The sequence below is a fragment of the Vidua chalybeata genome, chromosome 23 (genome assembly GCF_026979565.1).
Source record: "Vidua chalybeata isolate OUT-0048 chromosome 23, bVidCha1 merged haplotype, whole genome shotgun sequence".
NCBI classification, from domain to species: domain Eukaryota; kingdom Metazoa; phylum Chordata; class Aves; order Passeriformes; family Viduidae; genus Vidua; species Vidua chalybeata.
Window position 1 is genome coordinate 7,385,932 of NC_071552.1, and position 60,948 is coordinate 7,446,879.

The 60,948-nt window shown below is 52.6% G+C and overlaps 2 protein-coding genes across 2 annotated transcripts; one reads left to right on the forward strand and one right to left on the reverse strand.

Annotated features, from left to right (window-relative positions):
* The first annotated feature begins 42,752 nt into the window (after window positions 1–42,752).
* LOC128799230 (uncharacterized) lies at window positions 42,753–45,180 on the forward strand. Its single transcript, XM_053963461.1, has 2 exons — window positions 42,753–42,906; window positions 43,183–45,180. The coding sequence occupies exons 1-2, from the start codon at window positions 42,832–42,834 to the stop codon at window positions 44,803–44,805; spliced, it is 1,698 nt and encodes a 565-aa protein (XP_053819436.1). The 5' UTR covers window positions 42,753–42,831; the 3' UTR covers window positions 44,806–45,180.
* A 6,849-nt stretch (window positions 45,181–52,029) lies between these two features.
* On the reverse strand, window positions 52,030–56,106 carry LOC128799254 (serine/threonine-protein kinase pim-1-like). Its single transcript, XM_053963504.1, has 7 exons — window positions 55,614–56,106; window positions 55,414–55,464; window positions 54,852–55,209; window positions 54,036–54,215; window positions 53,631–53,780; window positions 52,526–53,440; window positions 52,030–52,242 (listed from the first exon to the last, which is right to left on the reverse strand). Exons 1-5 carry the CDS (start codon window positions 55,917–55,919, stop codon window positions 53,674–53,676), a joined length of 1,002 nt encoding a protein of 333 aa, XP_053819479.1. The 5' UTR covers window positions 55,920–56,106; the 3' UTR covers window positions 52,030–52,242; window positions 52,526–53,440; window positions 53,631–53,673.
* Between the last annotated feature and the right edge of the window lie 4,842 nt (window positions 56,107–60,948).

Genomic DNA, 60,948 nt, shown 5'->3' on the forward strand with positions numbered 1-60,948 from the left:
CGATCGTCGACCCACTGCACGTAAGTGCAGGGGTAGTCGCGCCGGGGAGGAGCACCCTGCCCCCCTCTCCGGCCTCTCGGTGGGGTCGGCGAGATGCTCAGGGACTCAGATGACCTCAAGTGACCCCACTCAGGGCCTCAGATGACCTCAAGTTACACCAAATGACCTCAAGTGACCATAGTCAGGGTCTCAGGTGACCTCAAGTGTCCCCAAATGACCTCAAGTGACCCTGGTCCGGGCCGCAGATGACCTCAAGTGATGACAGTAAGGGGCTCAGATGACCTCAAGTAGCCCCAAATGACCTAAATCGACCCTGGTCAGAGACTCAGATGACCTCAAGTGACCCCGGTCTGGGTCTCAGATGACCTCAAGTGACGTCATTCATGGCCTCAGATGACATCAAGGGACCCCAAAGGAACTCAAGTGATCCTGGTCAGGGCCACACATTAGCTTAAGTGACCTGAAATGACCTCATGTTACTCTTGTCTAGGCCTCAAGTTACCTCAAGTGATCCCAAATGTCCTCAAGTGACCCCGGTCAGGGCCTCAGGAGACTTAAAGTGACCCCAAATGACTTCAAGTTACCCCAGTCAAAACCTCACATAACCTCGAGTGATGCCAAATGACCTCAAGTGACTCCAATCAAAATCTCAGATGACCTTGAGTGACCCCAAATTTCCTCAAGTGACCCCGGTCAGGGCTTCAGGCGACCTCAAATGATGCCAAATGACCTCAAGTGATCCTAATCAGGGCCTCAGGTAACCTCAAATGACCCCAATTGACTTGAAGTGACCCCGGCCAAACCCTCAGATGACCTCGAGTGATACTAAATGACATCAAGTGACCCCTGTCAGGAACTCTTGTGCCCTCAAGTGACCCCAAATGACCTCAAGTGACCCCAGTCAGGGCCTCAGGTGATCTCAAGTAACATCAAATGACCTCCATTGACCCCACTCAGGGCCTCAGTTGACATCAAGTGACCCCACTCAGGACCTCAATTGATCCCAGACAGTGCCACAGATGACCTTCACTTACCCCAGTTAGGGCCTCAGCTGACCTCAGGTGACCCCAAATGACCTCAAGTGACCCCTGTCAGGGTCTCAGCTGACCTCAAGGAACACCAAATAACCTCAAGTGACCCCTGTCAGGGCCTCTGGTGACATCAGGTGACTCCAAATGGCCTCAAGTGACCCCGGTAAGGCCTCAGGTGATGTCAAGTGACCTCAAATGACCTCAAGTGACCCCGGTCAGGGCCTCAGATGACCTCAAGAGACTCCAAATAACATCAAGTGACCCTGATCAGGGCCTCAGGTTACCTCAAGTGACCGAATATGACCTGAAGTGACCACAGTCAGGGCCTCAGGTATCCTAAATTGACTGCAGTCTGGTCCTCAGGTGACCTCAAATGACCCCAAATGACCTCAAGGGACCCTGGTCAGGTCATCAGATGACATCAAGTGTCTCTGGTCAGGACCTCAGGTGACCTCAAGTGACCCCAAAGACTTCACGTGACCCAGGTCAAAACCTCAGGTGACCTCGAGTGACCCCAAATGACCTCAAGTGACCCCGGTCTGGGCTTCAGGCGACCTCAAATGATGCCAAATGACCTCAAGTGACCCTGGTCAAACCCTCAGATGACCTCGAGTGATGCTAAATGACATCAAGTGACCCCTGTCAGGGCCTCTTGTGTGGTAGATAGGGACAGGCGAACGGAAGATTTCGGGATGTAACGGAAAGCAAAACCCTTCCCCCCTCATCCTGCGATAAATAATCACCACTGAAGCATGCAACCCCTCCTAACTCCAGTAGTTTTCCACTCCTTACTAACCCTAGCCGGACCCACCATCCCCCTTTGATGTAGTAAAGCCCCCTTGCCTATTTAACCTCATGAGATAAGGTAATAAACACCATTTGACCATCCACCATATTAGTGTCTGTGCATGTCGGTGGCCCGAGTGACCCGAGCGAGGCCGGGTTGCCGTGCTGTGTCTTGAAACCAGGTCGCGTGCCTTCTCAGCAGAAGGCAACACTCTTGTGCCCTCAAGTGACCCCAGTCAGGGCCTCAGATGACCCCAGTGAGGGCCTCAGATGACATCAAGTGACCCCGGTCAAAGCCTCAGATGACCTCAAATAACTCCAGATGTGCTCAAATTACCCCACTCAGGGCCTCAGGTGACCTTGACTGACCCCAGTAAGGGCCTCAGGAGACCTCAGGTGACCCCAAATGATCCCAAGTGACCCCAGCCAGGGCCTCAGTTGACTTCAAGAGACCCCAAAGGGCATCAAGTGACCCTAGTCAGGGCCTCAGCTAACCTCAACTGACCCCAAATGACCTCAAGTGACCCCAGTCAGGCACTCAGATGACCTGAGGTGACCCCAAATGACCTGAAGTGTCCACGGTCAGGGCCTCAGATGACCTCAAGTCACCCCAGATGACCTCAGGCGACCATGGTCAGGGTCTCAGATGACCTCAAGTGACCCCAAATGACCTCAAGTGACCCCAGACAGGGCCTCAAGGTACCTCAAGTGACCCCCAAATGACCTCAAGTGACCTTGGTCATTACCTCAGATGACCTCTAGTGATCCAAAATCACCAAAAGCGACCCCAATCAGGCCCTCAGATGACCTGAAGTGACCCCAAATGACCTCAAGTGATAACAGTCAGGGCCTCAAGGTACCTCAAGTGACCCCAAAAGACCTCAAGTGACCTCAGTCAGGGCCTCAGATGACCTCAAGTGACCCAAAATTGCCACAAGTGACCCCATTCGGGCCCTCAGATGTTGGAGAAGTGCCGCGGGAGACAAGACTCATGATATCCTGATCATCAAGTCTCAGTTTATTGCAACAAATTACAAAGTTTATATATACTTGTTAATTAGTTCATGCATATTGCAAAAGCCAAGCTCATGATTGGTTGCTGTGTGATTTGCGCATCTGTCTTGTTTGGTTGCTCTTGCTGTTCTTGTGATTGATACTTTTTGGTTCTTCTCTATCTATTTCTACATACCAAGCAGTTTTCAGCATTCTGATTCTTGCAAACTCTGATTTCTACATATCCTGATTTCTATACCCAGGGTCATGCTGACCGTTGCAGCAGTCACGTAGCCCCTCATACTTTGACCAATTTTACAGTTTCATGTCCCTTGCTGTTTAACCATTCTTCTGCCAAGCTCTCTACACTTCCCCTGTTTTCTTTTTGCACAACAAGGTGTGCATTCAGCATTTTCTGCAAAAGTTGTTGTATTAAGCCTTGCAAGCAAGTAAACCCACAGGGCAAAACAAGTAAAAGTATCACAATAATGCTTAGGACTATTATGCCGTATTTAATAATGTCTCTTAACCACGGTCCTATTCCTAATCCCTTTAGCCAGCCTTCTAAACCCAACCCATCCTCTACCTTTAGCTGCTGAGTTAGCTCGGTCAATTTTCGTATTTGTTTGTGGATGGATTGAGAATGATCGGATAAGTTCATGCAGCACATCCCTTCAAATTCTTCACAACCATGACCTTGGGCTAGCAATAAAAAATCTATAGCAGCCCTATTCTGCAGTGTAGCATGTCTCACTGAGTCCACATCCAAAAGCAGGTCGCTTAGGGCCTTTGATGTAGCATTCGTTTGTTTAGCTAGCCAGCATCCCAGCTTGTTGAGTTGAGCTAATGCTCCTGCTGAGGCAACACCAGGCGCTAAGAATGAGGCAGCAATAATCACCTCAGGGGACCAAAATCTAACATTATCTTGACATTCACTGGTGAAGCTATGCACGCTGCGTTGCATTCTGCTGCCATGATGACGCCGAGCCATGTTTAATATCATTGAGGTGTTGGGTGTCAGTAACGACAATCTTCCTAACGAACAAGGACCTCCCTTTATTTTGGAAGGTATGCCAGCCCGTGCTCTGTCACCGCAAATCAAGAATGTTCCTCTGGGTAAAGAGAGGGGATTATTTGATGACTTTGAAACGTTTCCGGTCGTGTATTGGCACCAGTTGCTACTATTTCTGAAAACAGGTAAGGTGGAATTGACAACAACTGCAGACCCATTAATTTCCTGCTGCTTACTTGACCAGTTAAAGTACAAACAGCAATCCATTCTGACTGCCCCTAGTAGTTCTAACTCCTGAGGTTCCGCCGGAGCAATGGGTAAGTAAGGTACCCACGCGTCCCAGTGATCCACAGTTGTATTCAAATTTGAATTGTTGCAGGTTGGAATGTGTTCAGGACACGGCCACATGTCTAACGGGAGACCGACTAGACAAGTGGAAAACGGATTACCCGGGGAAGACAAGGCAAGACAAATGGACTCTTGCCCTGTTAGATTTGCCATTGTGACCCATACATTCGTTTTAGGTTGAGGCGGAACATACGCCCGCACGCTTAGCAGTACGGCTGCGATGACTAAACCTTCTACACTGATTGTCCCACTCTTCTGAATGGGGATCCCACCACTGAATGGGGATCCCAACACCATCTTGGCAGCAGGAATCTAAAATTTCTGTCCTTTTGGTACCCAGAATTCTTTTTGCCAAATGCTGTACCCTCCAAACTAGATTTCTTAATTCCAGGTCTTCCCTATTCTCTATTAATCTCAGACTCTCCCCGATAGGTTGACCTGTTAGCTGAGTTAAGGCACGTTGCAGTGAGTCAGAGTTCCACTGGCGCTGACAGGTACGACACCAGTATGCAGAGGTAAGGTGATGCTGATAAACCTACCAACGTTGAGAGCACCCTCCACAATATATCTTTACCCAAGATTGGTGGTCATAGCTATTACAAGTCAAGCAAGCAAGCGGACAAGAGCGATTAAAGTCTCTAGCTAGACAAGGTAGGAGGCAGTCTTCAACTTCTCTTTCTGAGTCGATATGGAACTTAATCTGAAACTCTTCTTCTACTTCATGCAGGATCCTGGAGATCGTCTTCTGAAGGCGCCGCCTCCTTCTCTGCTCCGGGCTGGTCATTGGTAGGGCGTGCCCACTTAGCTGGGACCCACACAGTACCTGTTGGTGTGGAAACACACAGATAACCCCTGCCCCAGTACAGTACCTTTGCTGGACCTTGCCAAATTCCTGGTTTTGGATCTCTATATCTGACCACTATTTGTGAAGGGGCAGGAGTTTTAGAAGCAAAGTGGGTAATTACTGCAGGTGATTTTCTATCTCCAAAAATGCATAAGTGATTAAGTACAAACAAGCACTTTAATAGCCTGTCCTGTATGCTAACTACATCAGTGTATTTCTCCAGGTATTGTTTAAGTGTTCCATTAGCCCTTTCTACTATTGCTTGTCCAGTAGGGGAGTTTGCAATCCCTGTAATGTGTGTGATGTTCCATGTTTGCATAAAGCGAGCAATACGCTTACTGCAATAAGCAGGGCCATTATCAGTCTTAATCCTCTGTGGTACTCCCATGACCGCGATGCAGCTATTGAGGTGTCGTTCCACATGAAGGGCCCGTTCTCCTGTCTGAGCGGTAGTCCATATGTAATGGCTATAAGTATCAATGGTCACATGGACATACTTCAGACGACCAAAGCTAGAGACATGAGCGACATCCATCTGCCAAATTTCATTAGCCTGTAGGCCTCGCGGATTTACTCCTATTCCTAGGCCTACTCCCTTATTGTGATGGCTACATACGGGGCAGGCTTTAACGATAGCTCTAGCTTCTTCCAGAGGAATGTGGAACTCCTGTGCTAAACCTTTAGCATTCTGGTGGAAGATAGCATGGTTCTCTCGGGCCAGTGTTTGTCGTGGAAGCGCTACTTGACGAGCGATTGACACTAATTTGTCGGCTATGGCATTGCCTGCTCCCAGCCCTTCATTCCATTTGTGGCTGCGGACATGTATAATAGAGTATACTTCTCTTCTGTTCCTTAAGGCGCGCTTCAATTGAAGAAAGAGTTCATAGAGCCGCCGATTCTGGACCTCTTTGATGGCGGCGTCTTCAATCCTTGACGCCACCCCTACAACATAGAGTGAGTCAGAAACAACATTCAGCAGCCCCAATAAGTGAGACACTGCCCAAATAACCACCATTAATTCTAATGTCTGTAAGTTATCATGAGGCGTTGCTTCCAGTATCTGGTGATGCCATTGCTGTTCTATTTTCCAGACCACAGCCGCTCTGCCTGATCTGCGACCTGTGTCCGTAAAAGCCGTAATGGCATTCGGGATAGGCTTCTCTTTTCTGAGGGGTTTCTGTATCCATTCCCATTTTCCTATCCATTGTAATTGTTTGGGTGTGAGGGATCCTGTGCTAACAGTAGCTGGAGATGAAAGCAATGCTTCAGCGAGGGGTGCAGAGTTTAAAAGGTACCAGTCCAAGGTGGATTTTTCCATGGGTAAATTAATTTTTACTGGTTCTGAGCCACTTATTTCCAAAATGCGAGTACGTCCCTTCTTAATAAGTGCTGCCAGGCTGTCGACCTTAGAAGTTACTGTTCTTTTTTGCTGTAACGGGGGTGATATCCATTCTAACACCGCCGTCTCCCCCGTTTTCTTTTCATGCTGGGTGACAGCCCCCAATAGGTGATCTTCAGTGTTCCAAATGGTCAAATGTAGGGGAAGATCAGGATCAAGACGTCTCACAAAACCGGTAGAGATGCAATGCGTAATATCGTGTAATGCGTGACGCTGATCTGACGATAAATGAACTGGAGTACAGGGATCGGTTCCTTTGAGCAGTGGACGTAGTTTGTCTAAAAGGATATTAGGAATTCCAGTGACTGGTTTGAGCCATTGTAGGTCGCCCAAAAGCCTTTGTGCTTCATGTAAAGTAGTGACTGATGTCTGAATATGTAACTTCTGCGGTGTGATTCGCTGTTGAGTGATTATCCATCCCAAGTATTTCCATGGAGCAGAAGTTTGAATTTTATTAGGTGCGATGGTAAGAGAAGACTTCTCCAAAGTATGCAGGATATCATGAATTTGAGAATCTGTAAAGGGGGTTGCTTGTGCAAACAAAATATCATCCATGTAATGATAGATGATAGTATTAGGCATGCGTTGTCTTAACGGTTGCAGTGCTGCATCCACATACAGCTGACAAATTGTGGGGGAATTGCGCATTCCTTGTGGCAGAACTGTCCATTCAAATCTCTTATCTGGCTCACCACGATTGAGAGCAGGGAGAGTAAAAGCAAACCTTTTAGTATCTAGCAGGATGCAGAGCAATGGTAAAAAAGCAGTCTTTCAAATCTATTACTAAAATAGGCCATTCTTGCGGTAACATAGCAGGATTCGGCAGACCAGGTTGCAGTGCTCCCATAGGTTCCATCTGATCATTTACCACTCTTAGATCATGCAAAAGCCGATAATTGCCTGACTTTTTTCGAATAACAAAAATCGGAGTGTTCCAAGGGCTTGTAGAGGGCCTAAGGTGTCCTTGCCTGTATTGTTCATCAACCAGCAGGTGTGCCTGCTCTAGACTTTCCCGTTTCAAAGGCCACTGCTTAACTACCACAGGCTCGTTAGTAGTCCATGTAAGTGGTAGTGGGAAAGTCCAAACAATGGCCGTCACCGAAAAGAATGATCGTTGGTAAGGACTAGGCCCAACTGAGCTAGGACATCACGACCAATTAGACATTGGACAGCAGGTGGTAAAGTTGTTATAGAAAGGGCTGCAGACGCCTGTCTCCCTTCAATCTCAACAGTCAGCACCGGGGTACGGCTCGCAAGTGTCATCCCACCAATACCGCTCACCGTGGTTGCTGCAGGCTGAGTGGGCCAAGACGCAGGCCAATGACCTGGATCAATGACGCTAGTATCTGCACCCGTATCTAAAAGTCTTTTAAGCACAATGCTATGTCCTTGATGAATCAGGCGGCAAGATTTTTTGGGGCGGGTGTTAAGGTCTAGGGTAAGCAATGCAAGACCTCCTGTCGAACCAAATCCTTCCGGGGTTCTAGGGACCTGGGACATAGGTTCCAATCCCTTGGTCATTTGTGGGAGTGGGATCAGCTGAGCAATTCTTTGACCTTTTTGGTACCGTCACCGGGGGATATGACGTATGAGCGATTATCATAATTTCGCCGCAACAATCGGCACAAAGAGGCCTAATATAGTGGCTGAAGAGCGGCCAATAATGAGTCCTCCATAGTTTGTCCGTGTATTTGTAGGGGGCCATGGATTCCTGTTGGAATCTTATATGGTTTTGAGGTCAAGAGATCAGTCTCTACTGCGGCTGCCAAGTCCAAGCCGAGGCTCCCGCAGGTGGCAGGTTGGAGTTGTTGGGAGGTTTCGCTCCTGCAGCTGCCATTTGTGTCCCGGCGCGGCCGCTGTTCGTGCTGCTCTGGGAGTTTCCCTGCTTCTTTCGGCATGCATTGGAGTTGTGGGTATTTGATTGGCATCTGCGGCACCAAACTCCTGTCGCTCCGCATTCTTTTCGAATGTGACCTAAGTTTCCACAGCGGTAGCATCTTGTTCGTGCCTCTCCAGTAGTGTTAGAACGGGGGCGCGCAGCTGCAGCTTGAAGGGGAGCAAGGGCTGCTAAAACCTGATTTTGAGAGCTTATTGCTTGTTCCCGTAACCCCTGTCCTATTTCTTGTAAAGCATTAACTATTAACGCCTGAGACCCAACTGGCACTGAAGCAGCCTTCTCTAACAATGCTTGGACGGTCCAATCCCCAGGAAAGGAAGTAATCAAATTTCTGGTTGTGGAATTGCTATTCTGTAGTATACACTGTTTGAGTAGGGCATCCTGCATATGATCGGCCACCCCTGCTTTGGACAATGCTTCCATTATCTTATCCACGAAGGTGCCAAGAGGCTCCTCTCTACCCTGTTTAATCCCCATATACATTGGGACTCCACCCGGGGTTTTGACCTTGTCTATCACTCTTCTTGCTACTATTGTGGCTTCCCTTAATTTGTCGGGTCTTAGGGCAGCCTGTTGTTCCAGACGTACATGGGCACCCTCTCCCAGAAGCTCGGCTACAGTAAGCCCTGCTAAAGGGTCGCCCTGAACCCTAGGTAAATTGGCGCTTCTTACCGCTTCCTCTCTCCAGCGTGCCTCAAAAGTAAGCGTTGATGCGGGGTAAAAATCAATTTGGCCATTCCCCTAACATCGGACGGTAATAAGGTATGAGCATTAAAAATAAAATCAAGCATTTGCCTAGCGGGCTCACTGGTAATACCATAGCTCCCCACAGTGGCACGCAGCTGTGTTAAAATTTTCCAGTCAAGGCTCTGGACTTGCGCAGTGTACCCCCCTTGAGCATTTGGCGTAAATATCACTGGAAAAGCAAGGGTTTCCTGTGCTGCCGTGAAGAGCTCAGCGTCCCCCATCTGCATACCCTCCTGTGCGACAGCAGCCCATACCTCACGTCTTTCTTTAGCCATGGCCTCCGCGAGGTCAGATTGTGCCCCAGGGACAGGCTCCTGGCCGGGAGAGGGAGGATGTTGCAGGGCGGGTGCTACAGTAACGTTTTGTATGCCTGGAGGGGGACGCGGCGGTGGGGGTAAAGGGGGAGCTGACGGTAGTACCTCAATGCCACCAGTGTCTGTGGGAGGTACAGGCATTGCAGAAGCAGAAATGGGGACGGGAAAGTTTGTGAGAACCGGAGGGTTTGGTTCACTGGAGAGAAGCGAGGATTCATATTCCTTATTTTTCTCCTGAGCTGTTTGTACCCCTTCCACCGCCCTTTTTTCTGCCTGACACATCAACAATTCATTATGGACCACTCTCCAAAGTTTACTCATTTTTCATTTATCATCATCTAACACTAATTCCCACAACTTATCCCCATATCTTCTCCATTCTGAAAGTTCATTAACAGTATGGGGGTTTACAAAAAAGCCATAAGAATGAGCATGATGTAAGAGCGAAGGGAGATCCTTATCTAAGTCAATCCCCCTAACCTGTCTTTTTCTGAGAAAAGTACTAAATAAATCATATGCTGCTTGCCTGTCCATGGTTGCGTCGGTACCGTTGCTGGCCCCTTCAAGCTTCGGCAGCATGTATCAGCTGAGCCCACCGCTGTGGTCACTCAGGGCGCGGAGCAAAAACTGGCAGCTCTGTCGCTGTCCTTCCAGCTGCAGGACCCGAACCCAACGGAGCACCTCTCCCGCCTTTGCCTCGGATCAGGTCCCTGTTCCGGGCACCAGTTGTTGGAGAAGTGCTGCGGGAGACAAGACTCATGATATCATGATCATCAAGTCTCAGTTTATTGCAACAAATTACAAAGTTTATATATACTTGTTAATTAGTTCATGCATATTGCAAAAGCCAAGCTCATGATTGGTTGCTGTGTGATTTGCGCATCTGTCTTGTTTGATTGCTCTTGCTGTTCTTGTGATTGATACTTTTTGGTTCTTCTCTATCTATTTCTACATACCAAGCAGTTTTCAGCATTCTGATTCTTGCAAACTCTGATTTCTACATATCCTGATTTCTATACCCAGGGTCATGCTGACCGTTGCAGCAGTCACGTAGCCCCTCATACTTTGACCAATTTTACAGTTTCATGTCCCTTGCTGTTTAACCATTCTTCTGCCAAGCTCTCTACATTCAGATGACCTCAAGTGACCCCAAATGGCCTGAAGTCACCCCGGTCAGGGTCTCAGGTGGCCTCAATAGACCCAGAATGACTTCAAGTGACCCCGGTCTGGGTCTCAGATGACCTCAAGTGACCCCAAATTGCCTCTAGTGACCTTGGTCACAGCCTCAGATGACCTCCAGTGGCCCCAAATGACCTCAAGTGACCATGGCCAAGGTATCAGATGATCTCAAGGGACCCCAAGTGACCTCCAGTTATCCCAGTGAGGGGCTTGTGTGACCTCAAATGACCCAAAATGTCCTCAAGAGACCCTGGTCAGGGCCTCAGATGACCTCAAGTGACCCCAAATTGCTTCAAGGGACCCTGGTCAGGGACTCAGGTGACCTCAAGTGACTCCAAAGGACCAGAAGAGACACCGGTCAGGGCCTCAGGTGACCACAAAAGACCCCGTAGAGGGCCTCAGGTGACCTCAAGTGACCTCAAATGGCCTCAACTGACCCTGGTCAGAGCCTCAGGAGACCACAAGTAACCCCAGTCAAGGCCTCAGATGACTTCAAGTGACCAGAGTAAGGGCCTCAGGTGACGTCAAGTGACCCCAAATTACCTCAAGTGACCCCAGTCAGGGATTCAGGTGACAGAAAGTGACCCTAAACGACCTCAAGAGACCCTTATCATGGACTCAGATGTCCTGAAGTGACCACAAATGACGTGAAGTGACCCAGGTCTGGGCCGCAGATGACCTCAAGTGACCCCAGTCAGAGTCTCAGGTGACCTCAAGTGACCCCAAATGACCTCAAGTGACCCCAGTCTGGGCCCTCAGATGACCTCAAGTGACCCCAAATGACCTGAAGTGACCCCGGTCAGGGCCTCCAGTGACCTCAAGAAATTCAAAATGACCTGAATTAACGCCGATCAAAGGCTCAGGTGAACGCCAGTGACCCAAAATTACCTCAAGTGTCCCCGGTCAAGGCCCAAGGCGACCTCTAGCAACCCCAAATGACCTCAAGTGACCCTGGCCAGGGCCTCAGGTGAGCTCAAGTGACCTCAAATAACCTCAACTAACCCTGGTCAGAGCCTCAGGAGACCTCAAGTGACCCCAAATGACCTCAAGTGACCCTGGTCTGGGCCTTAGATGACCTCAGGTGACTCCAAATGATCCCAAGTGACCCCAGCCAGGGCCTCAGTTGACTTCAAGAGACCCCAAAGGACATCAAGTGACCAGAGTCAGGGCCTCAGGTGACCTCAACTGACCCCAAATGACCTCAAGTGACCCCAGTCAGGAACTCAGATGACCTGAGGTGACCCCAAATGACCTCAAGTGTCCATGGTCAGGGCCTCAGATGACCTCAAGTGACCCCAGATGATCTCAGGTGACCATGGTCAGGGTCTCAGATGACCTCAAGTGACCCCAAATGACCTCAAGTGACCCCAGACAGGGCCTCAAGGTACCTCAAGTGACCCCAAATGACCTCAAGTGACCTCAGTCATTGCCTCAGCTGACCTCTAGTGATCCAAAATCACCAAAAGTGACCCCCCGTCAGGTCCTCAGAGGGCCTCAAGTGACCCCAGTCTGGGCAACCGGTGACCTTAAGTCATTCAAAATGACCTCAAGTGACGCCGGTCAAGGGCTCAGGTGAACTCAAGTGACCCCAAATGACATCAAGTGACCCCGGTCAAGGCCCCAGGTGACCTCAACTGACCCCAAATGACCTCAAGTGACCCCCATCAGGCCCTCAGATGACCTCAAGTGACCCCAAATGACCTGAAATGACCCCAGCCAGGGTCTCAGTTGACTTCAAGAGACCCCAAAGGGCATCAAGTGACCCGAGTCAGGCCCTCAGATGACCTCAAGTGACCCCAAATGACCTGAAGTGACCCTGGTCAGGGCCTCAGATGACCTGAAGTGACCCCAAATGACCTCAAGTGACCTCAGTCAGGGCCTCAGATGACCTCTAGTGATCCAAAATCACCAAAAGTGACCCCCACCAGGCCCTCAGATGACCTCAGGTGACTCCAAATGATCTGAAGTGACCCCGGTCAAAGCCTCAGATGACCTCAAGTGACCCCAAATGACCTCAACTGACACCAGTCAGGACCCTAGGTGACCTCAAGCAACCTCAACTGACCTCAAGTGACCCTGGCCAGGGCCTCAGATGACATCAACTGACCCCAAATGACCTCAAGCGTCCACAGTCAGGGCCTCAGATGACCTCAAGTGACCCCAAGTGACCTGAAGTGACCGCGGTCAGGGCCTCAGGTGATCTGAAGAGACCCCAAATGACCTGAAGTGACAACAGTCAGGGCCTCAAGGTACCTCAAGTAACCCGAGATGACCTCAAGTGACCTCAGTCAGGGCCTCAGATGACCTCAAGTGACCCAAAATTGCCGCAAGTGACCCAAGTCAGGCCCTCAGATGACCTCAAGTGACACAAAATGGCCTGAAGTGACCCCGGACAGGGTGTCAGGTGGCCTCAATAGACCCAAAATGACCTCAAGTGACCCCGCTCTGGATCTCCGATGACCTCAAGTGCCCCCAAATTGCCTCTAGTGACCTTGGTCCCGGCCTCAGATGACCTCCAGTGGCCCCAAATGACCTCAAGTGACCATGGTCAAGGTATCAGATGATCTCAAGGGACCCCAAGTGACCTCCAGTTACCCCAGTGAGGGGCTTGTGTGACCTCAAGTGACCCAAAATGTCCGCAAGAGACCCCGGTCAGGGCCTCAGATGACCTCAAGTGACCCCAAATGACTTCAAGTGACCCTGGTCAGGGACTCAGGTGACCTCAAGTCACTCCAAAGGACCCCAAGTGACACCAGTCAGGGCCTCAGGTGACCTCGAAAGACCCCGTAGAGGGCTTCAGGTGACCTCAAGTGACCTCAAATGGCCTCAACTGACCCTGGTCAGAGCCTCAGGAGACCACAAATAACCCCAGTCAAGGCCTCAGATGACTTCAAGTGACCAGAGTCAGGGCCTCAGGTGACGTCAAGTGACCCCAAATGATGCCAAGTGACCCAGTCAAGGCCTCAGGTGACCTCAAGAGACCAAAAATGACCTCGAATGACCCCAGTCAGGGATTCAGATAACCAGAAGTGACCCCAAATGTCCTGAAGTGACCCCAGTCAGGGATTCAGGTGACAGAAAGCGACCCCAAACGACCTCAAGAGACCCCAGTCATGGACTCAGATGGCGTGAAGTGACCACAAATGACGTGAAGTGACGCCGGTCTGGGCCGCAGATGACCTCAAGTGACCCCAGTCAGAGTCTCAGGTGAACTCAAGTGACACAAAATGACCTCAAGTGACCCCGGGCAAGGCCCCAGATGACCTCAAGTGACCATGGCCAAGGTCTCAGATGATCTCAAGGGACCCCAAGTGACTTCCAGTTACCCCAGTGAGGGGCTTGTGTCACCTCAAATGACTCAAAATATCCTCAAGAGCCCCCGGTCAGGGCCTCAGATGACCTCAAGTGACCCCATATGACCTCAAGTGACCCTGGTCAGGGACTCAGGTGACGTCAAGTGACCGCAGACAGGACCTAAGATGTCGACAAATGACCCTAGATGATCCCACGTGACTCCAGAAAACGCTGGTCAGGGACTCAGATGACCTCATGTGACCCCAAATGCCTTCATGTTACCCTGGACAGGGCCTCAGAGAATCTCAAGTGACACAAAATGGCCTCTTGTGACCCCAGTCAGGGCCTCAGATGACCTCAAGTGACCCCAGTCAGGGCCTCAGATGACCTCAAGTGACCCCAAATGATCACAAATGACCCTGCTAAGGCCCTCTGGTGACCTCAAGCGACCACAAGCAGGGCGTCAGGTGACCTCAAGTGACCCCCAAATGATCTCAACTGACCTGTTTCTCTTTACCCGCCTTCCCTGCCTGCGGCCCCATGGCGAGTGGCAGCGCCTGGCTGAGGCGGGCAACCGTGCTGCCGCCTTGTGGCCAGAGTGCGGTACAACAGCCCTCCACCGAGGTCCTCCCTAAATGACCTCAAGTGACCCCAAAAAGCACCGGTCAGGGCCTCAGATGGCCTCAAGTGACCCCAAATGACCTCATGTGACCCCAGCCAAGGGGTCAGGTGACCGCAAGTCACTCCAAATGACCTCAAGTGACTCAAGTCAGGGACTTAGATGACCTCAAATGACCCCAAATGACTTGAAGTGACCCTTGTCAGGGCTTCAGGTCACCCCAAGTGACCCAAGCCAGGGCCTCAGATGACCTCAAGTGATCCCAAATGACCTCAAGTGACCCCAGAAAATGCCGGTCAGGGCCTCAGATGACCTCTTGTGACCCCAAATGTACTCGACTGACCCTGGTCAGGGCCGCAAATGAGCTCAAGTGACGCTAAGTGACCACAAATTACCCTGGTCAGGGCCACAGGCCGCCTCAAGTGATCCCAAATGACCTCAAGTGACCCCAGTCAGGGCCTCCGATGAGCTCATGTTTCCTCTAATGACCTCAAGTGAGTCTGGTCAGGTCCTCAGATGACTCCAAGTGACCCCAATTGACATCTAGTGACCCCAGGCAGGCCCTCAGATGACCTCAAGTAACCCCAAATGACCTCATGTGACCCCAGCCAAGGGGTCAGGTGACCTCAAGTCACTCCAAATAACCTCAAGTGACTCAAGTCAGGGGCTTAGATGACCTCAAATGACCCCAAATGACTTGATGTGACCCCACTCAGGGCATCAGGTGACCTCAAATGACCCCAAATGACCTCGAGTGACCCAAGTCAGGGCCTCGGGTGACCTCAAGTGACCCGAAATGACCTCAAGTGACCCTGGTTAGGGCCTCAGATTACGTCAAATGACCACAAGTGACATCAAGTAACCTGTTCTTCTTTGCCCACCTTCCCTGCCAGGAGCCCCATGGCCAGCAGCAGTTCTTGGCTGAGGGGTGTTGCAGCACTGCTGCATTGTGGCAGAGTGCGGTACTGCATCTCTCCAACGTGGTCCTCCCGCAGCCGCCATCTTGGGAGTTTCTCCGCTGAGACGCTTTTGACCGACTCAAAATGGCGGCAAAAAAAAATAACGCGGGAAATTCCCTGCAGGTCAAATGAAGTCACCCCAAATGAGCTCTAGTGACCACAGACAGGGCCTCAGATACCCTCATATGACCCTAAATGACCTCAAGTGACCAAGGTCAGGGCTTGAGGTGACCTCAATGACCATAGTCATAACGTCAGATGTCCTCAAGTGAGCCTAAATTACCTCAAGTGACCCCCAAAAACGCCACTTAGGGCCTCAGATGACCTCAAGTGACCTCAAATGACTTCAAGTGACCCCGTCAAGATCTCAGATGATCTCAATTTACCCCAAATGACCTCAAATGACCAGACTCATGGCCTCAGATGACCTGAAGTGACCACAGGCAGAGATTCAGGTGATCTCAAGTGACCTCAAATGACCTCTAGGGACCCCAGGAAGGCCCTCAGCTGACCTCAAATGACACTAAATGACCTCAAGTGAACGTAGTCAGGGCATCAGATGTCTTCAAATCAGCCTAAATGATCTCATATGATCCCAGTCAAGGCCTCAGGCAACATCAAGAGACCCCAAGTGACCCCCAATGATCCCAATTTACCTCAAGTGGCCCCGATCAGGGTCTCAGGTGACCTCAAGTTATCCCATGTGACTTCAAATTCCCTAGTCAGGGCCTCAGGTGACCTCAAGCAACCCAAAATACCCTCAAGTGACGCCTGTCAAGGCCTCAGATGATTTCAAGTGACTCAAATAACCTTAAGTGACCTCAAATCACCTCAAGAGACCCCCGTCAGGGCCTCAGGTGACCTCAAGTGACTCAAATCAGGGCAATAGGTCAGCTCAAGTGACAGCTATCAGGAATTCTTATGTCCTCAAATGACCCTAAATGGCCTAAACTGCCCCAAAAGACACCGGTCATTGCCTCACTCTCAAGTGACCCCAATTGACTTCAGGCGTCCCCGGTCAGGCCCTCTGATTATGTCAAGTGAACGCCGTCTAAGCTATAGGTGGCACTGCGCAGTCTCCACAGGGCGGAATTTGCGGGGAGGAGAAAGTATTTCCAAGGCAGCACTAGGAAATTCTATGTAAAAACCTAGAAAAATTGTCTTGGAAAAACTTCTATTTGCATGATAAGGTCGCAGTCACTGACACAAGACCTCTGCTGTCTACATCTAAGCTAAAAAGTTTTCCACTCGATTTCTCATATAATGCCTCTTTGCACCCTGGAGAAGGCAAAAAGCCTTGAAAGATGTCAAAGTGCATAAGTGGAGCAAAGAAGGTGAAAAACAGCAATGCTGAATATCCTGGTTCGCCTTCAGTATAGCGCACTACACAGGAGACAAACGAAGCGTCAGAGCAGTGGGGTACTGTGCGCATTGAAAGCAAGTGCAAAACTCCAGCAGACACCCCTTAACAAGCACAGTCTGCTGTCTAGCTCCTTGTCTCTAGACAAACTCACCGCTGCCCTTCTTTTCTGCAGCTGCCGTCGTGTTCTCGGCACCACGGAGCCTGAGGCCACGAGCAAGAATTTCCACCGAAGGACTTCTCAGGACTAAGTCAAAACCCAGAAAAATTGTTCTGGAACGCCTTCCAGTCGCATGCTAAGAGTGCAGTCATCAGGCTGGTGAGGGTCAGCCATCGTTCTCTAGCAGTTCGAGTGCTGCGTGCACAAGCCCAGGTTTTGGCGGCTTTGTTCTTCTCCTCTTGCGGGTTACGGCGCTCTCTCGGGTTCTCAGAGGTGAAGACGCAGCTACTTGGCCCACAGATGACTGGAGCAGCAGCGGTGCGCTGCGGAGCGCTACCTCTGCCGAAAGACGCTTGGGAGCGCTCTTCCCTTCGGAGCTCTCCGAGGCCCCGGATTCTGCCTCTCTAGTGGGCTGCATCTAAGCGAAAAGCTTTTCTGCTCTATTTCGCAAGGAGAACGCTTACCAACACCGCACACCTTGCCCGATCTTGCCAAGAAAAGCTGTCTCCTGCACTTATCAAGGCCACTGCGCTTTCCTAGGCAAACTGCTGTCAGCTAGCCGTTCTCTCAGCGCACTCCTGCTCCGCTCGTTGTCCCAGTGGCCGCGTTGCAACCGGGAAAGGCAAAAAGCTTTTTGAGATGTCGATGTGCATAAGTGGTGCAAAGAAGCTGAAAAACAGCAAAACTGAATAGCCTGGCTCACCTTCAGTAGTGCGGACTAAACAGAAGGCGACAAACGAAGCAGCAGAGCAGCGGGCTTCTTTGTGCAGTGAAGGCAATTGCAAAAATCCAGCAGCTGCGCCTTGCCAAGCACAGTCAGCAGCCTGTGTTCTTCTTTCTTGACAAACTCACCGTTGCCTTTCTTTTCTGCAGCTGACGTCGTGTTCTCGGCACCGCGGAGCCTGAGGCCACGAGCAAGCATTTCCAGCGAAGGACTTCTCAGGACTAAGTCAAAACCCAGAAAAATTGTTCTGGAACGCCTTCCAGTCGCATGCTAAGAGTCATCAGGCTGGTGAGGCACAGCCATCGTTCTCTAGCAGTTCGAGGGCTACGCACACAAGCATAGTTTTTGGCAGCTTCGTTCTTCTCCTCTTGCAGGCTACCGCGATCTCTGGGGCTCCCGGAGGTGAAGACGCGGCTTCTTGGCACACAGATCACTGGAGCCCCAGCGGTGTGCTCCGGAGCACCGCTTCTGCCGAAAGACGCTGAGAAGCAGCGCTTACCTTCGGCCAGCTCTGGAGCTGCGTATTCTGCCTCTCTCTAGTCCTCTACATCTTAGCGAAGAGCTTTTCCACTCCATTTCTCAAGGAGAAAGTCTACCAGCACTGCTCACTTCCCCCAAACTTGCCAAGAAATTGGATTTGATGCACATTCCAAGGACACTGCACATTCCTGGGCAAGCTGCAAACTGCTGGCAGCTGGCCGTGCTCTCTGCCCACTCCTGCCCAGGTCTTGGTAGTAGCGGGCATGCTGCAGGCTGGCAAAGGCAGAAACCTGGAGAGCTGTCACAGGGCAAAAGGGCATTTGAGATGCTGAAGAGCAGAAAAGCTGAATAGCCTGCCTCAGCTTCAGTAGTGTGCAATTGACTGCAAAAAATGAAGCAGCAGAGCAGCCGGCTTCTGTGCGCAGTGAAAGGAGTTGCAAAAATCCAGCAGCTGCGCCTCGCCAAGCACAGTCATCAGCCTGTGTTCTTGTTTCTTGACAAACTCACCGTTGCCTTTCTTTTCAACAGCTGCCATCTTCTCTGCATATCGGAGACTCTGGGGAGCAGCAAGAATTTACAAGGAGGGAAGCATGAGGACAAAGTAAAAACCCTGGAAAGTTTTCCTTCCTGGAACACCTTCCACTCGCAAACCAAGAGTGATTTCAACAGGCAGGAGAGCGACAGCCGCCATCCTGCAGCAGTCTTCAAGCTTCGCACACAATCCCTCTTCTTCGCACCTTTGTCCTTCGCCTCTTGCAAGCTACCACGATCTCTGGCTCCTGGAGGCGAAGAGGCGGATACTTGGCACACAGATCACTGGAGCCCCAGCGGTGCGCTCCGGAGCGCCACTTCTGCCGAAAGACGCCGGGAAGCGGCACTTCCCTTCGGCCAGGTCCGGAGCTGCGTATTCTGCCTCTCTCTAGTCCTCTACATCTTAGCGAAGAGCTTTTCCTCTGCATTTCTCAAGGAGAAAGTCTACCAGCACTGCTCACTTCCCCCGAATTTGCCAAGAAATTGGATTTGCTGCACATTCCAAGGACACTGTACATTCCAGGGCAAACTGCAAACTGCTGGCAGCTGGCCGTGCTCTCTGCCCTCTCCTGCCCAGTTCTTCATACTAGCGGGCACATTGCAGCCTGGCGAAGGCAAGAAACTTCGAGAGCTGTCACAGGGTAAAACGGCATTTGAGATGCTGAATAGCAGCAAAGCTGAATAGCCTGTCTCAGCTTTAATACGGTGCAATTGACTGAATGCGAAAAACGAAGCAGCGAGCAGCGGGCTTCTTTGTGCAGTGAAGGCAATTGCAAAAATTCAGCAGCTGCACCTTGCCAAGCACAGTCAGCAGCCTCTGTTCTTCTTTCTTGACAAACTCACCGTTGCCTTTCTTTTCTGCAGCTGCCGTCGGGTTCTCGGCACCGCGGAGCCTGAGGCCGCGAGCAAGAATTTCCACCGAAGGACTTCTCAGGACTAAGTCAAAACCCAGAAAAATTGTTCTGGAACGCCTTCCAGTCACATGCTAAGAGTGCAGTCATCAGGCTGGTGAGGGTCAGCCATCGTTCTCTAGCAGTTCGAGGGCTACGCACACAAGCCCAGTTTTTGGCGGCTTCGTTCTCCTCCTCTTGCTGGCTACGGCGCTCTCTGGGGCTCATGGAGGCGAAGAGGCGGCTACTTGGTGCACAGATGACTGGAGCGACAGCGGTGCGCTCCAGAGCGCCGCTTCGCCAAAAGATGCCGGGAAGCGGCACTTCCCTTCGGCCAGCTCCGGAGCTGCGTATTCTGCATCTCTAATTGTCTACATCTTAGCGAAGAGCTTTTCCACTCTATTTCTCAAGGAGAAAGTCTACCAGCACTGCTCACTTCCCCCAAACTTGCCAAGAAATGCGATTTGCTGCACCTCCGAAAGACATTGCACTTTCCTGGGCAAGCTGCAAACTGCTGGCAGATGACCGCGCTCTCTGCCCACTCCTGCCCAGCTCTTGGTAATAGCGGGCAGGTTGCATCCTGGCGAAGGAAAGAAACCTCGAGAGCTGTCACAGAGCGTAAGGGCATCGGAGACGCTGAAAAGCAGCAAAGATGAACAGTCTGCCTCAGCTTCAATACTGCGCAATTGACTGAATGCGGAAAACGAAGCAGCAGAGCAGCGGGCTTCTGTGCGCAGTGAAGGCTGTTGCAAAAATCTAGCAGCTGCTCCTTGCCAAGCACAGTCGTCTGCCATTGTTCTTGCTTCTTGACATACTCAACGCTGCCTTTCTTTTCTGCAGCTGCAATTGTGTTCTCTGCATCTTGGAGCCTCTGTGGAGCATCAAGAATTTCCAAGGAGGGATGCTTGAGGACTAAGTCAAAACGCAGGAAAGTTGTCCTGGAACACCTTCCATTCACATGCCAAGAGTGAATTCAAGAAGCAGGAGAGTGGGAGCCACCGTCCTGCAGCAGTCTGCAAGCTTCGCACAAGAACCCTCTTCTTAGCAGCTTTGTCCTTCGCCTCTTGCAAGCTACCGCGATCTCCGGCTGCCGGAAGCGAAGAAGCGGCTACTTGGCGCACAGATGACTGGAGCGGCAGCGGTGCGCTCCGGAGCGCCGCTTCTGCCGAAAGACGCCGGGAAGCAGCACTTCCCTTCGGCCAGGTCCGGAGCTGCGTATTCTGCATCTCTAATTGTCTACATCTTAGCGAAGAGCTTTTCCACTCCATTTCTCAAGGAGAAAGTGTACCAGCACTGCTGTCATGGTTGGACACTGGCGCAATGCCAGCGTCCCCATGAAAATGCACCTTCCCTAAATAAATGCTGTGAGATGTTATCAGGAACAGAGCAGAGCAGGCCCAAGCTTAATAACAAAGGAAAAAAACTTTATTAAACTACTACTAATACAGAAAACACATAAACTAAATCCAGGATGAAGACCCTTTAAAACACCCCTCCTCCTCCCAATTTCCAAAAACACCCAGCATGAAACATCACCCGGGATTCCTGATCAAATTACCATCCTTTAGATAATCAATACTCAAACTATCAAGAGAGAGAGAAGTCTCTCTTGCACCACAGACCCCCCAGGAAACACAGCTGCCACCCTGTGTTTCCCTGTCACACATGGCAACCTCCCGGAGAAAATCTGCCAGTGTGACACTCTCCATTCCATGTCACAGTGCTCTCACCACCGTGCATGGACAGACTGCTCATAGGGCTCCTTTAAGGATGCTTTGCCACAGACCCAAAGATACAACAGTTCAGTTTCTCATCCTGGGACTACAGTCCCCCCCATTTTCCCCTGGGGCTGAGGGGTCCAAACAGGACTCATCTTCTTCCCGAAGACAGAGGGCATCACCATTCCCTCTTCAGCTTTCTTCATTTCTCGCCATTCTTGTGCTGTTCAAAGCTGAAACAGATCTCCCTGGGTCACCACTACATCCCCCTAAAATGCAGTCTCCATTGCAGGAGATTTTGGTTCAGTCCATGGCTAACAAGAAAAGTCCAGCCAAAAGGTACTTCATCATCTCCTCCCACCTAAATATTTATTCTTCTAACATCTCAGGTCCCGGACTATCTCTCTTCCACTACAAATCAAGGAGGAGTAATACTTTTAAAAAGCCCTCATTTCCTGGAAAGGGTTAAACATTCAGACTCCTTGGACGGCTGATATCTCGGTCCGGTGTTCCGCCTCCCACGCTGGGCACCATCCCCCCCCCCTTCTCCTTCTCCTCTGCCGGCAAATTTCCAGGTGCCGCCAGGCTCTCTGTCTCTTTCCCTCTTGGAGGGGGGGGGGGGCAAAGGCATCTCCACTTCTCTCCACCCTTCCGTCCACAGGAGCTGGCTCGGTTCCAGACCTTCAGCCCCGCGGCCTACCTGGACAAGGCCGCGTGGCTTCCCCTCCCCCGCCCAGACCATGGCTGGGCAGGGGAGAGTCTGCACTCTCTGACGACCGGAACCAAAAGAGAGAGTTCTCCTGGGAGTTCTTGCTTTTAACCCCCTGTGTTCTCAGAGGTGTGTCCATACTTTCAGTGGTCACTCCAGGTGCCAGTATCCAAACCTGACCACTGATTGGTTTGACCCAACTTCCTGGAAAAAATTCACTTCCATGTCAAACCACGACAACTGCTCACTTCCTCCGAACTTGCCAAGAAATTGGATTTGCTGCACATCCAAAGGACACTGCACTTTCCTGGGCAAGCTGCAAACTGCTGGCAGATGAGCATGCTCTCTTCCCACTCCTGCTCAGCTCTTCGTAATAGTGGGCATGTTGCATCCTGGCGAAGGCAAGAAAGATCGAGAACTGTCACAGAGCGTATGGCAGCGGAGATGCTAAAAAGCAGCAAAGCTGAATAGCCTGGCTCACCTTCAGTAGTGTGCAATTGGCTGCGAAAAACTAAGCAGCAGAGCAGCGGGCTTCTGTGCACAGTGAAGGCAGTGGCAAATACCCAGCAGCTGCTCCTTGCCAAGCACAGTCAGCTGCCTATGCCCTTGTTTCTTGACAAACTCACTGCTGCCTTTCTTTTCTGCAGCTGCCGTCTTGTTCTCGGCACCACGGAGCCTGAGGCCACGAGCAAGAATTTCCAGCGAAGGACTTCTCAGGACTAAGTCAAAACCCAGAAGAATTGTTCTGGAACGCCTTCCAGTCGCATGCTAAGGGTGCAGTCAGCAGGCTGGTGAGGGTCAGCCATCGTTCTCTAGCAGTTCGAGGCCTGCACACACAAGCCCAGGTTCTGGCGGCTTCGTTCTTCTCCTCTTGCGGGTTACGGCGCTCTCTGGGGCTCTCGGAGGCGAAGACGCGGCTACTTGGCCCACAGATGACTGGAGCGGCAGCGGTGCACTGCGGAGCGCTACCTCTGCCGAAAGACGCTTGGGAGCAGCTCTTCTCTTCAGCCACCTCCGGAGCTGCCTATTCTGCCTCTCTAGTCCCCGGTCAGGGTCTGAGGTGACCACAATAGGCCCGAAATGACCACTAGTGACCCCGCTCATTGTCTCAGATGACCTCAAGTGACCCAAAATGACCTCAACTGACCCCAGCCAGGGCTTCAGGCGACCTCAAGTGACCCCAAATGACCCCTAGTGACCACAGCCAGACCCTCAGTTGACTTCAAGTGACCCCAAATGGCCTCAAGTGACCCCGGAGAGGGCCTCAAATGACCTCAATTGACCCCAGTCAGGGCCTCAGGTGACATCATGTGACCACAAATGACCCCATGTGACCCTGGTCAAGGGCTCAGGTGACCTCAAGTGACCCCAAATGACCTCAAGTGACCCCAGTTGACGCCCCTGGCGACCTCAAGTGACTCCAAATGACCTTAAGTGACAATGGTCCAGGCCTCAGGTGATGCAGATGAGCCCAAATGACCCCAAGTGCCCCCAGTCAGGGTCTCAGATGACCTCAAGTGACCAAAAATGACCCCAAGTGACCCCGGTCAAGGCCTCAGGCGACTTCAAATGATGCCAGTCAAGGGCCTCAGGTGACATCATGTGGCCACAAATGACCTCAACTCATTCCGGTCATGGCCTCAGATGACCTCAAGTGACCTCAAATGACCTCAAGTGACCCCAGTCAGGGCCTCAGCTGACCGCAAGTGACCAAAAATGACCTCAAGTGTCCCCGGTCAGGGTCTCAGGTGACCACAATAGGCCCGAAACGACCACTAGTGACCCCGGTCATTGTCTCAGATGACTTCAAGTGACCCAAAATGACCTCAAGTGACCCTAGCCAGGGCTTCAGGCGACCTCAAGTGACCCCAAATGACCCCAAGTGACCCCGGTCAGGGCCTCAAATGACCTCAAGTGACGCCAGTCAGGGCCTCGGGTGACATCATGTGGCCAAAAATGACCTCAACTCATTCCCATCAGGGCTGCAAATGACTTCAAATGACCCTTAATGACCTCAAAAAACCCCCGTCAGAGCATCAGGTGACCTCAAGTGACTCCGGGCAGGGCCTCAGTTGTCCTCAAGTTGTCCCACATGACCTCAAGTGACCCCAACCAGTGCCTGAGGTGACCTCAAGTGACCCAAAATGACCTCAAGTGACCCCAGTCAGGGCCTCAGGTGAACTCAAGTGATTCAAAATGACCTGAGGTGCCGCCGCTCAAGGACTCAGGTGACCTCAATAGACCCCAAATGACCTCAAGTGACGCCGGTCAAGGCCCCAGGTGACCTCAAGGGCCACCAAATGACCTCAAGTGACCCCTGTCAGGGACTCAGATGACCTCAATAGACCCCAAATGAGCTCACGAGACCCCAGTCAGGGACTCAGGTGACCTGAATGACCCTGAATGACCTCAAGTGACCCCCTTCAAGGGCTCAGATGACCTCAAGTGACCCCAAATGACTTCACGTTACCCTAGTCAGGACCTCAGGTGACCTCAATAGACCCCAAATGCCCTCAAGTGTCCTCGGTCAGGGCCTCAGATGACCTGAAGTGACACCAAATGACCTCATGTGACCTGGATCACGGCCACAGATTCAGGTGACGTCAAGTGACCCCAAATGACCTCAAGTGACCCCGGTCAAGGCCTCTGGTGATCTCAAGTGACCCCAAATGACCTCAAGTGACAGTGGTCCAGGCCTCAGGTGATGCAGATGAGCCCAAATGACCTCAAGTGACCCCAGTCAGGGCCTCAGGTGAACTCAAGTGACCCCAAATGTCCTCAATTTACCCCGGTCCAAGCCTCAGGTGACCTCAAGTGATTCAAAATGACCTCAAGTAGAGCCAGTCAAGGGCTCAGGTGACCTCAAGTGACCCAAAATGACCTCAAGTGATGCCGGTCAAGACCCCATGTGACCTCAGGTGCCAGCAAATGGCCTCAAGTGACCCCATTCAGGGCCTTAAATGACATCAACTGACCCCAAATAACTACAAGTGACCCCAGTCAGGGACTCAGGTGACCTCAATAGACCCCAAATGACCTCAAGTGTCCCCCGTCAGGGCCTCAGATGACCTGAAGGGAGTCCAAATGACCTCATGTGACCTGTGTCAAAGCCAGGGCCTCAGGTGACCTCAAGTGACCCCAAATGACCTCAAGTGACCCCACTGAGGGGCTCGGGCGACCTCAAACGACCCAAAATGACCTCAAGTGACCCCGGTCCGGGCCTCACTGACCTCAAGTGATCCCAAATTACCTCTAGTGTCCCCGGTCAGGGCTTCAGATGACCTGAAGGGCCTCCAAATGACCTCATGTGACCTGTGCCATGGCCAGGGCCTCAGGTGACCTCAAGTGATTCAAAATGTCCTCAAGTAAAGCCAGTCAGGGCCTTAAATGACATCAACTGACCCCAAGTGACTACAAGTGACCCCAGTCAGGGCCTCTCGGGGAGGATGAGAGCGCTCCTGAAACCGGGGCTGCGCTGGGGAGAGCGAGGAGGAGGAGGTGCCAGCAGGGTCGGGGCAGGAGCGTCCGCACCCCCGTGATGACACAGGCAGGGATGGGTCGTGTCCAGGGTGCAAACGTTTGCCAGGGCGCACCCGCACCGTTCCCGCGGCAATCGACACACACGGCCAGCCTGTGCCCACAGCCAATCCCAGCCAGTCTCAGACATTGCAAAGCTAAAGCAGTTGATACAGCGAGAGTCGACATCCCAGACTGCGGGATTTGCAAGTGCAAATCAGTTGTTACAAGTATTGCTCAGGGATTTATCAGAGGTACAGACAGGCGAGCAAACGTCCGAGTCTTTTGCAGTGCCGACCTCAGCCGGTCAGACGACAGCGCCACCCAGTGGCAGGACCGCAACATTGCAGGAGGTTTTGCCGGACCCGGTTGCCCAAGCCACTGCGCCACCCAGTGGTGGGACTGTGACATTGCAGCACTTTTTCCCAGTTTCATACAAAAACAAAGAAGTTTAGGGTGAAGAAGACCACACCTGCACGACAGCAGGAACCTCCACTGATTTCAGGATGGCACGGGACTCAGGACACTCCTGCTGAGGCACAGCAACAGGATGATACTGTATGCATCACCATTTCCCAGTCTGGACAATTCCAACGTCAAGGTCTGCCGATTCTTTGGGTAAGGGAGAGTCAATTTTAATATCAAAAGGGGTTGTCGAGTTTCTTTTACGGTACTTGAGCACAGACTTGGAGTCACATCCAGAGCTGTTGGTTCACCTTCCGCAAATTTTTCAAACAATGCAGGGCAGTTGTGTGTTTTCCTCCACAGCAGACGCTTCATTCTCATCCACAAGCACCCAGCCTTCATCTTCGCAGATGCCACAGATGCCATGGATGTCGGTGAGTTCTGCTGCACCAAAGCATCAGTCACAACAGATGACTCCACTCTACAGGCAAGTACCCACAAAACTTCCAGGTTTACCGAGTGCAAAGTTAGACTGGCAGGACATTCGAGCAGAATTGGAAAAGGAGAAAGGTTTATTGCAGGGCTCGGGAAACATCATGATGCCAGTGAACTATGATGCTCAGGGCCAAAACTCAAGGTGGGAACGCCTGGATCGTGGTGCGATCAAAGACCTAGCCAAGGCCATCTGAGACAACGGGCTGTCATCACCCTACTTCAAACAAATGTTGAAGAGCATTTTTGGTATGTACGATTTAACACCCTATGATCTTAAACATCTCGCAACATCAGTTCTTACAGACACCCAAGCTCTCGTGTGGCAGAAGGCATGGAGGAGATCCCTGGAGGAGCTGAGAGCCAGATACCAGGGCGGACCAAACGCGAACCTCACCATGGTGCAGCTTGCTGGTGATCCTCCCGAAGACGACCCGACTCAACAAGCGGTGAGGCTTCCACGGAACGTGCTCAGCGACATCAAGGAGGCGGCACGGAGAGCAATCCTACAGATTGCTCCGGCGGGAGTCCAGGACAACATCTACACGGAGATCAAGCAGGGTCCTTCGGGGCCATTCTCCTCATTCGTGGATCGTCTTTCCCAAGCAGTGGAATGACAAGTGGTCGATGAGGGGGCGAAGCCACATTTGATCAAGAGCCTCGCTTTTTCCAATGCCAACCCGGAATGAAGGCAAATCATCAGCATGATGCTGCACCAGACCAACTTGGCAGACATGATAGAGGCGTGCAGCAAGGTGGGGACACCGCAGCATGTCACATCCATCGTGGAAGAGCAGTTGGGAGAGAGGATTGAGAAGCGTGTCAAGGAAGCTCTTGCGAATTACACAGAGAGCAACAGCAGCGCAGGAAGGCGATGTTTTGGATGTGGGGCACAAGGACATATTAAAAAGAATTGCCCACAATTTGTAAAATTTGACAAACCACCAGATCTTTGTCCCCGATGCAGGAGAGGGAGGCATCTTGCGAGTGAATGCCATTTGCAGACAGATGTGGATGGAAGACCTCTGCCGCATCCGGGAAACGGGAAAAAGAGCGCGAATCATCTCCAGCATGCTCCGACACAAATCATGGCAGTGACGCAAAATCAGCAGGGACAACCCTCGGGGAACAACAAACAGATCCCCTCAGCAGAGCAATCTACAAAATCCCCAGCGACCCAGACTTGATAGCGCCCAGATTCCAATGTGTGCTGGCAACCGCCAAATTGATGTGTCTTTTGGACAACAGCCACACAGTGATACCCACGGGTGTCACTGGGACTTCTTGGAAAAGGCAAGATTTTTGGAGAATGGCCAGGGACAGAAGCAGCATTCTTGGACTTGTTGTTTATCCATCCTTGATTTCAGCAAACCACAACGAGGAGCTGATAGTCACGGCAAAAGCCCTTCAACCACCTTTGACAATTCCACAAAATACACCGATAGCCCAGGCCATGGCTTTGCCATCTCATGCAGGAAAACAAATTGTGCTAGTGTTTAACAAGCAAGACTCCTTTTCTGGTGATCAAGCGGAAGTACATGCGTCCTGGGTGAAACATTTGAGCCGAGATCGGCCCATCGTTACCTGTCAGTTGACTTGTAACGAAAAAACAGTCGTCATCACAGGGATGCTCGACACAGGGGAAGATGTCACAGTCATCTCATACATTTCTGGCCCCAGGAATAGGACTTGGTTGCACCTTTGGGTTCTCTCACAGGCATAGGAGGAAGTTCCCTATGCATGCAGAGTGAGAACGCAATCGTTGTCACAGGTCCAGGAAGAAAAACAGCAATCATTCGTCCTTTCATTGTGCAAAAACCCATCACAGTGTGGGGAAGAGACCTCTTAGCACAGTGGGGACTGAGACTGGAGTTGGATTTTTAACGGGGGTCACTGTGGCACTCACCACTCTGAAATTGACTTGGAAAAACAATGATCCTGTTTGGGTGGATCAGTGGCCCCTTGAGCGAAAGAAATTGAGTGCACTGAAAACGTTAATCCAGGAACAGCTGCAGAAGGGACACATCAAACCAACGAACAGCCCATGGAATTCCCCAGTGTTCGTCATTCACAAGAAAACTTCAGGATCTTGGAGACTGCTTCACGATCTCAGGAAGATCAATGAGGTCGTCGAAGACGTGGACCACTCCAGCTGGGGTTTCCATGTCTCTCAATGATCCTGAGAGATTGGTCGCTTGTGATCGTCTATCTCAAGGACTGCTTTTTCAGCATTCCACTCCATCCAGATGATGCTCCACGTTTTGCATTTTCCATCCCAAGCATCAACAGGGAGGAACCCCTGCAAAGGTACCAGTGGACCGTTCTTCCACAGGGCCTCAAAAATTCTCCAACCATCTGTCAATGGAACGTGGCTCAAGTTTTGCGTCCAGCGCGGGAGAAACATCCGAAAACAAAAATCATTAATTACAGGGATGATTTGCTCATTGCAGCACCAACAAAACAGGAGGTGCAGAGAGTCCGCGACTGTGTGATCGCAGAGGTGCAGAAAGCAGGAATGGAAATCAGTGCCTCAAAAATACAAGAAATTGCACCTTGGAAATATCTGGGATGGAGGATCACAAAGCAAACAATAAGGCCACAAAAACTGTAAATCAACACAAAAGTCACCAATCTGCAAGACTTGCAACAGCTTTTGGGGGAGATCAACTGGATGAGACCGATCTTGGGAATGATATTTTGTCATTGCTCGATCTCATGAGAGGGGACAACAACATCAAATTTCCCAGAACTCTCACGCCTGAAGCACGGAAAGATCTTGAGAAGATCACAGATATGATTCAACAGAGACAGGCACATCGCTTTGCGGAATCACTGCCTTTCCATTTGGCAGTGCTGGGGGAAACAGCAAAACTGTATGGGTTGATTTTTCAATGGGACTTGTCTCAAACGGACCCTCTTCTGATGATAGAGTGCTTTTTTTTAGAATACATACCCTCGAAAACAATTCTCAAAGACTTGGAGATGATGGCTCAGATCATCATCAAAGCAACGACAAGGTTGCTGACAATGTCAGGCAGAGATTTCTCAATCATTCATTTACCTTTGAAGAAAAAATATTTTGAGTGGGCAATGCAAATATCAGAAGATATTTTGATCGCGTTGTTAGGGTATCCAGGAGTTTGCACAGTTCATTTTCCAGCTCACAGAATGCTAAATGCAAAAATAAGTTTTAGAGAAAAACAAAAAATAAGCCAGGAACCAGTGGAAGGGGTGACAGTGTTCACTGATGGCTCAGGGAAAACTCACAAACCAGTGATCACCTGGCAAAACCCAAAAACAGGGGAATGGGAATCAGACATCAAGACAGAGCAGGGTGCACCACAAATTGTAGAATTGGCAGCAGTGGTCAGGGTTTTTCAGTTATTTCAGGAACCTCTCAATCTAATCACAGATTCAGCATATGTTGTGAATGTGGTCAAACGATTGGAGGGATCACTTTTGAAGCACACAGATAATGAAATTTTATATTCATATTTATCATGCATGAGAACAATCCTAGAAAACAGGGAACACAAATACTTTGTTGCACACATCAGGGCGCATTCCTCCCTTCCAGGGTTTTTAGCAGAAGGGAATGCTCGCGCAGACAATCTCACAATGCCCATCTTGCAGACACTGCCAGACATTTTCGAGCAAGCAAAATTGAGCCATGCATTCTTCCATCAAAATGCTCAAGCATTGATGGAATCCTTTCGCCTTTCAAAAAGCCAAGTGAAGGAAATCATCAGTGCGTGCCCAGATTGTCAACTTGTGCAGCCACCTGCATCCACAGGAGCAGTCAATCCGAGAGGATTGCAAAGTCTCCAGCAGTGGCAAACTGATGTCACAAAATACCCGTCTTTTGGGAGGCTCAAAAACATCCATGTTTCAGTTGACACATTCTCAGGGGCAATTTTTGCATCATTACATACAGGGGAGACCGCAGAACATGCCTGCAGACACTTTTTACAAGCATTTGCATCATTAGGGGTGCCACAAGAAATAAAAACAGATAATGGACCAACCTACACAGGCAAAGTGCTTGACAGATTCTTAAAAAAATGGGGAGTCAAACACATTTTCGATATTCCTCATTCTCCCACAGGTCAAGCAATCATCGAAAGAACACATCATACCCTGAAATCCCTTTTGGATAAACAGAAAAGGGGGGAGGCAGGTGCAACACCTTATATGCGGTTGAGCAAAGCTCTGTATGTGTTGAATTTTTTAAATGGCTCTTTCTCAGAGCCCACTCCACCAATTATCAGACACTTCACGAACAACACACAAGCAAAACTAAGGGAAAATCCTTTAGTTCTGATCCGAAACCCAGAGACAGGACAAATCAAAGGCCCATTCACATTAATCCCTTGGGGCAAGGGTTTCGCTTGTGTCTCCACAGGGCGAGGGCTGAGGTGGGTGTCAGCAAGGCACGTGAAACCTTACCGGGTGCAGACGCAAGCGGACACAGATCCAAGAAGCAAAGAGACAGGCATGCAGATGAAGGCAGACGACGGTGCTGCAAACATCTCATCAGACAACGACTGACAACTCAGAGACTTGGATTCTTCTTGGGACTCGAGTGTCATTCGGGTGTTGCTGCATTGCAAGGTTTCTCACAGAGAGTGAGGACATGGGCATGGGGTTCAGACAGAGAGTGTTCATGTGCTCCATTCTCTTGCCTGTTGCCATGGGCAATAGGGCACATTTTCCCATGAGACAGCCAAAGGGAAATGTGTGGGAGACTTTGGCAAAGGCAGCGGGTCTGGACAGCATTTTTCTGACCCATTCAAGGCCGGGGAAACCATTCTCGACATGTTTGGTAGGTGTGCCGGTGAAGGAATGGCTGATTCCAAAGAACATCCCTCCAAAGGTTCTGAAATCTTTTTCGGATCCTGTGGAAGGATGGCATGTTTGGACACAGTTCCGTCCTGTGGCTCGTTTCAAACCCCAGGAACTGGACATCTTTGGGTCAACAAGAATGAAATTTTGCATCATATTCAACCCATCGGGAGTGACAGAGACAGATAACCACACGATAGATGTCACTCCAAACCAGCTCCTTTACAGAAATGCATCATCCTGGTGCAATTACACCAAGATGATGAGCAAACTATCCCTCCAGAATCCAGCCGTTTTACCAAAAGGAATTTTCTTGATTTGTGGGGACAGAATTTGGCCTGCTATCCCTGCAAAAACCAGGGGCGGTCCATGCAGCATTGGAGAACTCTCACTGATAACACCCAATTTGAAAACTTTGAGGGGACAGATACGCAGGGCAATAAGATCCATTGAACAATATGGCCCAAATTGTGATGATGAGGTTTATACCTGGAACAAGGCTTGGAGAATTGCAGTAGTGATTTTCTCACCCCAAGCAGCATCGGGGTTGGCCTTGACACAATTGGACCACATGGCGTGTTGGCTGAGCAAACACACTCATGCCATTTTTTCTGCACTGAGCGACATGTTAACAGATATTGACAGTGCGAGACAAGCAACGCTTCAGAACAGGGCGGCAATTGATTATTTGCTGCTATCACACGGACAAGGGTGTGAAGAATTTGAGGGGATGTGCTGCATGAACTTGTCTGATCACTCGAAATCTATCCATGAAAATATAAAACAAATGCAAAACAGCATCAGCAAATTGCAAGAAGTTACAGGATCCTGGTGGGATGACTTCATCAACCTTTTTAGTCTCTCATCATTGTGGAGGGAGCTTTTGAAAATAGCATTTTATATCCTTATAGGATTTGTAGTTCTTCTGCTTGTTCTGCCATGCATTTTTCTATGCATTTGGCGGGTCATGGACAAAGTGGCAAGACAGGTCTTCTTGGTGCAAACAGGAGGGGGAGATGTCAGAACCCAAGGTGTCCCTCAGATGCTCCTAGATGTTCTGGGTCCAGGTCAGAAGCATCTGAGACCCTGGCAGGCAGCAGGAAACCCCTGTGGTTTTGAGTTTGACCCATGGAACAATTTACCAACCTTGCAGGAAGAACAAGAAATCACAGAAGTTTAGATATTATAGTAGAAGTAGTGACAAAGTGAAAGGAAGGATTTTTGAGTGCTGTACAGGGGGGTTTTAGGCCTTGTACAGAGGGGTCTGAGTTTTGTACATGGGGGTCAGAAGTTCTAAGACAGAGGGATTTGGGCGTGCCCTGTCCTCCTTCTTTCTCTTTCCTATCCTCCATGTTCATGGTGATGTTGGCACTCACAGACTGGTTTAGACTAGAAAGTCACTGTTCAATATAGGTGATAGGCATTGGGGAAAAACTATAAACATTTAATACGTAATGTGTGATATAAAAGATGGCACCAGCCCCTTGGGCGGGAGAGACAGAGACAGAGACAGAGACAGAGACAGAGACAGAGATGGAGACAGACGGAGACAGAGACAGAGACAGAGAGAGACAGAGACAGAGATGGAGATGGAGGGAGACAGAGAGGGAGAGAGACAGAGAGAGACGGAGATGGAGGAGGAGTCAGAGAGAATGCCAGGGAGTCTGTGTGCCTTGAGATAACATGCAATAAACTGCCTTGAGACCGGACGACTGAAGACTACTGAGTCTTTCTTTGAAGGCCCGGGTTGGAGGAGAGATTTTACCACCTCCCGGGGTCATCCCAATGTGGGGGTGATTCCGACACCTCTGGTCTCACTTGGTTGGCTTTCTGACTGGGTCTGAGGCTGGGGCTGCCATTCCTCGCTTGTGGGGACCAGAACCACACCCGGGATCCCAGCACTGCCTGACAGCGCTCCGGGCACTGGCATGGTCACATGCCTGAGTCTCGGGCACTGTGCTGCTGCTTCATTTGCTCTTAGGCACACCCAAAGCTCTCTGTTAAGCCCAGATGGTCTCTGGTTCTGCCCTCTTCCTGATCCTGTGCAGGGATGGAGCACTGCTGTGCTTTCAGGAAGCTCTTCTTGAAAACTTCCATCATTACAAGCTCCTTTGCCCTCTGTGGATGCTTGCCATGGAATCCCTCACAGCTGGGTTCAGAGCATCCTCAGCTTGGCTCTTCCAAAATCCAGGGGCTCCAGGGTGCTCAGCAAGATCTGTAACTCCACAGTGTTGTGGAACTGGACCTTCAGCACCGATCTGCCCTCGTTCCTCTGTGTGTGTGCACAAAACACGGTGTGGAAGAGAACGGCAGGAGGGGCCTGTGTGTCCCAGGGCCCCAGATTTGCATCGCTTCAGCTCCACAGACAGGCTGGTAAAGCGAAGCAGCCAAACAGTTTATGAATGGAAGGTGAAGCAAAGGCATGAACTGGGAGGGAAGAAAGGGGATGGGCAGGGTCTGAGGGCTGCAGGGAGGGAGCTGTCAACAGGGAGGGAGAAGGCAGGAGCTATGGGAGCTTCCCAGAGGCTCAGCTGTGCCAGTCATCAGCTGTGCCTGGAGCTCCAGCTGGTCTCCTCTGGTCTCCAGGTGGTCTCACCTTCCAAGGGATCTGCAGGTATTAAAGAGACACTGGTTCTTCTGAGCCAGCAGATGGAAGTAGTTCTGCAGCTCTTCCCTCAGACATCACCTGAACAAATATGCTTATGCGGGAGGGGCTGTCGTCTTCACTCAGGGCTTGAAGGGCTGGAAGAGAGAGGAACAGAGCCATGGTCAGAGCCTGGATCTGCAGGAATCCAAGGAGACCTTTCTGCCAGGGCCATCCCACCCAGCTCTTGCCATGGCCACAAGAGAGGAGGGGGCAAGGGGATCAGCTGCAAGGTGCTGGCCATGAATCCCCCCACCCACGTTCCTGAAATCTCTGTGTGCTCTGCTCATGCCACCCCTCATCCACACAGGGAGCGAAGCCCACCACAGCTGGGGCAGGGATTGCAGCTCCCTGCCCAGGCATTGCAGCCCACCCAGCCAGCCCCTGCTGACAGCTCACTGCCCTCATTCACACTCACGGAGGGCCTGGATCTCTTCCTTCTGCCCCATCAGGAGCACCCCAGCAATCCCTGGGAACACAGGCTAGTCATAACTAAGGCTACTGTGGCTATTTTCCAGTTTGCTTTATGGCTTAATAAGGTGAGGAATTCATGGATCTTTTAAGTTCTGCTGGAAGGCAGGCACGTGGATTCAGAGCTATCACACACTAACTATATGGTTTTGGGGTTACTTTAATAATGGTACCCACTGTGAGGAAATGACACCAGGGGAAATTTTCTCCCAACCCTTCACTCAGCTCTTTGGGTCTCCCACACCACTTCTCAAAGGGTTCAGATCCACTCTAAATACTAATGATATCATACAATGGTTGGTGTTGCTGATAGGCCTGTTACATTTAGCATTCAGAGATAAGGTAAGATTAACCTGGATAACCAGCCTGACACCTACCCCAGAGACTAGGGATGCTGCTGCCCCAGAGCCTGACCCTGCCCCACAGCCCACCTTAGAGATGAACCACTCAGACTGGATGGGGGTTCTGGTGAAGGAGATGGGCCAGATGCTGAAGGAGAACATTTCCCCAGCTGGTGAGAAACCCTCCCCCTGCCTCAAAGAGGGAGAGTCTGATGGTGCCGCAGTGGAACCCACAGATGTTACAACCATCCAGGTTCCAGCTGAACCGCAAGGGCAGTCAGAGCCAGCAGCAGTCACCCCTGTGGAAACGAGGAAGTGTAAGATGAGATCAGAGCACCCAGACAAGGATAAGAATGGAGGGCCTTCACCACCCACAGGGGAGCCAATGGTTGAGGTCATCACTGAGTCCCTGACGTACGAAGGTCTCTGTAATCTGCATAAAGACATTTTATGACAGGGACGTGAGGCTTATCCAACCTGGTTACTCTGGGTCTGGGACCTTATGGGTACAGGCATGCAACTGGATGGTGGTGAGGCAAGGAATTTGGGAGCCTTGACCCAGGACTCAGGTATGAATCAGATTTTTGTAAGGGAGTCAGGGTCCCTTTCCCTGTGGGTGCGGCTTTTAATGAGTGTCAGAGAGAGGTTTGTCCACAGGGAAAGAATGCAGGAGCACCACCATAGAATGTGCTGGAAGATCCTTGAGGAAGGGATCCAACAGCTGAGAGAAGTGGCAGTATTGGAGGTACTCTTTGGGAGGGATGGACAGCATGCTAATGACCCCAACAAGGTCAGGTGCCCAGGGCAAATGTTGTGGAGCCTGGCAAATCTAGGACCATCTCAATTCACCACCTTCATTGCAACGATTAATGCTGATACCAACCGAGAGAACCAGTGGGTTCTGCTGCCAACAAGCTTAGAAATGATGAGAGTATGATCAATGGCCCAATGCAGGCTCATGTCTCTGCTGTGATCAAGGACCTCAAAGAGGAGATAAGGGAGATGAAGGAGGAGGTGAGTGTCCTGGATTGACTGTAGGATGCTTTTATCCCCAATCGTCTGGTTTTTTTATGCTGAATGTTTTCAGAAACTGCGCTCACTCCTCCACATTCCTGCTCCTGGACTGTGTTGTCTGTGGATGGACAGACAGCAAGATAGAGCTCTCCTTTGCTTTTAATTAGTTTTAGCTAGCTGAGGTGAAGAAGTTCCCCGGACTGTGGCTTTTCCTTTTCTTTGGACCTGCTCAAACCTGCTCTGGACTGAACACCAGAAGAGCTCCAGCAGCTCGCCCCTGTGGCCCAGCAGGCCTGGCCTGGGCTGCGACATTTCCAGCGCCAGAGGGACTGATAAGAGGCTGAGTGAGCCAAGCTGCAACACATGGAGGGGACTTTCTGAGTTTGTCTCTCTTTTGGAGCGGCAAGAAGTTTTATTGTTTAATATTGTTTAGGTTTTCTTGCTTAATAAGTGTTTTTTTCCACTTTCCACCAAAGGGGTATTTTTTCCCAAAGCAGTTCAGGGGAGGGGCCGATTGAATCTGCTTCCTAGAGGAACCCCTTTGGGGGTTCTCTCCCAAATTTGCCCTGAACCAGGAGAGTGAGGAAGATCAATGCAGCACCCATGCGAGTCACAGGCCCAACATCCCCCAGCTAGAGAGAGGGGGTACAGCCCACGGGCTGACCTGTGGTTCTTTCTGCATGACCATGGGGAAGACATGGGAAGGTGGGATGGGAAACCCACTTCTGTCCTGGCAGCGCGGGTGCATCAACTCAAGGAGGGAAACACTAACCGAGGGAGTTCCACTAAAGTGAAGGCAGCCTCAGCCTCGCATGGCCGAGCTGCTGGGTATGACCTGTCAGATCCCCTTGAAGGTACCACTAGTATGTACGTCCAGGAAAGAATTAACAACCCGGGCTAGAGGGGCCCTGCCTCTAGCCAGGAAGAGGCACGGGAAAACCGGATCTTCTGGATGGTGTGGATCTGTTGGCCTGGCACATCAGAGCCACAAAAATATGACGTCTTAGTTGATACTGGTGCACAGTGTAGCCTGATACCATCGGGACATGTGGGGGCAGAACCTGTTTCCATTGCTGGGGTGATGGGGTGTCCTAGGGTGACGGTATGGTGCTTGTATCTCAAATTGTGTGTTCTGTTCATGCCTGATATTATGTTCTGTGCCTTCAGGACTGACTCTGAAAGTGAAGGATTGTTTTGTCTTGTTATCAGCCAGCTCACCTCCCCCCATGGTCTGTGTCTAGGAGAGGCTTGGCTGGCTTGGCTTTGCTTGCTTTTGCTTTTGCTTATTAGTTAGTTTAGCTAGGCAGTCCAATTTTTACCCTGGACTGTTTCTTTTTCCCTTCCCTTTCCTGAATATCATCTGAACCTGCTCTGGACCTGGACCTGGGAAACATCAAGAAACACCAAGAGTCTGCATTTTGTGACCTGCCATCCCCAGCACCGGAGACTGATAGCTGGGCGACCACTTCCAGGAGAGACTTTCTGAATTTGTCATCTCTTCAGAACGGTGAAAGAGTTTTGTCATCTGGTGTTGTTTTTTTGTATTGGGGAGTGTTTTGCTTGTTAAATAAACAGGTTTTTTTCACTTCTCTCTGAGGAAATCCTTCCCAAACCAGGTGGGGGAGGGGCCATGGGGGGTTTGCTTTCTGGGGGCTCCTTCTGGAGGTCTTCTCCCAAATTTGCCCTTAACTAGGACAAATATTTTGGCGCCCAATCAGGGCTCGAGAGAGTGGAAAAAACCCTGTTCTAATCATATTTTGGTTGCAATTACTCTGGGCTGGTATAGAGCAGTTACTGGCTATGTTGTTTGAATTCATAATGTCTCTTGGGGTGCAGGCCTGCATGTGTTTCTGGTCCCTAGGGTTTTTTGAGGTCTTAATACCTCTATGGTCCTTAAGTTTATTTTCTTATCCAGAAATAGCTTCGGTATTGTCCCTAAGACGTAGTTTTTGCAGTAGAGGGGCACTGACCAGAATATCCATCGGGCTGGGCTTGGTTGTAATGGCTTGCAGGAGGTTTATAAAGGTGCTGGAGTCTGTTCCAGGAATGTATGGTTCATAGTTATGGTTGTGCACCCAGTTTGTTAGAGGAGAAGCAGGAGATGAGGCTTTTCAGCCTTTGCTTTCCTTCTTCTCCTCTGAATCTGTTACATCCCTATTGGAGAATGTTCAGTTTCCCCTGAATGTTAAAGAGACCATCTTTCTGGTATTCAATTTGGTAAGCTTTCTCTATACAGTCTGCAGCTTCTCTAGAATGAGGGCTGAGATTTCTAGAGGGGCTGATGAGACCCCTGACCCAGGAGTAGACCCAGGTGTGAGAAATCCTGAGTGGTGTGGGAAATGGGAGGACATGGGCCAAATCTTAAAGGAGTTTTCTGACCCTATAGTCTGGCACTTTCCATGTGAACAAATTCAGAACCCAGCTGAGGTGGCAAAGTACCTGAAAGAGAAGTGCCATGATACCCCTGAGGAGAAAAAGATCATTGCAGTGAGCTGGGCCCTGGCATATGCTTATCGCACCCTGCTAGATACTGTAGGGCAGCAGACAGAGGAAGGAGGGCAGGGAGATAAACCAGCAGCCATCCCAGTCACTCAGGCTGCAGCCAACAGCCCAGGCTTGAAGCCAGCAGCTAAACCAGACTGTGAGCCTCAACCAATGGCTGTTGCTACTAGCACGAGAAGTGGAAAGTGCACAGACAAGACCGATCAACCAGTGGATGATGATGATGATTATGATGCAGGAGAAGGACCCTCAACACCTCCTGACATAAAATCAGGAGTCAGAGCAACTGGTACAAGATCAGAGGCCAATATTGAGTCCTTTTCCCTAAAGGACCTCCGTGGCCTGAGAAAGGATTACACTTGACGACTTGATGACTCTATAATTAGTTGGTTGGTCCATGTTTGGGATGCTACAGGTGAAGCTACAATTCTGGATGGCACTGAAGCGAGGCATTTGGGATCCCTGTCACATGATCCTGTCATCGACCAAGGAATGAGGGGAGCTAACCCTCACAGCCTCTGGGCACGGGTCCTGGAAAGTGTAGCACAAAGATACCTGTGTGCAGATGATCTTCATATGCAGCAGACCCAGTGGAAGAGTATAGAACAAGGGATCCAATGCCTGAGAGAAATGGCAGTGGCAGAGATTATCTTCTCAGATGAAATAACAACTAGGAATCCAGACATGGTACCATGTACATCTGTGATGTGGAGAAATCTTGTACGGCTTGGGCCACATGAATACGCTTCTGCTTTAGCAATAATGAAGCGGGATGACAGGGATAAGACCGTGCTCGATATGGCAAAGAAGCTCCAAGCATATGCAGATGCTGTGCATGGCTGGACACATGCCAGAATTGCAGCAGTGGAAACATGTCTACAGAAATTAGAAGACAAGCTAGAGGAGAATCATCAGAAACTCAGGGAGGAGATTAAAGAGGACCTTCTCCAAATCTCGGCAGTACAAATTAGAGGCCCTGGTATCCAACGCAGACATTCCCCAGATGGGGAGAGAAGGTCACCCCACGAGCTGAGCTCTGGTTCTTCTTGCGTGATTGCGGATAAAACATGAGGAGAAGGGACGGAAAATCTGCTGCTCTGGCACAACGGGTGCATGAATTGAAGGAAGGCAAGACTCAAATAGGAAGTTCCACCAAAAGGAAAGCAGCCCCAATTGCCCGTAGCCAAGCCTCCAGGTATGACGATGATGATGACATGTCCGTTCCCCTGGAAGGAACCTCTAAGACATATGCCCAAGGAAAGAAGGATAACCAGGCTTAGAGGGGCCCTGCCTCTAGCCAGGTAGAGGTGAGGGAAAACCGAGTTTTCTGGACTGTGTGGATCCGTTGGCCAGGCACATCAGAACCACAGAAATATAAGGCTTTGGTTGATACTGGTGCACAATGCACACTGGTCCCATCAAGACATGTGGGGGCAGAACCTGTCTCCATCGCTGGTGTGACAGGGGGATCACAGGACTTTACCTTGGTGGAAGCTGAGGTGAGCCTGACCAGAAATGAGTGGAAAAAACACCCTATTGTGACTGGCCCAGAGGCCCCATGCATTCTGGGCATAGATTACCTCTGAGGGGGGTATTTTAAAGACCCAAAAGGACTCAGGTGGGCATTTGGGATAGCAGCTGCAGTGACAGAGGGCATCCAGCAATTGAACACCTTGCCTGGACTGTCCGAGAATCCAACTACAGTAGGACTTCTGAAGGAAGAAGAGCAAAAGCTACCAATTGCCACTTCAACAGTGCATCGCCGACAGTACAGAACAACCCGAGATGCTGTGGTTCCCATCCATAAGATGATTTGAGAGCTGGAGAGCCAAGGGGTGGTCAGCAAAACCCACTCACCCTTCAACAGCCCTATTTGGCCTGTGCGTAAATCTGAAGGAGAATGGAGATTGACTGAGGACTACCGTTCATTGAACAAAGTGACTCCACCACTGAGCGCTGCTGTGCCGGACATGCTGGAACTCCAGTACGAGCTGGAGTCCAAGGCAGCACAGTGGTACGCCACTATTGACATTTCTAACGCGTTTTTCTCCATTCCTCTGGCAGCAGAATGCAGGCCTCAGTTTGCCTTTACGTGGAGGGGAGTGCAGTATACCTGGAACCGACTGCCCCAGTCCTACCATCTGAATGGACTGATCCAGGCTGCACTAGAAAAGGGTGAGGCTCCAGAACATTTACAGTATATTGATGATATCATTGTGCGGGGGAACACAGCAGCAGGTGTTTGAGAAAGGAGAGGAAATCATCCGAATCCTCCTGGAAGCTGGTTTTGCCATCAAGAAGAGTAAAGTTAAGGGACCTGCTCGAGAGATCCAGTTCCTGGGAGTGAAGAGGCAAGATGGACGGCGTCAGATTCCTATGGATGTCATCAACAAGATCACAGCTATGTCCCCACCAACCAACAAGAAGGAAACGCAAGTTTTCTTAGGCGCCATAGGCTTTTGGAGAATGCACATTCCTGAGTACAGTCAGATCGTGAGCCCTCTTTACCTGGTCACCCGCAAGAAGAACGATTTCCACTGGGCCCTGAGCAGCAACAAGCTTTCGCCCAGATTAAGCAGGAAATTGCTTATGCAGTAGCCCTTGGCCCAGTCAGGACGGGACCAGAGGTTAACACCTGAGGCTCTACCAATCAAGTGGGCCCTGCCCAATCTGAGCCTTTGCATATAGTAGATGGAGACAAAGTCCCAGTGGTGCATGTCAGAGGTTTGCTAGGGAAGACAGTGTGGATCAATTCTGCCTCGAGTGCAGACAAACCCATTTGTGGGATTGTCTTTGCTCAGGGACCAGGTTGCACATGGTGGATAATGCAGAAAGATGGCAGAACACAATGTGTACCTCAGGGAGATTTGATTGTTGGGTGAGAACTATGTGTAAATATCACTGTTTGCTGAATGTTACTACCATTGTCTTTGTATAGCTGTATATTGGATGTGTTTGTAGAGTTAGAATATATATATTAGTTTTAGTAGTAAGCTGACGATATGGGGATAAGGGATGGAATGTCCTAGGTTGACTGTATGGTGCTTTTATCCCCAATCGTCTGTTCTGTTTATGCTGAATAAATTTTGCACCTTTAAGACGTGTTCCAGGAGTGAAGGGAGGGAGACGAAGAGCGGAGTTGGTTTTCAGAAACTGCACTCACTCCTCCACATTCCTGCTCCTGGATTGTGTTGTCTGCAGATGGACAGACAGTGAGACAGAACTCTCCTTTGCTTTTAGTTAGTTTTAGCTAGCTGAGGCAAAGAAGTTCCCCGGACTGTGGCTTTTCCTTTTCTTTGGACCTGCTCAAACCTGCTCTGGACTGAACACCAAGAAGAGCACCGGCAGCTCGCACCTGTGGCCCAGCAGGCCGGGCCTGGGCCGTGGCATTTCCAGAGCCAGAGGGACTGATCAAAGACTGAGTGAGCCGAGCTGCAGCCCGGGCAGAGGGGGATTTTTCTGAGTTTGTCTCTCTTTTAAAGCGGCAAGAACTTTCGTTGGTTAATATTGTTTAGGTTTTCTTGTTTAATAAACAGTTTTTTCCACTTTTCTCCAGGGAAGTATTTTTCCCCAAACCAGTCGGGGGGAGGGGCCAATTGAATCTGCCTTCTAGAGGAACCCCTGTGGGGATTCTCTCCCAAATTTACCCTGAACCAGGACAATGGCCACACAGAGCAACTGGAATTTTGAATTTAATGTTGCATCCATCTGTACTTTTGTTAGTTTTGGCTATATTCTGCCTACTGTTTATAATCATCCTGTATATCCTGTCAGAAGATAAACCAAATTATATCCATCCAACATGTAAACCACATACAATGAACTCAGTGCATGAAATGTTCTATAATTGCAGTATTTCTGAACCATAAATGAGAAAACCTATCCATTAACTGTACCCTTACCTCTAATCTGCAATACACCACATATTTATGACAAACACACAAGAGATAACTGTATTACCACTCGAGGAGTTGGTAATTTGTATTAAATGGAGCCACAGGGTAAAGGGACTCAAAGCTGGGCACAGGATATGAGGTGTGGCCTCCCCAGAGTCCAGCACAGAGGGACAGTCACAGCCTGGTCGTGCTGCCCACACAATTGCTGACGCAGAATACCAGGATGCCCCTGGCATATTCCTGACCAGAATCCCGATGTCCCTTGTCCCTCCCTTGTTATTAATCTTTTTTAAAAAACCCACATTGATAATCTTTCACAATAGCCATCAGAGTAATTTCAAAAGGAGCTTTTGCCTTCCTGATGGTCTTTCTACAGGAGGTCAGGGCTGAGGGCTGGGACCCAGGGTGGGCTGGGTGGGAAAAGCACTTTGGCACTTTGGCACAGGGATTCCTTGGGGATGTTTAGGGGAGGAACAAAGGTGGGACAAGAGGCCTCTGGGAGAAAGGGCAGCCATGCCCATCAGGCCTTTGTGACCCGCGGTGACATGGTGCCCAGAGGCCATTGTGACACCGGTGCATGTCATGACCCTTGGGGCTGCCAATCCCTGCAGGAGCCACTCCCAGGAGAGCAGCTCTCTGAGGAGGCAGCAGCTTCTCTGGAGGCAGCAGCTCCCCTGGGTGATTGTGGCCAGTGTTCACCAGAGCACTGCCACAATGCTGAAGGAGGAGGAGGAGAATGCCCACGGCCAGCCCCGTGAGGGGTGGCCACTCAGGTCCAAGCAGCAAAAGGTGAGGGACAGGGATGGAGGGACAGCTTGCAGAGGGACAGCCCTGGGGCAAGGACAGCCAGGCCTGGCACCAGGCCATGCTCTGTGGAAGGGGACAGTGCTGGGATGGCCCAGGCACAGCAATGCCCCAGAGGCAGCGAGCCCAGCTGGGAACCCGGCCCAGCCTGGCTGCTGTGGCCAGCACCGGCCTTGGGGCCAGGCCCGGCCTTGCAGGCACGTGGGGGACGCTGTGCCCGCACAGCCGCCTCCATCCCGTGCCTCCTCCTGCTTCCCACAGGTGACCCACAGGCAGCCACAGGCGGCACCTCAGGTCACCTGGAGGAACAACACGCCACACAGCAGTGTCACACGGCCACAGAGACTGTCTGTGTCGGACCTGCCGCCTCTCCACGGCCCTCAGTTGCCGCTGGTACCTCCCTGCCAGCTCAGCCCTGAAATGCAAAGAGCAGCCTCTGCGAGGGTCAAGCTGCCCCATCTGCCAGCTGCAGCACCAGGAGCAGCCCCTGGGTTTTCTCCCGGAGGCACAGCACGTGCTGTGGGCCCCATGGCCAGAGGCCAGACAGAGATGGTACCACCCCCACCAAGGGGCACTCTGGCTGCTGGTGGGGCCTGGGAAATGCCTTCCCTGGCAAGGAAAACAGAAGGGCTGTGGTGTGGCTCAGCAGCAAGGCAGGGCCATCACCTGCCACCCGTGCCACCCGCACACGGCCTGCAGATCTGCACTGGGACCCAGCCAGCTTGGAAACACCTGGGGCACTCTGAGATAGAGGAACTCATCAAGGTGAAGGAAGGGCTTGGAGGCAACACCTGCAGTGACCTGTTTAGAGACCTGGGCCCATACCTGCGTGAGAACAGGTCCGTCAAGTCCACCTTGAGAACCCCCAAGTGGTTAAGTGCCCACCAAGAGGCAGAGGGAATTCGTCGGCCAGCCCAGCAAACTGCACAGCACAAACAGCTGTGCCCAGAGGATGAGGAGGCTTTGATGCAGCGTCTGCGGAAAAAGAGGGAGGAGCTGGAGGAGCTGGAAGACAAAGTCCATGAAGAGATGTTTAGAGCCATCTTCTCCTCCTTGGACGACGCAGAAAGCCCCATGAGGTCCAAGTGCATCCTCAAGGATGCATCAAGCCTCACCCTGGAGCCAGCTGCAGGCCCCTGGGTCCCGCACAGCACTTGCAGTGTGATCGCTGATGCCACAGGAGAGACACAAACGTCCTCAGAACTTGTGTCTCTTGACCAGTTGCTGGCTGAGCTGTGCCCTGTCTGGGACAACTCGCAGTCATGCAATGCCCTCAAGGACTCCGCGGGAGAGAAAGAAAAGAACGCAGGGATTGCACATCCTGACCTGCTGGCAGGCCTGTGCCCTGTCTCTGGTGACTCTCCATCCTGTGCCGTTCTAGATGAGCTCCTGGAAATGTGGGAGGAAGAAGAGCTCCAAGACAGAGCAGTGGCAGGAGAGAGTGACAGTGAGGCAGAGAGTCCGTTGCCTCTCCCGCTGCAAGAGGAGGAAGCAGAACCACCAGCTTCTCCCGTGGACAGCGATCCCTGCATTGAGCTGCACAGCGAGCCCCTCCCCACGGCCTCACTCGAAAAACCAAATATGTCTGTGGATTGTGCCTTGCCTGCTGACCCTGCGGATGAGGCCGAAGAAGCTGGCAAGGAGGCTGGTTGTGCCCAGGTCGCCCCTCCCCAGGAAAAGCTCTGCGGGGATGAGGCGCTGGCAGGAGCTGGCCCGGTGCCTGCCCAGCCCCTGGCATGCTGCGTTCCTGCCTGCCCCGCTGGCAGCGCAGCCGTCCCGCAGCCCCCGGCCCCACGGCGATGGCGCTCCACGGCCAAGACGGCCCGGCGGGCTCTGCGCCGCCTTTTCTCCTTCAGCTGCCTCAGGGGGCAGCCGGAGGAGTGAGCCCGGGGCCAGCACCAGGACGATGCCCGAAGACGCCGGCTCACCCTGCGGATGCCCAGCTCCCAGGGGCAGCAGCAGCTCCCAGAGCTAACGGCAGCAGGGAGAGAAAAACCCTGGGTACACACCGATGGATGGGTGGGTGGCACCCAAGGCAGGGTGACAAGGACCAACGTGACACTGCTGGAGACAAGCGTCTGGACCTGTCCTTTGTTTGATCACTTCCCCACCGCACCGCAACCTCGCTTTTCCCCCTCTTTCCTTCTCACTCTCCTGTTTCCAGTCCCTTTCAATCTCCCTACACATTTATTGTTAAATAAAATCCCAGTTGTAGACTTTTGTACATGATCTCCTTGGCACCTTAATTCACGCAGAGGCATCTCCCACTAATCAAATCTTAATGGGGGCACACTTGTGCACACAGCACTCCAGGTGTGACCACACCAGTGCCCAGCACAGGGGGACAATCAGAGCCCGGTTGTGCTGCCCACACCATGGCTGACACAGAATGCCAGGATGCCCCTGGCATATTCCTGAGCACAATTCCACTCCCCTCCACTCCCCTAGGAAATAATGAATGGACATTTTCCTTGGCCCTGCTTTGTTATTAATCTTTTTTAAAAACACACTTTTTATAGTCTTCCACAGTGGCCACCAGATTAAGTTCAAATGGAGCTTTTGCCTTCCTGATGATCTTTCTTGAGGAGGTCAGGGCTGAGGGCTGGGACCCAGGGTGGGCTGGGTGGGAAAAGCACTTTGGCACTTTGGCACAGGGATTCCTTGGGGATGTTTAGGGGAGGAACAAAGGTGGGACAAGAGGCCTCTGGGAGAAAGGGCAGCCATGCCCACCAGGCCTTTGTGACCCGCGGTGACATGGTGCCCAGAGGCCATTGTGACACCGGTGCATGTCATGACCCTTGGGGCTGCCAATCCCTGCAGGAGCCACTCCCAGGAGAGCAGCTCTCTGAGGAGGCAGCAGCTTCTCTGGAGGCAGCAGCTCCCCTGGGTGATTGTGGCCAGTGCTCACCAGAGCACTGCCACAATGCTGAAGAAGGAGGAGGAGAATGCCCATGGCCAGACTGGGGCTGCTCACGGGCTCTTCTGTGCTGAGCATTTGCCTGGCTGTGTTCTTGAGAGAGCCTGGGCAAGGAGCCTTGAGCCCCCAGGCCCTGGCCTGAGGCGTCAGCGCTGCCACAGCAGTGCCCATGGCCTGTCCCTGCTGCAGCCCCGGCACTGCCACCCCCAGTACTGTGCCCGGCCCCGAGAGCAGTCAGGCCCTGCAGCAACACCAGGGCCACCAGGGCAGCAGGGCAGGGCCACGGGAGCAGCACTGGCAACACCAAGTGCTGCTGCTGCTGGGCACAGCTGCTGTGCCAGCACTGATCTGCCCCCAGCTCTGCACACAGAACCAAATGAGCAAGAAGTATCAAAGATGAATTTTATTACAAGTGTTTTGCAGAATTTGACCAGCATTTAATGTCCCTGAAAGCATCCAGTGATCAGTCTCCACACTGCAGCATTGAGCTCCTGGTTGCTCAGGCTGTAGATGAGGGGGTTCAGGGCTGGAGGCACCACCGAGTACAGAACTGACAGGGCCAGATCCAAGGAGGGGGAGGACATGCAGGGGGGCTTCAGGTGAGCAAATATGGCAGTGCTGAGGAACAGGGAGACGACGGCCAGGTGAGGGAGGCAGGTGGAAAAGGCTTTGTGCCATCCCTGCTCAGAGGGGATCCTCAGCACAGCCCTGAAGATCTGCACATAGGAGAAAACCATGAACATCAAACAGCCAAAAGCTAAGAAGGTAGTGAAAACAGAAACCCCGAGTTCCCTGAGGAAGAAACATGAGCAGGAGAGCTTGAGGATGTGTGGGATTTCACATATGAGCTGGCCCAGGGCATTGCCCTGGCACAGGGGCAGGGAAAATATATTGGCCGTGTGCATGAGAGCATTGAGAAAGGCACTGGCCCAGGCAGCTGCTGCCATGTGGGCACAAGCTCTGCTGCCCAGGAGGGTCCCGTAGTGCAGGGGTTTGCAGATGGCCACGTAGTGGTCGTAGCACATGATGGTGAGAACGGAAAACTCTGCTGAGATGAGGAGAAACAGAGATGGTGCTGGTGTCCCAGAGGGAATTGTGCATGGCTTTGGGGACAGTGGTGCAGATGGAGCCCAGGGGGCTGAGGGCCAGGTTGAGCAGGAAGAAGAACATGGGCGTGTGCAGGTGGTGGCCGCAGGCTCTGGTGCTGATGATGAGGCCGTTGCCCAGGAGGGCAGCCAGGGAGATGCCCTGCAAGAGGCAGAAGTGCAGGAGCTGCAGCTGCCGCGTGTCTGCCAGCGCCAGCAGGAGGAAGTGGCTGATGGAGCTGCTGTTGGACATTTCTTCACTCTGGGAGTCATGGACTATTGAAAGAAGATATTGACAAGCTGGGAGAGATTTCATTGTGTCATTCCTATGCTTTTTGATTGGGAAACCCCTCAAAAATTCTTCTCTTTTTTGGCTGAACTTTGCTCAGCCTTTTTTCTCTGAGCTCAGGTTTGTGCCGCTGCCTCATCTTTGACACTGCTCTCAGCCTGAACCCTGGGGAGCCCAGAGGGAAAACAGGGCTCCCTGTGCCCCAGTGCAGTGAGACCTGCTGGTCCCATACAGGTGCCCTTTGCTCATTTCACCTTCCTCTATCTCAGGGTGATTCCACTTCCAACGTGCCTTGGAATAACTAAAGTGGCCTTTTTGATGACTTCCCTTTCATTTCAGCATCTCTAATTTTTTCTACATTTCCCTGTGCAGCTGGAAACGAAGGGATACCAAGGCTTGGTCTGGCTCTCTACTTTTTTTGTCAGTGCTACCCAAAGTGATTTTGTGGTGAGAAACTCAGGGTTTTTCTCACAGGCATCATGATTAGCAGATCTTGAAATGCTCCCTTGACTCCTCATTGTCTCTGCTGGACCCCGCATCCCACAGCCAAACCCGGCCCCTTCTCTGCCTTTCCTCCCCCTGCCCCAGGGGCTGGCAGAGCCAGGGTGGCACAGGTGACCTTTGGGCTTTGCAGGGCACAGGCACAAGGGCCGTGACAGAGTCAGGGCTGAGGTCACACTCTGTGGGCTGGGGCAGAGCCCAGCCAGAAATGAGCCCTGAGGCAGCAGCTCTGCAGTGCTGGCCACCAGGCCGGCTTGCCAAGGGAGGATTCTGGCCATGCCCTGCAAGCAGCTGCTGCTGCCAAGGTGCCTTTGGTGCCTCAGGCTCTGCCTGGCACAGCTCCCAGCACGGCACTCTGCCCTTGTGCCCGAGGCCTTCCCTGGGCTGGGGCTGGCCTGGGCCTTTTCCTGCAGCGGGACCTGCCCTGCTCCTGGCACAGGAAAGGCAGTTCCTGCTGGAGCAGGAGCCTCTGCCTGCAAAGGGCTCAAACAACTCCAGCAAGGCCCTGTTGGCAAAGCCCCCAGTGGGAAATGAAGGAGGGAGGTCACGCTGCTTTTGGGGTGAATAATGCTGAAACCAGCCTGACTCCTCCATCCCTCAGATTCACATCCTCAGAGGGAGCTGAAGCTGTGTCAGAGCTGGAAAATCCCCAGAGAAAGGAACAACCAAGTGACACCACTGAGAGCTTCTGCACAGCTGCTGAGCGGGCCCAGCCTGGGCACATCTGACCCACAGGGCAGCACTTCAGACTAGAAAAGCCCCATCCCAAACTTTAATGGCAGCCTCTCCTGACATTTCCCTTCTTGGGGGCTGTGGAGATTCCTCCCTGCAGTGGGGACAGCCCTCAAGGTCACTGCTCCAGGCCGAGACTGAGATTTGCCCATGGTGGTTGGTCTGGGGGAGTGACATCAATCTCTGCTTAAGCACTGGTTTTCCTTTCATACAATTGCTTCAAAATTTAATACAACTGCTTCCTGTTTCACCCTCAGTGTCCCCGCAGAAGAACAGGGCACCTCTCAGGCAGTTCCAGAAGCTCCGGGTTCTCATTTCATGAGGAATCTGGGATGCAAATGGCCTTGTCAGAAGGATAAAAGCAGAAGCAATGGACTAGAAAGAATTAGAAAAAGTCACCCTTCTTCTAGACAAAGTCCACCAAGTCATTCCCTACATTTCTCCTTTTCAAATTCTTTCTGTCACCTACTCTCAGAGGTCCAGCTTGTTCTGGTGCTTATCATGAACTGACTGTGCTCTTGATTTATACCAGCGCAGGAGATGTAGAATCACCCAAACTGCAGACATAAACAAACTCCCTCTGTCCACCCATTTTCATCTTCTAGATCACTTTCCAGGTGTCCATGGAGATGTGGAAATCATTATCACACACCTCTCCATTTCTGGCTGCAGGCTGTGGAGATTCTTTCTCTGAATTCAGTCAGGCTTGTATTCCCTAACAAGTCCTGGTTCCACCTCCTGTTTTCCAAGGCTGGAACAGTCCCAATGAAAACCTCACCAGTGGCACAACTCCCCAGCTCAGCAGGAAAAGAAAGAACAAGCTGTCAAGTTCTCCAAACCTTTGGCCTGCTTGGCTGCAAGAGTCCTGCTGCTCACATGGTGTGGAAAGCCAAGAGAAGCTGCAGCTGGTGGCACATCTTGTGACTGGCGCTCAACCTCGTTCTCCAGGAAAGGTTCTGGAGAAGAGCAGACATCACTGTGGAGAAGATTCCTGGAAAACTGAAATAGCTTTCCAGAAGTGAAATGAAAATGGAAAGAAACAATCCAAGATGTTTTCCTCTATTTATTTCTCTGCTGCCTTTTTCCATCTTGCACTACTTCTCCATGCCATGAATTCAAAATGCATCTCACCTCTCAGATCGGTGACTTAGCGAGTTCTAGACACTCTAAAATACCATGAGCTGCACACAGTTTGCCTTCCCATTTTTGCTGGAAAGCAGTGCTGGACCCTTAAGTGCAGGGCCAGGGCCAGGGAATCCTCCAGCCAGGGAATGTGCCCTGACAGGGTTTGATCCTCAGCAGGGACAATGCACAGCAGCGACCGAGGGGATTTCTCTGCCCCTGTGCAGGAGTCCAGACTCTGGGTCTGGGCTGAAGAGGGCAAAGTTCTCGTGTTTGGACAGGCTCAGGGGCTGCCCCCGGGGAGCGCGGGGCTGGGCGCTGGGGCGAGCGGGCAACGGACAAACAGACACGGGGACAAACAGCCCCGGAGCTTCAGTTGCAGCGGCAGCTTCCAGTTACCAGTGGGCGTGGCTTGGGAGGCCAAGCGATTCCTGGGAGGATCAAACCCTGGCCACAGGCTGCTTATTTGCTTTGGATTGCAAAACCCCTCCTCTACGAGCATATCCAGCAGGGCAGCACAGGTCTTGGCTTTGAAGGTGTGTGAATATGCTCTGAGCCCTGTGCCCATGGTGCTGGTATCTTCCTCCTGAATCCTCTTGATGAATTTGCAAACCAGGTGAAGGAGAAGGGCAGGAAGCTCTGTTCCTCTCTCAGCCCTTGAAGGCATGGCAAATGACATCAGCGTCACCGTTGGAAGCCTGGCAATTCAAACACTGTATGTCCTGCAGGCAGTGGAGAGAGCTCGATATTCCATCTTGGACAGCCTGCATGATCAGCTCTGCAGGGCATGGAGGACACGGCCTCGTCTGTCGGGGCTCGGCTGGCTGTGCTGCTGGAGCTCTGCAGAGAGCTGATCCCAGAGGCTCTGTCTGCTGGGGCCACCTGAGCCAGCAGGAGTGTTTCATTTCTTCAAGGTTGTTCTTCCCTTCTTTTCTCTTTTCTTTAGCATATAAATATAGGATGTGTTGTAATAGACAGACTCCCAGGATCTTTCTTTTACTGCCCAGGCTCTACAGGGTATAGGGGAAGAGGGAGAAAAGGGTGCCTGGGCTTAGCAAGCTGCCCAGGCATGCAGGGTTGCAGGGAAAATGGCCAGAAGCCCCTTGGCCTTTGGTGGTTCTGCTGAAGCCTTTGTGCTGCCAACAGAGCCGGTGGGCAGGGGCCGGAGTTCCAGGGATGCCTGTGAGACCGGTGCCTGGAGATGGCCACAAGCCCTGTCCCAGGCAGGAACCGCCATCTGTGTCCTCCTGCCCGTGTGTTGCTGGCTGGATTACTGAGGGCTCCGAGGTGCCTCTCAATGGGGCTCCTCGGGAGCTCCTGTGGGGCTGCGGCGCTGCTGCCGGGCAGGTTGGCCGGGCTGGGGGAGACCCTGAGGGGATGGGGCCACCAAGGGATGAGGGGCTGCAAAAGCCCTGACAGGACAAGGCAGTGGGAAGGCACGGGGGGGATGTGGGAGGGAATGGGTAACGTTGGCTCAGGGAGGAAAGTGGGTTGGAGCCAAAGAGACCACTCAGCCCGATGTTCATGGGGCAAACAGAGAGCGTTTGTGCTCAAGCCCTTCCTTCTAAAGGGCCTTTGAAAAAGCCAGTCTGGATAATTTCACTGGTCTGATCTCTGCGCCCCTTCAGATTCTGGCCTGAGAAATGCCTGCAGCCTCAGGAGAGATGTGATGGGTGAGGCCCCTCTCAGTCAAAGCAGGGGCTGGTCCATTCACCCAGTACAAGCCAGCCTGCACTGTGACACACGGCAACAGAGTGCCAGGCACAGCTGCGGGTGCTCCCCATGAACCTCAGCTCTGGGACCCCTGTCTGCCCCAAGCTTCAGGGCTGCAGTGGGAGCCCGGCTGGGCTCTGCCCTGGGGCCATCCTGCAGGGACAGCTGCAAACAGGGAGCATTCCCTTGCCACCAAGAGCCAAGCCAGGGCTGCAGGGCAGCTGCTCCAGCCCGGACTGCACTGTTGGGTGCTGTGCTCTGGGGCTGGGGCTCCCCGCACAGGGGACTGGACTGGTGTGCCAGAGGAGACAGAGAAGCTGCAGCTTCAGCCTAACTGAGGTGGGTGCATGGTCTGGGAAGAGTGGGGAGGCTCAAGGGGATTTACAGAGCTCATTGTGCTGGGAGGACAAGGAAAAGGGAATGGGAACTCAGCAGTGAGGAGAGCTGAGGGCTGGAGAGCAGCTCTGAATGCCACTAAAATCCAACCAGACTTCGGAGACATTACTGCTCCTCAGCCAGTGACAGGATGAGTCCCTAAGCTGGAGGCTCAGCCTTCCTCGTGGTGAGAGGCATCAAGGAAGGCAGCAGTGTGATGGAGACTGCCACGGGCTGGGAACTCACTGGGGGAAAAGAGGGAGCAGTTGGGAAGTAAAAGGCAGGTGGGGGAGAGAACTGTTCAGAGAAGGGCTGAGCTACAGCTTGAGCAAGATGAAAAATGTCATTTGGGGTCATCTCAGATTGATTTCATCTCAGAAAAGTATTGAACAAGTTTATTTTTTGAGTGGTGGCATGTTTTCCCTTGGAGGTGTACACTCTGCAAACTTGAGCTGTGTTGCTGAAATGCTCAAGCAAGTCTGTGCTGCAGGGCACACCATTTTTTCTTTGCCTGATTCTGGCCCGGTGCTGAGCTCCAGCAGAGCCCTGGCAGAGCCCAGAGCAGCCTCAGCACCCGCAGAGCCCGGCTGCAAGGAGAGAAACCAGAAAGCGCCTGTCAGCTGAAGGCTCCTGTCCCCTTGTCCCAGCCGCCCGCGGTGCCCAGGCCATGCTGGCCGTGCCCAGAGCAGTGCCCAGAGCTGCCCATCACTGCTGCCTTTGGCAGCAGAGCAGGAGGGCAGGACATGTGCCCAGCCTGCAGCCAGCCACGGCACATCCAGCCCTCAGCAGCTGCCCGGAGCAGGATGCTCCTGTGCTCGCTGCCATCTCCCCAAAGCTCTGATCCCACCATGCCAAGCAGACGGGACCCACCTGACGCCATCCACCGCTGGAAGAAAAGCTGGTCCCAAACAATGTCCTCAGCCTTCTCCAAGGGCACGGCCCATCCACGCTGCAGCTGCTCCCAAGCACTTCCCCATCCAGACTGGACCCCACCTAGAACGCTTCCTCTAGAAAAACACACAACAAATGATTGAAAATAGATTACAGACAAAAAGGGGAAACAAGAAAAAAGGTCAAAAATCTTATCTCTGCCTGGGGTTTGAGGAAGGCCCAACCCCTGCATGCCAGGGAAAACCCCACCCACGGTGAAGGAAGCCCAGGCTTTCTCCTTTCCCCCTGCACTGCCCCCCAAAATAAGAGTGATCCCAAAACAAACAAGGGCAGGGGAGCAGCCCAAGCCCTTCCTTGCCTGCAAAGCAAAGCAGCCCCTGCACAGGTCCTGGAGTCCCACCTCTGCTCCCACCATGGAGGTTGGTTTGTGTCGCGCTGGCTGCCCCAGCCCCAGCCCCAGCCCAGGGCCTGGAGGGTGGTTGGGGCTGTTGGCAGGGCCAGGAGCCCACTCCCATTTTGTACCCACCCCAGCCCATGCCGCCAGCCCTGCCAAAAGCAGCTGGGCAGCCGACTGAAGGATCAGCTGCATCCGCCCCAGCAAAGGGGGAACCTTGTGTTCCCGGCCAGGCTGTGCAATGCCCAAATCTGGGAGCATCCCCTGCGTGTGGACTCATCTGCAAATTCCCTGTGGAGCCTGGCTTTGGAGAAGGTGCCAGAATCAAAGTGCCATCATCTTCAGCCTGCCGGTGACCAGGTGGAGCAAGAGTTGTCATCCTTGATGTCGTCCTCGCTGTCTCCAGAAGCAGCAGCCCCACCTGCTACAGCTTCTCCAGGGGCTCCTTCTCCTTCCCTGGGGCTGAGACCAGGCTGTCAGGGTTCTGCCCAGGGCCCCAGCTGTCAGGGAACCAAGGACAAGCAGAAGCAGCTCGCATGGCGGCCACCAGTGCTGGGCAGAGCAGCTCTGCTCCAGCACAAGGGCTGTGTGTTCCCATCTGATGACCCCTGGGCAGTGACACGGGCAGCACAAAAAAGTCTGGGTTCCTGTGCTTCTGATTGCCAAGGCATGTGTGGAGCTGTAACTTACCAGGGCCCTGCATCAGAGTGTGCCTGTGGCTCTTTCCCTTCTTCTAGGGCAGATGAATGTCCTGCATCCAGGGATCACACAACAGCTCTTCTAACGAGGGCCTTTCGATGTCCAGCATGGATAAACACCTCCTGATCAGATCTTGGCACTCTGGGCAGAGAAATCAGAACCCGCTGGTCAGTTGGAGTAGGCTCCTGTTGGCTTTGCCCCACTATTCCCGTGCCCAGGCCATGCTGGATGTGCTCAGAGCTGGGCCTAAACTTTCCCATCAATTCCCTCTTTTGGAGGAGAGCAGGAGAGCAGGACATGTGCCCCCTCCTCAGCAGCTGCCAGAGCGGGATGCTCACGAGCTGCTGCTGTCTCCCAGCACTGGTATTGCCCCTGTGGCCACAGATGAGGATCCACCTGGAGAGAGCCGTTGTGGCAGCGAGAGCTGATGGTCCCAGCTGATGTTCTGGCACCACCTGAAAGGGTGCTCCCCGCAGACCATCTGGTGCAGCACGATGCCCAGGGACCAGATGGTGGCTGGCTTGCCGTAGTACCAGCCAAAGTGGGTCCATTCCGGGGGGCTGTATGACCGTGTTCCTATGGAATACAGATGGGCTTCAGCAGGGGGATGCTGCTGCTCCCAGAGCCTGGCCCCAGCATCCCTGGGCATGCGGGGGCTGCCCCAGCGGCACACGGGGTGACCGCTGCCCTCTCGCCAGCACCTGGGACTTGTGTACAGACTTGGGGTTGGAAAAGAAGCCACTGGTCTTGAAAGAGGGCAGCTGAAGCCCTGGCAAGGCCCAGCCATGACAAGGAAAAACCCACTCAGTGCTGGGGAAAACCATGCCTTCATCCTCCCTGCCTGCATTGCCCCAAAAATTATTATGAATCCAAAGCAAACCAGGTGAGTGGAGCAGTCCAAGCCCTTTCTCACCTGCACACCAAACCGGCTGGGGCACAGGTTCCGGCCCCCCTCTCTGCTACCCCCACCCATGGGTGTTTTTGTTGGGCTGGCTGCCCCAGCCCCAGCCCTGGGCAGAGTGGTGGGCAAAGGCTGCCAGCAGGGCTGGAAGCTGGCTCCCCACCCAGCCCTGCTGAAACGCAAATCAGCTGAAATCTCAGTGCCATGAAGGGCAGCAAAAGGGACAATCCCCGATGCCACACCCAGCTTGGGCTGGGAGATGTTGGGCCATGAGATGCTGGGACCGGGAGCACACCCCTGTGTGGACTCACCTGCAAAGTGAATGTAGGCTGTGTCTTGGAGGTAGGTGCCACAGCCAAAGTCGATTAATTTGGCCTGCCCGGTGGCCAGGTCAACCAGGATGTTCCGTGGTTTGATGTCCCTGTGGAGGACCCCGCAGGTGGTGCAGTGCCACACGGCCTCCAGCACCTGGCGGAACAGCTCCCGCGCCACCTCCTCGGACAGGAACCCCCGTGCCCGAATGAAATGGTGCAGGTCCTGAGACCGCTTTGGGCACTCCAGCACCATCACGATGTCGTTGGGGAGCTCAAGCCACTCCAGCAGCTGGACGACACCGGGGAAGCCAGTGGACACCTTGTCCAGCAGCACGACCTCCAGGGTGCCGTCGGGCTGCGGGAGGAGCACGATGCCGTCAGTGGGGCTGATGCCGTGCCGGGGCTCGGGAACCCCTCGCCCAGCCCGGGATGCTCTGCGCCCTGCGCTGGCCCCACGCCCGCTCTCCCTCGAGGCGTCCCGGTGGCTTCCACCCTGCCGGGCCCCGGCTCATCCCCACCCAGCACACCCCGGCTTCTCCAGCTGGCCCCGCTCACTCACCAGCTGGCTCCAGTGCAGGACGCGGTTCCGTGGCACCCTTTTGATGGCCACCTGCAAGCCAAGAGAAGCAGCGGGCTCAGCTCGCCGCCCGCCCTGCCCAGCCCCATCCTCCTCATCCTCCTCATCCTCCTCCTGTTCCTCCTCATCCCCCTCCTCCTGCGCCCCCTCCTCCTGCGCCCGCCGCCGGCCCCGCCGCTCACCAGGGCGCCGTCCGAAAGCCGCGTGGCCGCGAAGACACTGCCGAGGCCGCCACCGCCCAGCAGCGAACCCAGCCGGTACTGCTCCTTCAGGCCTTGCTGCGCCTTCCCTGCCGGCGGGAGGCGGCTGTCAGCGCTCAGCCTGGGGCCAGGAGCGGCCCCCGAGCGCCCCTCAAGTGCCCCAGGCCGGCCATTCCCAGGCGTTCGCTCCTGGCAACGGGACAGCGGTGGCTCGGGGCCGGCGGCCGCGCTGCCGAGCAGCGGAGCTCGGGCCGGGGAAGCCGCAGCGGAGGCAGCGGCAGCGGCCATGCCGCCTGTGTCCTCCGCGGGGCCCGGGAGGAGCCGGGGCCCGGGCCGGGGCCGGGCTCGGGCCAGGCGGAGCCAAAGGGAGGCAATGCCGCCCCAGCCCCAGGCAGGCCCCCTCCCAGCAGCGCCAGCGCCTGCACGGCCAGAGCCGGGCGGGAGCGAGACGGGGGCGGGACGGCCGGGGCCGGGGACGGGACAGCCCCGCCCAGGGCCGGGGACGGGCCGGGGGCATGGCCCAGCCGGGTATGGGGAGAGAGAGACCGGCAGAGGAGGGGACAGCGGGAACAGGAGAGCGGGAGAGGCTGCGGGACAGGGGGAGAGGGAGAGGAGGAGCAAGAGGGACTCCACAAAGTTGCGGCTTTCGCTGCTCTGTCTGCTGCTGCTGCCGCTGCTGCCGCTGCAACTGAAGCTCCGGGGCCGTTTGTCCCCGTGTCTGTTTGTCCGTTGCCCGCTCGCCTCCGCACCCAGCCCCACGCTCCCCAAGGGCAGCCCCTGAGCCTGTCCAAACACGGGAACTTTGCCCTGTTCAGCCCAGACCCAGAGTCTGGACTCCTGCACAGGGGCACAGGGATCCCCTCGGTTGCTGCTGTGCATTGTCCCTGCAGAGGGTCAAACACTATCGGAGCGCATTCCCTGAATGCAGAATTTGTACCTGACCCAAGCACTGCATTTAGTTTACAGCATTGCTTTCCAAGAAAACCAAGGGAAGGCAAACTGTGTCTAGCTCATGGTATTTTCCAGTGTCTAGACCTTGCCATGTCATGGATCTTAGAGGTGAGATGCATTTGGAATTCATGGCATGGAGAAGTAGTGCAAGATGGAAAAGGGGAGCATAAAAATAAATAGAGAAAAACATCTTGGATTGTTTCTTTCCATTTTCATTTCATTTCCTAAAAGCTGTTTCAGTTTTCCCGGACTCTACTCCTGGGAGTCCCATTTGCTCTTTCCAAGAACTTTTCCTGGGGAATGAGGTGCAGCTTCTGTCACAAGATGTGCCACCAACTGCAGCTTCTCTTGGCTTTCCACACTGTGTGTGCAGCACAACTCTTGCAGCAAAGCAGGACAAATGTTTGCAAAACTTGACAGCTTGTTCTTTCTCTTCCTTGTGGGCTGGGCAGCTGTGCCAATTCCTCAACACGTGTCCACCTCAGCCAGGCCAGAACTCCTGTCAGGGGTCTGCAGGGTCCTTGTGACAGCCGTGAGGCAAATGAAGGAAAGTTTGGACCGTCTCTTACAGGGGGATGGCATCAGGTGGGTCCTGTCTACTTGGCATGGTGGGATCAGAGCTTTGGGGAGATGGCAGCAAGCACAGGAGCATCCTGCTCCGGGCAGCTGCTGAGGGCTGGATGTGCCATGGCCGGCTGCAGGCTGGGCACATGTCCTGCCCTCCTGCTCTGCTGCCAAAGGCAGCAGTGATGGGCAGCTCCGGGCACCGCTCTGGGCACGGCCAGCATGGCCTGGGCACCGTGGGCGGCTGGGACAAGGGGACAGGAACCTTCAGCTGACGGGCGCTTTCTGCTTTCTCTCCTTGCAGCCGGGCTCTGCGGGTGCTGAGGCTGCTCTGGGCTCTGCCAGGGCTCTGCTGGGCTCAGCCCTGGGCACAGCTGGGCTGGCTCTGCCCTCGCATTGCTCTGACAGCTTTGCATCAGACGAGCCCCTTCTGAGCACAGCCCTGAGCTTTCTGCTTTGGCAGGTGAGCGAGACTCTCCTGCAGGCCAAGAGATTGCGCTTAGGGACACACATCCCATTGGCAAGGACTAAACTCTCCACAATCTCATCTGAATGCCTGGATCTCCCCAGGATGTTTTGTCTGTCCCACTCTTCATTCCTTTTTGGCTGGAATGGTGCAGTTGCACTTTCTTCCTCCTCTAGAAGTGCCATGAGTGGGCCAAACCTGGCGAGTGGGCCGTGTTCCTGAGGCAGTGCAGGCTGGAGCTGATGGATGGAGAATTGCCCTTCCCACTTCCAAACCAGAGCAAAAAGCGGTAAGTGGGATTTTGTGTCTTTAAGAAACCCCTGACAGTTTCAAAGGGAATGTGCAGCTCATTCACAGGGTGAGAAGGAAGGGCATCTTCTGAAGGGTTTGGGATTTGACAGAGTTTAGATTCCCAGTCCTGCTTGGAGCTGGAAGGGCACAAAGCAATTTCCTCTTGCTTCAACCACAATTTAAAATAACAATGTTGGAAACAAACCCCTAAAACTTTGAAAAAGTCTGCTGAGGTCAGTTAGATGGATCCATGCCATCAGCTCATTCATAAAGTAAATAACTGAGTTCTCTTTTTCAAAAGATCAGTTACCACTTAATCCTAAGCTAGAGAAGTTTTTTCACAACACACTTAGGTTTTGTTTTTATCTTTCACATTTATATAGTTTTTTATTGCTTTTTCTTTTTTTTTTTTTTTTTCTTTAAATAGAAAACACGTCCTATAAAAGGAGTGTCCTTTGCTCCTGGTTCCCGTGGGGAGCAGCTCCCTTCAACCTGGCTGAGCTGCTCAGGCAGAGCCCGGCATTTCCTGGCCCTGCAGGGCTGAGGCTTTTCCCCATTGCTGGGCACAGACTGATGGAGCAGCACTGCTGAACACGGGCACACAGAGGGACCAGCAGCAGCTGCCTTTGGCTACCTGAGGCTCCAAGGCCCAAACTCAGAGCAGACAGGGCTGGAAGAGACTCGCAGGCTCCCCGCTGGCTCTGCTGCCCCACTTGTGCCCGGCCCAGCTCTGGGTGAGGCAGGGGGAGAACAAGGGGCAGCTCCCTCCCAGCCCCAGCCCAGGGACCCCTCTGGCCCCGGGGCTTGGGCACTGTCAGCACCCGCTGCTGCAGCCACTGCTCCTGCTGGCCCTGACAGCAACACCCAAACTGGGGCTGATCCCCAGGGAGCAGCAGCAGGGCCTGGATCTGATCCCTGACTCTGGGGCAGAGCTGGACAAATGACCCCCCAGCAGCAGCAGCAGATGGAGCTGACTTTCAGCACAGCCCCTGCCACTCTTCCCTCCCATGTGCAGCGGTGTCACAGCAGCCTGAGGCACCTGGGAGCCCCCAGGGCCAGCAGGGACTTGAGGTGGCAGCCCTGGGCTCCTGGAGGTTGTTCAAGGAACGGAGCTGGGGACAGCTGTCCATGGGGAGCTTCCAGATGGAAAAGGCTGCTGTGCCCAGGCAGCTCCAAGGGCAGAGAAAGGAGGGTCTCGCCCACTGGATCTGTGCCAGTCCCACAGTCCTGGGCAGCAGCCACCAAGCCCTGGGGGAGCAGAGGGCACAGCAAGAGGGACAAAAGCAGGCAAGGTCAGAGACTGGAGAGAGCCAGACCGGGGAGCAGGAACAGCTGCTCCATTGCACTCTTGGAGAAAGCTCTTGGCTGGTTCAAAGCGCTGAAAGGTGTGAAGGGCAGAGAGGAGGCCACAGCAAACAATGCTCCTGTTTCCACAGCCTCCCCTCTCCGTGTCCCAGAAGGAATTGGATGGACTGTGTTCTTCTCTGCGACTCATCTGGTTCAGCATGAGCAGCTGAGCACCAGGAGCTGAAGGAGCTGAAGCCTCAGGCCTCAAGGGCTGTGCAAGAGGAAACTTTCTGACCAATTTAATGCTGCTAACATGGAGCTGGCTGAATGCAGCAGATGGAATTATGGAATTATAGAATCCTTTCTGCTGGGAAAGTCCTCTGAGCTCATCCAGTCCAGCCGGTCACGCAGCAGTGTCAAGCCCAGCACTAAACCACATCCCTGAAGTGCCAAGGCCTGGACAACAGCCCTGAGTGCGGCCTGAACAACAGGCCCTGAGCCAAAGGTGGCCTCTGGATGAACCTTCCAGCCAAAGGTTGTCTTTGTATCTGCTCATTAATGAAATATATATAGTCATTAGTGTTGTGATAGATGGATCCACTCATTAGTGAAACATGTATTGACCTTTCTGTATTTAGAAGCAAGACAAGGCCATGAAATCTGACATCTGGCCTTGTCTGGGGCTGAATGGTCAAAGTCACCTCCCTTGGTTCCTCTTGGGCCCTGGCCAGGCTTTGGGAGGAACCCAAGAGGAGAATGAAACCAGATGTCCCTGCACCAGAAACGCTGTCAGTTTGTTCATTCAGCACTGTCAGAGCTGGGCCCTCTCACAGCGAGGTTGGAGCCTCACCTGTGGCTGGAGGCACCTGCAGGAATTGCCAGAGTCCGGGAGTGGCTCTGCAGCCCTTGGCTGTGACAGCTTCCCCAGCTGCTGTGTGGATCTGGGGGATGGTAAAGCCTGAGGTGTGGTAGATAGGGACAGGTGAACGGAAAATCTCGGGATGTGACGGAAAGCAAGACCCTTCCCCCCTCTTCCTGCTATAAGTGATCAATCACCCCTGAAGCATGCAGCCCCTCCTAACTCCAGTAGTTTTCCACTCCTTACTAACCCTAGCCAGACCCACCGTCCCCTTTAGACGTAATAAAGCCCCCTTGACTATTTAACCTCACAAGATGAGATAATAAACGCCATTTGACCATCCACCACATTGGTGTCTGTGCATGTCAGTGGACCGAGTGACCCGGGGGAGGCCGGGTCGCCGTGCTGTATCTTGAAACCAGGTCACCCGCCTTCTCATCAGAAGGCGACACTGAGGGTAACTGGGGCTGGATCTTTCTTAATCACTGCTGCAATCTTTGGTGGTGATGGCTGGGTGCATTGCTGAGCTGCTTCTTTTGTGATTCTTTGCTGCTTTGAGCTACAGTTAACTGACACTGATTCCTTCTGTTGGTGTCTGTGTCTTTGGTGCTGACCCTGCCCACTGGTAGAACAAAACTGGCACAGTCTGGCCAGATCACAACAAAATGTCACTTTTTAAATGTAGATGTGAGGAATCAGTCCCATCAGGAATTCCCAGATAGGAAGCCCTTCCCTGGAGTTCCCTAGCTCTGGAGTGCCTGAGGTCAGAGCACCGTGTGAGCAGTGGGGCAGTCGGTTAAAAGAGGCTGAACTCCTGGATGTCTTAAAATGCCTCCAAAAATTGCATATGGGAAAAGGAAAAGATCTTGTGGGTTTGGGAAGACGTAGATGGACTTTGT

Coding starts and splice junctions, on each gene's coding strand:
- LOC128799230 (XM_053963461.1), top strand. CDS start 42,832: ATGCTGAAGGAGGAGGAGGAGAATGCCCACGGCCAGCCCCGTGAGGGG. Junction 42,907..43,182: donor TCAGGTCCAAGCAGCAAAAG/GTGAGGGACAGG, acceptor TGCTTCCCACAG/GTGACCCACAGGCAGCCACA.
- LOC128799254 (XM_053963504.1), bottom strand. CDS start 55,919: ATGGCCGCTGCCGCTGCCTCCGCTGCGGCTTCCCCGGCCCGAGCTCCG. Junction 54,216..54,851: donor AGCCTACATTCACTTTGCAG/GTGAGTCCACAC, acceptor TGTATTCCATAG/GAACACGGTCATACAGCCCC. Junction 53,781..54,035: donor GCCACAACGGCTCTCTCCAG/GTGGATCCTCAT, acceptor TTCTCTGCCCAG/AGTGCCAAGATCTGATCAGG.